The 72089-nt window shown below is 31.5% G+C and overlaps 1 long non-coding RNA gene across 1 annotated transcript; it reads left to right on the forward strand.

The window, feature by feature from the left end:
• Window positions 1–5264: 5264 nt before the first annotated feature.
• On the forward strand, window positions 5265–37556 carry LOC127734977 (uncharacterized). The gene is made up of 3 exons (XR_007997901.1): window positions 5265–5447; window positions 12549–14266; window positions 37171–37556. It is a non-coding gene; the product is annotated as an uncharacterized LOC127734977 (long non-coding RNA).
• The last annotated feature ends 34533 nt before the right edge of the window (window positions 37557–72089 follow it).

The raw sequence follows: 72089 nt of genomic DNA on the forward strand, positions 1-72089 counted from the left end.
AGAGTACCAGCCGGATGTCTACCCCACGGACCAAGCCAGGAACAGATGCAAGAACACCAAAAGATAAGTATTTTTTTTTACTTGAAGTGCCCCCCACCATCTGTGTTTTTCAATATGAAACTAATATATACTTTTTATTTTTCTTTTAGAGTACCAGCCAGATGTCTACCCCACGGACCGAGCCAGGAACAGATGCAAGAACACCAAAAGATAAGTATTATTTTTTACTTGAAGTGCCCCAATCATCAGTGTTTTTCAATATGAAACTAATATATACTTTTTTTATTTTTATTTCAGAGTACCAACCGGATGTCTACCCCACTGACCAAGCAAGGAACAGATGCAAGAACACCAAAAGATATTAGTATTTTTTTTTACTTGAAGTGCCCCCATCCTCTGTGTTGTTCAATATGAAACTAATATATACTTTTTATTTTTCTTTCAGAGTACCAGGCGGATGTCTACCCAACGGACCAAGCCAGAACAGATGCAAGAACACCAAAAGATAAGAATTTTTTTAAAGTTGAAGTGCCCCATTCATCTGTGTTGTTCAATATGAAACTAATATATATTTTTTATTTTTCCATCAGGATGTCTACATCAGGGACCAAGCAAGGCACAGATGCAAGAACACCAAAAGATAAGTATTTTTTTTTACTTGAAGTGCCCCCATCATCTGTGTTCTCAATATGAAACTGATATATACTTTTTGTTTTTTCTTTCAGAGTACCACCCGGATGTCTATCCCACGAACCGAGCCAGGCACAGATGCAAGAACACATAAAGATAAGTATATTTTTACTTGAAATGCCCCCATCATCTGTGTTGTCAATATGAAACTAATTTATACTTTTTTTTTTCTTTCAGAGTACCACTGGATGTCTACGTTACAGACCAAGACAGGCACAGATGCAAGAACACATAAAGATAAGTATATTTTTACTTGAAGTGACCCAACAGCATTGTTATCAATATGAAACTAATTTATACTTTTTTTTTTTTTCAGAGTACCCCAGGATGTCTACGTCACAATCCAAGCCAGGCGCAGATGCAAGAACATATAAAGATAAGTATATTTTTACTTGATGTGACCCAACAGCTGTGTTGTCATTATGAAACTAATTTATACTTTTTGTTTTTCTACCAGAGTACCCCAGATATACCTGGTTCGTCCGTCGCTCCCGCTTCAGGTTAAAGTTTTTTGTCAAGGTAGTTTTTTATGAAGTTGAAGTCCAATCAACTTGAAACTTAGTACACATGTTCCCTATGATATTTATGCCAAATTACAGTTTTGACCCAAATTTCACGTTCCTCTGAACATAGAAAATGATAGTGCGAGTGGGGCATCCTAGTACTATGGACACATTCTTGTTTATTGTAATTCATTGACATTGTGAAATAAAGAATAAAACGGTGTTTTTTGTAAGTTTTCATAATTTACCATAGAATTGCATTTTGCATTATGAGCAGTCTACCGATTGACATACTGATATTACTTAAAAATCCATGTGAAAGAGTTCTTGTTTATTTCGAGTGGTATTTTAATCTTTAGTTACTTTTATGATCGTTTCAGACGTTGATATAACAATGAAAAGTCAACTGATCTTTGGCTAGTTGCCAAATGTCAATAATAACTCAGTTTTTTTCTGAAATTCGATTATTTTTTTCTTTTTCTCATCAGAACATTTGGTACGTTGAATATTGCTGAAATCTGCCTAAACTATCAATATCTATCTGGAATTAATTGAAAACCAGAGCTGTTGAATAATGTCTGACCATCTGACATAGCTATCAAGTGGGGTTAACAATTTCGATGTAATACATGTAGGTCAGATAAACAAAAATTAATCTGAAACGAACAGTGCCAAAGTTGATATCCGGGAATCAGTGTAAAATTTGAAGGTCTTCAATAACTAGTGACAAGAAGTGACAAGAAGAATAATTTAACAACAAGAAGAATAGTTAAGCGACAAGAAAGCAAATTTAGCGACAAGAAAAACATGGGACGTATTATGGTATACCGTTGACCGTCTGTCAACATGTCGGACATTAATTCAAAAACGCTTTAACCAATATGCATGAAACTTTGGTGAATTGTTTATATCTATTGACATGAGCTCCCTTTTAGATTTACCATTTCCGAGTTTTGGGGATTTATTTTAATATAGTCGCTTCTTGACCTTTCCTGACAATTTTTGTCGCTAATTAGTGAGACCGAAAATTCGATACAATTGAATTTTTTATTTACTGTTTATTTCATGTGCTCTACATTTATTATTTGTAAATATCGTTGTAAACAGATCTTATGGTCCGGGGACGCAGTTATCATCCTTTGATTTTCTTTGTGTACAAATAGAGTCCCAGAGAGTGGACAGTGTATAACTTGCAAATTTTTTTCATACACCTTCCAAATTTATTTCTATATATTTTATGCATAAAATATTAGTAAGTAGGGGATGAAATTACATGTAAAAAAATTTGGGGCATGAATTTTTAGGTAAAGTAGTCCAGTTTGAAAAGGTCAAAAATTAGTATGTCTGAAGCTGTCAAACTGAATTACAGACCCCTTAATTAGCATAAAAAAATCCATATTTTGAGTTAGAACCAATAGACTTTTCTATAATTTTGATATAATTTGTCCCAAAAGTAGTACACTACACTGTAAAAATCTTTTTTGGATAGAGCAGGTGCGATTTTTTTTTATTTGTGTTTTTCGTCTAAATGAAATGCACTACGAAATAACTTTTCTCGGTCCTTATTAATTAAAATTATTATCCATAGTGATCTAAAATGGTGAATCTAAATAAAGATGATAAAAATAAATTTGGAATACTGTTTTAAAGTGACGTCTCTTTTGGAAACTGATATTTCAAAGGCAGAAGTGGTGAGACTTAAAAGAGAAATGCTTGTTTGCTCATGGCACTATAATGTTTGATTTTTAAAATAATTGTTTTATATAAAGGGCCATTATGTTACATCCTATATTTGTAGCACTGTCATGACTTTTAAAGAACCACCCTATCCTATTCTGACAATTTAAAGAGAGAGACTGATCGACAATTAAGGATCATAATCAGCACTAAATAGTAGCTACATTATATATAATCACTATCAAAAAAACTTTACTTGTCAGCAAAATGTAAAATATAATGAAAATAAGAAGAATTTGACCTTACCTGACTTCACATTTGTTTTTCCACTGCTTCCTATATCCGGTGGTGATGATACACAGTGGTCATATAATGCACTACATTTCCTCTTAATGTTTTAATAGCCAAATACTATGAGTGCTTGGATTTCCTTTATTTTGTTGAAAAGACCTCTTTATCTCTTTGGCCTTTTCTAATGGGAGATTACTCAAAATATTTTTTTACTCTTGTGTAAATCTTTAATATTTTATAATTTCCATAATTTTCCAGTATTAATAAACACAAGAACAAATTTGTGCATTCCTTCATTTAGACATTTGTTCCATTCTTATTGACATGAGCCTTGTACAAAGTGTTTAAAAATAGTGAAGGTAAAAATAATAGTTATGAATAAACTATATATTTGATATCCCATCCATTATTCCAGTTTCACTTTCATTTTAAAATATTTTCCTAATTTTATTAACTTTTTAGAATATTTTTTTCACTGTATCACTAGATTTTTTTCTATATCCACAGTATAATTCTGTTTACTTTCCCATGATATATATCCCAATTAAACATTTCATGTGCTGAGTCTTTATAATTTGTGATTTTTGATAATTTCCAATATCACATTCAAAATAGTTATCCTCACTTTACACTTTTTTTGGAATATTTTTTTTTTTATTTTGCACTATATCACTTGATTTTACTAGATCCACAGTATTCAGTTTTTATTGCATTTTCCATGAAAGTATGTCCCAATTAAACAATATATAAGATCCAGAATCTTATAATGATTATTTCCAATATCACATTCAAAATTGTTATTCTCACATTCAAAATTGTTATTCTCACATTATGAATTTTTTAGAATATTTTACTTTTATTTTTCACTTTATCACTAGATTCGACTATATCCACTGTATTCACATTTTACTTCATTTTCTAATATATATCGCATTTAAACAGGTGAATCATCTTCATATTAGATCCAGAATTTTTTAATGATTATTTTCAAAATCACATTTAAAAGCCACAGAAACATGTTGGATAAACTTATTTCTTCTACTTGCATTCCAGTTTTGATTTTTTTACCTTTTAGATTTACTAAATTCCATCTTTTTCATGTATAAGCCACACAAAACATTTTGAATGAATTATTTCCTCCTTGATACATTCATGACAATCCATTCTAAAAAAAAAAAAGTCACATTTTAAGAAGCAAAATTATATGGCATCTTAAGAAGTGAATTCAAATAAAATAAATCCCAATATATTATGCACATTGATTCCAAAAGATTTCAAACATTTTGAATAATATTCCAAATGAAAGATTTGAACGGATGTTTGAAGAAATGCATAACATATCCATCTGAAAACTGAAACTGAAAACACCTGAATAGCTACTTCTTGTTTCACTGACAACTGGACAATACCATGTATAAGGGTTAAAAATTTAAAGATTCATATATTATGTAAAAACAGTTTTCATTTTCATACATGTTAACATGCAGTTAAGAAAATTTCTTACTGATTTAGATTTTTGGGTCAAAATTAAATAAATCATTTATATTGGGGATTTAAAACAATGAAAACGAATAATATGTTCTTCCCTATCAATTTTACAATAGAATAACCCTAGGTGAAGAAAAACTTCAGGAAAAAAGCATGCTGTAAGGTTGAGTTAGGTGAATGAAAAAAAACAGTACAGGTAGCATCAAGGTAGACTCAACTCTAACAATACTAACTGGTCAATTTAAATGTCCCAATTGTATTGTCAATTTTACAATGTGTTTGAACAACACCTAAAGTCAAGTCACAGTAAACTATTTTAAGTTAGATAACTGTGCACATATATGAATAATTCAAATAACCTGGAATATGAGGTCTAACCAAATTTTAAATTTTAAAGCTGTTGATAGAATTTTTCAAAAAATATGTCTTAAAAGGTTTCACTTGAAAAATAAAAAAGGGGAGATAATAAAGATAGGTCAATTAAAATTAATTGATTGATTTTCATCCCCGCCCGCCCCTCTGAAATCGTCCCGTCCCGATTTTTTAATTTTTTTTAAAGATTTACGATTTCCGTATTTTGTTCATTTCCGTTACCGGTAACCGACGATTTCAAAACTTCCTGTGTCAAATTTCAGTTTTCCTTATTCTACTCGAGTAATATAACCAAAATGAGTAAGTCGACATATTCTGCTGCTCAATGATGACAACATTATCTTCTGAGAATATAGATTAATTACTAGAAGGACATGAAATATTCGGGTTACGAGTAATAGGCGGTGTCTAAGAACGCTAATCGCGGTATGTCACAATTTTCAGTGATTAGAAAACCGTAGATTTTTATGCCCCCGCCGTACCGGAGGGGGCATTAAGTTTTACCCTTGTCCGTCTGTACGTACGTACGTACGTACGTCCCGAAATTGGTTTCCGTTCTCTAACTTGAGTTTGCCTCAACCAAATGTAATGAAACTTATACACAATGCTTATTACCACAAAACACAGATCAAGTTTGAATTTTGGTGGCGTCACTTTAACCGATCTAGAGTTATGCCCCTTTATAAAAGGAAATATTGCATAATTTTTAGTTTCCGTTTTCTAACTTAAGTTTGCCTCAACCAAATGTTATGAAACTTATACACAATGCTTATTACCACAAAACACAGATCAAGTTTGAATTTTGGTGGTGTCACTTTAACCGATCTAGAGTTATGCCCCTTTATAAAAGGAAAAATTGCAAAATTTTTATTTTCTTCTAAATATCAAGTTTATATAATATATTTTTAAAATTGGAGTTATCTTCCTTTGACCATGATTATAGTTGAATCAACTACAATCAATGCTTTATACAATGCAATGTTTAATTTTGACTACCACTGATAAAACACAGATCAAGTTGAATTTGGGTAGTGTCACTTTAACCATTATTGAGTTATGCCCCTTTATAAATAGAAAGATTGCAAAATTTTTTAGTTTCCATTCTGTAACTGAAGTTTTCCCCAGCCAAAGATTGTGAAACCTATACACAATATTCATTCCAACAAAACTCAGTAAAGATCAAGTACATTTTTTTTGTTTCAGTTCTCTAACTTGAGTTTGCCTCAACCAAATGTTATGAAACTTATACACAATGCTAATTACTACATAATACAGATTAAGTACGAAATTAGGTGGCAACACTTTTACCATTCTAGAGTTATGTCCCATTATAAACATAAAAATTGCTGAATTTTTTAGTTTGTCTCATCCAAATGTTGTAAAACTTATACACAACCGTTCTAGAGTTATGCATCATTACAAATAGAAAAATTGCTGAATTTTTAGTTTCTGTTCTCTACTTAAGTTAGCCTCAACCAAATGTTATGAGACTTACACACAATGCTTATTACCACAAAACTCAGATCAAGTTCAAATTTGGGTAGTGTCACTTTTACCGTTCTTCAGTTATGTCCCTTTATAACTATATGATATGCAAGCGGGGGCATCATCTGTGTCCACATGTGGACACTATCCACATTTATTTTATTTATACAATGACTTTGTGTCAGGGAATTTGGACTGTGAATAATATCCAAAGCGCAAGAATCGTGGAACACATTGGTACAAAAACCTGACTGGAATAAAGTAATTGACACAAGCACGAACTTGTGCGATTTATGACCGTATATATGGCGTATATATTTTTGAGTACAAAGAGTCGGCCAACATACAAAACGTATTATAGCAAGCCCTTAGATTTTTTTTTTTAAATTCAAATACAATTTATTTCCAATATCCTGTTAAAATTACCTTAGTACCCAAAGTATGCTCTCTGGGCTACTTAGTAGCCCAGGAGAGCATACATAGGGTCCCTGTGTTACATTCTCACTCCTGTCCAGAGAAAACAGGCGAGATAAATGTCGCTTTACTTATAAAATTACATATTGTAGTTTTCTTGTATCAAATTAAAACCAAGTCAAACACACCCAACATAATGCATTAAATTGATCACACCAGATCTATAAACAGTGATACCTGTCTACAACAAGGTAATTGTTTTTAATCAGGTTATATACATTGCTCTATTTTTTTTTTTATAAACAATGGAAATGTAATACATTTTTCACAATAAAATTGTCTAATAACTCTATTATTATTGCAAGTGATGTTTTCAAACTTTATAAGATTTCGAAGTTTCCATATTGTCCATTTGGCTATGCATATTAGAATATTGCCAAATATAATTTCCTTTATAGGCCTGTCATAAATACCTAGGATCATATTTATCTCTTGTAGAATTAATTCATGTGTCAAGTGTACTTTTGTGAATATAGTTTTTAGTTCTAATATTAACTGATTAATGGGTAGACCTTTTTACAATTATAAAAAGATGATTTTGTGTTTCAATGTGATTTTTGCAAAAATGGCAGTTACCTTGAACCAAAGAATGCTGAAATCGATGTAGTCTAGTTTCGGTGTAAATAATGTTATGAATGGACTTCCAATGGAATTCACTAATTTTATTTTTTGTACAGAGATTTCTTAAATTACCCCAAACCATTTTCCAGTCAATACTTACAGCAAACTCAGTTTCCCATTTTAATTGTGCCTTAGGTAAGGTATTTTGAATAAGTATGTGTTTTTTTTTAATTTTTTGGGAGTTATTTTAATACCTGAAAATGTGTACAGATCTAAGTTGTCAAATTTAATTAACAACTTGACCTGCTGGCCCGGTAAAATGTTTATACCCCTTAGTATATCTATGTACATTTTAGGTATAGCATTTTTAATTTTTGAATATTCGGCTATGCAATTTCTTTTATCAATAAGTCGATTATATATAGAATAACAGTTTTGGAAAGTATTCGTTTCAAGATTCCATTTGTTACTAATAGTTGTTATTTTACTCTTGATGAACGATTTAAAATATAGAGATTTTCTTTTAAATTTAATATCATAGTTACAAAAAAGTCGAGTTTTCAGTATTTCTTCCTTCGATTTACCCCCAAGGGCATTCGTTTTTGTTGACAAACAGCAAACACCCTCTGTCCTCAGCCCCTTAATAGAGTCATTAAACAACTTCTTCTTTTTTGGTTCAGTTCATGTTTTAAATTGTAATTATATTTGCACCTTGCATAAGAATCATCAAAGCATCAACCCTAGTATTGTCAACACAGTTTGAGTTTTCATTTCACTCTGTACTCATAATATTTGTGTTGCATACCAATGCATATGCTTTATTTTATGAGCACTACAAATCATAGCTTAAAAGAAAAATGAATTTGATGTAGGTAGTCTAAAAGAGAACATTTCTCCACATTTATTGCTTTTTATTAAAAATGGGCTTCTAAAGCAGCCATTACATGTAGATCAGTGGTTGCCAATCAGAAATATTGATTTAAGAATTTGAAAATAATGTAGAATTCCTCATATATATACATGATATAAGCTTATTATTACCCTAGTATATGAACAACACATCACAAAAGGGTTTAGGAGGAAATGAAAATTTAAAAAATAAAAACCTCCCACCCGCCCCATTTTTTTTCCAAAATCTGGATGAAAATCTAATTAATTTTAGTTGGCCTTACATTGATTGATTGTTGGTTGCTTAACATAACTAAGTTACATATGAATTATGATAGTATGTTGAAAAAAAATTCACAAGTGGAGATAATTCATTTATAAATAATACTAACGACAATTAAGTTAAAGAATTTATTTTTTTTAGGCCAAGAAAGTTGACAAAATCAATTGTTTTGTAGCCACTGGTAACTGGATTTAAACTAATTTAACACTGTATGTAATGGATTTTTTTCTAACATAAATCTGGGAGTCTCGTGCATTGATTCTAGAAATAATAGCAGTTAACTAGAAGTAACAATATAATAAGTAAACACATATCTATTTTAGACAATGTCTGTTTTTTTCTTTATACTGCAACTATAAACTGTTTTAAAGAAGACATCAACAATATTGAATAAGATGTGGAAGACGTAAAAAATTCTGCAAAAACCTTATAGATAAAAATTAGAAAAATAAAACATTATCAATGTCACAAACAAGGCCTTATACAGTCAATGTTTAAACATTAATATGCTCAATGCAATTTGACTGCACAAATTAAACTGTTGCAATATAAATTAAAATAAAGATTTACAGGAATATTTGTGAATATTGTCCAGAGTACATTTTTCTATTGCATAAGCTTACAACTCTTTTATCGTATAGTAAAGCTTGAAAATAAGTGTAGAATATAATTTGTCACTTATTACATGTATAATTTGAAGCTTTATTTGCACTAGTGCATTATAATAGAATATTGCTTGCTAAATTTTTCTTTAGTGGAAAATATTTTGTTGCTCTACAACAATCTTAAATCCTGACAGGGGTCACATATTGGTATCACGTTGTCGTCGTCAGTGTCGTCTGAAGACATTTGGTTTCCGGACAATAACTTTAGTATAAGTAAATATAAATATATGTAATTTGAACACGAGGTTTGAAACCACAAAAGGAAGGTTGGGATTGATTTTGGGGTTATGGTCCCTACGGTTTATGAACTAGGGGTCGAAAAGGGGCCCAAATAAGCATTTTTCTATTTTCCAGAAAACAAGGGTTTCCTGGTTAATGGACAATTACTTTAGCTTTGTTTCTTTATGTTGGTACTTTTTGCTATTTGTTTGCTAGTTCTAGTATGAAATATTTTTTAGCTGTTTCTAGAAACATCAAATACTGTGATTTAAATACATATAATATTATAATAGTGTATATCAAAGGGTTCAGTGGTAATAAATTTTTATACTCAGAATTGGTTATTCTTTGTTTGGGTTTTTTTTTTCATTAGAGTTACCTCCCTTACAATGGTTTTGTTATAAAGAAATGTATTCTCTTGAGGTGATTAGCTGTCAATTTTTTTTTAGCTCACCTGGCCCAAAGGGCCAAGTGAGCTTTACTCATCACTTGGCGTCCGTTGTCTTCGTCCGTTAACTTTTACAAAAATCTTCTCCTCTGAAACTACTGGGCCAAATTTAACCAAACTTGGCCACAATCATCACTAGGGTATCTAGTTTAAAAATGTGTCCGATGACCCCGCCTGCCAACCAAGATGGCCAACATGGCTAAAAATAGAACATAGGGGTAAAATGCAGTTTTCGGCATATATCTCTGAAACTAAAGGATTTAGAGCAAATCTGACATGGGATAAAAATGTACACAGGTTAAGATCTATCTGCCCTGAAATTGTTGTTGTTGTTGGGTTGCTGCCCCTGAATTAGTAATTTTAAGGAAATTTTGCAGTTTTTGGTTATTATCTCGAATATTATTATAGATAGAGAAAAACTGTAAACAGCAATAATGTTCAGCAAAGTAAGATCTACAAATAAGTCAACATGACCAAAATGGTCAATTGACCCCTTAAGGAGTTATTGCCCTTTAAAATTAATTTTTTAACAATTTTTCGTAAATTTTTGTAATCTTTTACAAAAATCTTCTCTACTGAAACTACTCGGCCAAATTTAACCAAACTTGCATGGCCACAATCATCAATAGGGTATCTAGTTTTAAAAATGTGTCCGAAGACCCTGCCCACCAATCAAGATGGCCGACATGGCTAAAATAGTACATAGGGGTAAAATGCAGTTTTTGGCTTATATCTCTGAAACTTAATTTCAAAAAAACTAAATTTGGAGTTTTATTCATTAAAAAAGGGGGGATTTTCCAGTTTTCGGACAATAACTCAAAAACAATTTCACCAATTTGCAAGAAACTTTGGTGAATTGTTTAATGCTATCGACATGAGCTCCCTTTTGATTTTTATAAATTTTAGACTATATGTTTCTGATTTATGGGGTTTTATTCGTTACAAAAAGGGTGATTTTCCAGTTTTCGGACAATAACTCAAAAATGCTTTCAGCATTTTTTATGAAACTTTGGTAAATTGTTTATATCTATTGTTGTAAGCTCCCTTTTGATTTTTATAAATTTTAGATTTTATATTTCCGAGTTACAAGATTTTATTCATAAAAAAGGGGTGATTTTCAAGTTTTTGGACAATATCCTTAAAGTGCTTAGAGCAGTTTTCATTAAACGTTGATGACTGATTTATATCTATTAAGTTAACCTCCCTTTAGTTTTTTTTATAAATTTCTAATATAACATTGAAAAGTTATTGAACTTTATTTGTTTATAGTCTGACAACAGATTTACTAGTATTGCGCAACAGCACAGTATATTGCACAACAGAAAGAAATCTTTAATTGAATATAAATTCAATTCATATAACCAATTTCAAGTTCTTTGACTACATTTATTCAGAAACCTATAATATGTCAAATATTTAATTACAATCCAAATTCAGACCTGTATCAAGCTTGAATATTGTGTCCATTTTTGCCCAAACTGTTCAGGGTTTGACCTCTGCGGGCGTATCCAGCTGCGCTCAGCGAAGCAGTTTATTTGTTATTATCTTGAATATTACTATAGATAGAGATAAACTGTAAACAGCAATAATGTTCAGCAAAGTAAGATCTACACATAAGTCAAATGACCAATATGGGCAATGGCCCCATAAGGAGTTATTGCCCTTTAAAGTCAAATTTAACAATTATTCGTAAATTTTTGTAATCTTTTACAAAAATATTCTCTCCTGAAACAACTTAGAAAAATTTAACCAAACTTGGCCACAATCATCACTAGGGTATCTAGTTTAAAAAATGTGTCCGATGACCCTGCCTGCCAACCAACATGTCAGACATGGATAAAAATAGAACTTAGGGGGAAAATGCAGTTTTTGGCTTATATCTCTGAAACTAAAGCAAATGTATAACGGTTGCATTATATCATGCATCAATTGTAAATAAAAATATCAGGTGAGCAACAAAGGCTCCTTAGAGCCCCTAGTTAGAAGTTACTCTTAAATGCTGATGAAGGAATTTTATTTTTAGATATGACTATTAAATGTTGCTGATGAAGATTTTTTCAATTTTAGCCATGATTATGATGTCATTTTCTATTTTTAATACTTTTATGATGTATTTAAATGGGTTTTTATGGTTGAAAAATCCTAGCCGTCAATTTATTTTTAGAAGTTACTATTAAATGTTGATGAAGGAATTTTATTTGTTAGATATTACTATAAACAAGCATTTTTCTAGTTTTCAGGACAATAACTTGTGTATGAGTATTTTGATTGCTCTGAAATTGTACCACAAGGTTCAATACCACAAGTAGAAGGTTGGGATTCATTTTGGGGGTGATTGCCCAAACCTTTCAGGAATAAGGGGCTAAAATGGTCTAAAACAAGCATTTTTCTAGTTTTCAGACAATAACTTGTGTTTAAGTGTATGGAATTCTCTTAATTTGTACCACATTTTACAAAAATTATGTCTATTTGTTAATCCTTATTCATGCTTTTGTGTTTTGCAGCAAATGATTAATAGCAACAGAATCAAATGAAGAATCTAAAAGTCAAATGCATAGAAAGGAAATGTGAAGATCATAACCACAAGTATGACATAAGGAGAAGCAATCATGCATTTCGAAATTGGTATAAAGGAGAGGTTAACATCAGAGAAGACTTACAGCAGATTCCAACGAGTGTGTAGCTAAAGGTAGAATCTTTGGTTAGCTTCCTTGCTAGCTCAACCATAAAATGATTATTACCTTAAATTGGGAGGAGCAAAGCGCTATTTTATCATCCAATGAAAACATTAATATCAATGGACTGTTCATTATTTATAATATCTTAATGTTTCATACAAAGGTTTACCTAGACTTCTTTGCAATGAAATTTTATTTCATAGTCTTTGATTGAATTAAAACATCTTTTTATTACAATAAATCAGAAGCGGGGTGACGTTTTTTTACGCCGTGAATAGGCAGTTTAGTTAATTAATGTCTTTTGGTGTAATCCCCACGCATAAAACATTGTTATGTATTTTCTTTATATATGCATATTTTTTAGAACTAAAATCTTTTATATTCATACAGAAAAGAAAATTATCATACTACTTAATATTATTAATCGAATATTTTTAAGGATTTGTGATTCGTTAAAACTTGATCACATGTACATTTGTATTTGCTCAGTTTGCACGCCAATACTGTTGTGTTTAGCTTTTCGTAGGTCAAAAACAGCATATTGCACAGGGCATACAGCATGTTACTAAAAATAGATTCTAGAAATCCCCAATTTTACATTGTTCATGCTATAGTTGTTGATTAATAATATAACAATTGTAGCCTTTGGTTGAGGTCAATACGATGTTATATCGACCCAGAGAAGCATATCGACCTCGGACTTCGTCCTCAGTCAATATGCTTCTCTTAGGTCGATATAACCTCGTATTGACCTCATACAAAGGCTATAATTGTATAATATATCATGCACGGTTGTAGTACTTATATTTGGTTAAAAATGCAACGGAAAAAAAACCCCAGCAAACAACTGCAGTTTAGAATTGAAAATATTGCAGAGTTTTTGGACATCCACTTGGTTTGTTAACATTACCTTACTTATTAGTTTTAGATAAATAATGCAGCCATGAAGACCAATTTTTATGTCTCTAATTCAGTTAGATTTAATCTGACCTAGATTGAATGATCAGGTCATATGTACTTTTGAACACCTTCCAATCTTTTTTACCTGTCCGGGTGTATTGTAAACATATGTGTATGTGTAAAAGTGAATACGGTCAGCACTTGTCAGTCATAGCCAACTACATTTTATTAACTTGATGTAACAAATTCAACAGACAGGTAAAATATATTATTATTTGTAATGTCTGACGAAGAAGAAAACATTTTAGGAAAGTCAGCTTTCAGTTAACTTTTCACCATTTATCAAAATAAAATTGGCACATCAAACACACCTACAACATGCTTGTGAATGAGCTTATAATTATCATTAGATTTTAAATTTAGATTGAAAACTTATTTTTAAACTGACTTGTAAAACTAGTTTTACATGTTTATATTCTGTCACTTAATTCTGATTGGTTCTCTGCTTAACTATTGACTCCACCCAAAGGCTGGATGTACCTTACCTAATAATGACTTCATAGTTGATCTAGCAAGGAAGCTTACCAAAGATTCTACCTTTAGCTACACACTCGTTGGAATCGGCTGTAAAGCAAAGTTTACAGGTAGGAGACTTGATTGATTTATTTTTTATCAAGCGTCTTAGATTAAAGAAATGTGAGACAATTATCCAAAAGAGTCCAAAGAATTCAGATTTTAAGCAACTATAGGTAACACTATACAGCTTTCAACATTGAGCCCAAAGGCGGAAAGGGGGGGGGGGGGGTGGTGGTGGTGGTGGCATCCCATATCATATTGTCAGCTATACAGCTGTCCCGCCATTGCTTGTTTTCTGTACTGTGGCAAATTTTGCAAAGTTCTCAGAGACATATATATATGTTTCGGACAATATGAGTATTTGGACTATACGCGTATGGTCATGACCATATGAGTATATACTCGTTTAGTTATTAATGGGCCGGACCATATGAGTATTGACCATATGGGTATTGTTCGAATAAATTCTAACTTCCTTCGCAGAAACACACAGCTCGTTCTACGAACCAAAATCGGCACAAATTGCTAACTGAAATCCTTGATATTGACATATTGTTTGTATTTTGGTGCATATGTCATTCTGTCTTTCACTAGAGTCAATTTAAAGCGCCTGTAATATGTCTACCTTCTCATCTGTAAGTTAAACATCATGACTTTTTTTTTTTTTTTAATTCTTCCAATTTTGACTTATTTTCATTTAAATGTTGTGATTTTGTTCCTATTTATACAATCTCACAGTTACAGTAAGAAATATGTGTCACCCTTTTATTTCTTATTTACCAAATGAAAATAGAGATAACAAGTATCATCTACTGTTATTGTAAGATCATAGTTTAATAGGTCCTGGAGCAAAAACACAATAAATCACTAAAAATAATTTGAAATATTTATGAAATTTGAATTTACTACAAACAGATTTATACACTAAAAATAATAATAAAAAAGGAAGAAGGTTCAATTTCCAAAGTGCTTGTGAGTGACACCTGGAAGGGTCATACTTAATTAAGGTAAAAGTAACTTTTTAACATTCATCGTATTAATTACCTGGGCCATACGCGTAAGGTTGGACCATATGAGTATATACCAATATGGTCATGACCATACACGTATGGTCCAAATACTCATATGGTCCGGAACATATATTTATATATATATATATACAATGGTTTCATAATAAAATTGAGAATGAAAACAGGGAATGTGTCAAAGAGACCACAACCAGACCAAAGAGCAGAAAAAAGCCCAAGGCTAGCAATGGGCAAAATATTTTACATGTTAAAGAATCACCATTTTAATTTCAGGAGTAATTTTATTTTTGCTTATTTTCCATATTTTACCTTGGACTATTAATACCTATTGATTCCATGTTTCACCTGGTACTATTATACCTATTAGTATCTAGGGTCAATAATTTGACCCCACTCCATTTAATTTATTTTACTAAATGAATATTGGCATAGCTTAATTGCAGTCAATATTTTAGTACAGTCTTTGATTATAAAGATTCAAAACTTGAATAATTTTGTCAAAAATACTCGAAGGATTTTTGTTAAGCCTGCAACATTTATGTTGTGAAAGCGAGACCTACTGGTAGCTTAGATGCCCTAGGTGGCGTCAATATTTAGGTTCAGTTTATGGTAAAAGATTTTTTATGCATCAATAACTTTGTCAAACCTTCATGGAATTTTAGGAAATTTAGACAGAAGCTTGTTTATGACCAAATTACAGTATCCAGTGCAAAATTTAGAAAATATTTATTTTCATTTTTCCATATTTTTCGGATTAATGGACTTTTTTTTACAGTAACATTCAGATTTAATATGAGGTTAAAGTTTTTCAGTCTTCAATAACTTTGTCAAAGTTTCATGGAATTTTAGGAAAATTAGACAAAAGCTTAGTTGTATTCAGTATTCAGAGCAAAATTTTGATAATATTTATTTTCATTTTGCCATATTCAAATGATAAATGGATTCAGTTTTTTTTTAACATTTAACAAATAAATACAGTATTAGGTTAAAGTTTGTTACACACCAATTACTTTATCAAACCGTCATAGAATTTTTTTGAAACTTTGGCAGAAGCTTTTTAATGATGAAGAGATAATGTCTGAAGCAAACTTTTGAAAATATATTTTGTTCATTTTCAGTATTTTTCTGATCTATGGACTTCATTTTTAGTTACATTTACAGACCATCTGGGATTAAAACTTTTTTGACATGATAAATTTGTAAACTTTCATGGATATTTATGAATCTTGAACAGAAGCTTATATTCAAGACCATGAATTGCTTCTTAAGAAAAAATTATTTTTTTTATAAAATTCTGTATTTTACTGATAAATGGAATCACTTTTTTAGTCAACGTTACACTTTTACACTGACAGAAGCAATATTGGGTGAGACACACTCACTCACTGGGCTCAAAACATTTCTATTTTGTCAAATTATAGTTTTTATCTGAAATATTTTTAAAACTGACATTCTTTACAAATATTATGTTGGAAATAACCATTACTATGAACAAGTTTTTTTGTAGAATTAAATAAATACATTTGGTTAAAGATGTCCTTCATTTAAAAATTCCACTAAAAATATAACTTGTAAAATTTCCAATTAAATTAATTATGCCCTGAAAGACATTTTGTTTAATATATAAAGACATAAGATTATATTTCATATGATTTAGAAATGATATTGACTCCATGTTACTAAAAATAGTAACATGGAGTCAATATCATTTTCAAACTTACACTATTTACATATGTAATATATAGATTAAGGACTTCACTCAGTCAATACGTTATTGGCGCGTTACATTTGCACGAAAAAAAAATCCACGTTTGCGCAAAATTTACCTATTGCAAAAGCACAACGTTTGTGGGGATTAATTAAAAAAAATATGAAAAATTAATCCTTGATTTTTTAAAAACAAATTGTAATTTTCTAAATGAAACAAATTTACAATGGAGATTACATATATCGTCAGGTTATCAGAATTCCTATGGGGACTAACTGTGCACCTCTGATTGCGGACCCTTTTCTGTATTGTTACAAGTTACAATTTATGACTAAAATCAGCAAAGACCAATCGAAACAATATCTGATATAAAATATTTGGATGATATATTGGCTCTCAAAAATGACGATTTCATTAAGTACACTAAATCCTGCTGAACTGACTTTAAATAAAGCTAATAACAATGAACAATGTACTTTCCTGGATCTTGATATCTATAACTTTAACAGGAAGCTTAGTACTAAGATTTAGGATAAAAGAGAGATGATTTTAAGTTTCCTATTGTTTATTATCCATTTTTAGATGGTGACGTTCCATTGGCACCATCTTATGGTGTTTATATATCCCAACTTGTTCGATTTGCTCGTGTATGTAACAATGAATTTGATTTTAACTAAAGAAATCTCAGTGTTTCGAAAAATACCAAATTTAGGCTTAGCTAATGAGGACAAATATTAGTCAACTGAAATAGGAAAATAGTTAACACAGATTTTTGGATTGCCTTGATTTCTTCCGGCAGAGGAAGTTGAGGACAGTTTATCATACGATATAGTGTCAGATGCTCCTGTAAATAAAAACTGCAACAAATTTGCTAACTACTTCTTAGTACAAAATGAGTCTTTTGTAGATGAAACGCGCGTCTTGCGTAGATACAAAATTTAATCCTGGTATCTATGATGAGTTTATTTACATAACCAGTGAGTCGAAATTTCCACCAGCAATGTTCCTTTCCATGATATTAACTGTAATTTATTTAAAAAAAAATCTTTTACATAAATGTAGTACTTTTTATACGACCGCAAAAATTTTGCAGTCGTATATTGGTATCACGTCGTCGTCGTCCGAAGAACTTTGGTTTCCAGACAATTATAGTTGGGGGTTATAGTCCTAACAGTTTAGGATTTAGGGGCCAAAAAGGGGCCCAAATAAGCATTTTTATGCCCCCCGCCTTAGCGGTGGAGGCATTAAGTTTTACCCAAAATTGGTTTCCGTTCTCTAACTTGAGTTTGCTTCAACCAAATGTTATGAAACTTAAACACAAAACTTATTACCACAAAACACAGATCAAGTTTGAAATTTGGTGGCGTCACTTTAACCGTTCTAGAGTAATGCCACTTTATAAATGGAAAAATTTTTATTTTCTTCTAAATATCAAGTAATTTTTATACGCCCGTTTACGGGACGTATTATTAAAATTGGAGTTATCTTCCTTTGTCCATGATTATAATTGAATCAACTACAATCAACTCTTTATACAATGCAATGTTTAATTTTGACTTCCACTGTTAAAACACAGATCAAGTTGAATTTGGGTAGTGTCACTTTTACCATTCTAGAGTTATGCCCCTTTATACACCAAAGATTGCAAAATTTTTAGTTTCCATTCTGTAACTTAAGTTTGCCCCAACCAAACATTATGAAACCTATACACACTATTCATTACCACAAAACTAAGATCAAGTTCAAAATTGGGTAGCGTCACTTTAACCGTTCTTCATTTATGTCCCTTTATAACTATATGATATGCAAGAGGGGGCATCATCTGTGTCCACATGTGGACACTATCCACATTTATTCTAGTTTCCAGACAATAACTTGTTGAACGGTGTATGGATCACTCTGAAATTATACCACAAGTTTCCATACCACAAAGGGATGGTTAGGATTGGCTTTGGGGGGTTATGGCTCAAACCGTTTAGGAATTAGGGGCAAAAAAGGGGGAAAACAAGGGTTTCCTTGTTAATGGACAATTTAAAAGCAGTGTAAGGGAGGTAATCCAAACACATTTAAAGTACAATGTTGTGAAGGCCTCAGACCACAATTATTCTTCCCATTGGTTACAATGCGTTTTTTGGTAAAAGTCAAATTGAATTAAAAAATATGCACCGCATCAAACATGAAATAAATTTAACTGCTTATAGACCATTATTATTGGAATAAAATATGCTTGTCCCAGGACAATCCATCAGTGCTTTTTCTTTTGAGAGCCCTATTAACATGCCAACAGTAGGATTTGAAACTTGAATAAATGACGAAGACTAATTTCTACCCTACTTTCATTTTGGCCAAATCACTACTTTCAATTTCAACAATAATTTTTTTCCACATGTTTTACTTATTTCAATATATATGCAACTGATAGGACCACTTAAATAGTAAACATTTCAAAGAAAACAGTAGTCAGAATACTTAGGAAGAAATACCCCATATAATAATTGGGAACTATATTCCTAGACCACGAACAAAGGGAATTAATTGTGGTCTGAAGCCTATTAGACCTCAAAAATTTAAAGTATTCTTATGAAACTTCACAGTTACTTAGCATGATATCTTAGTAGTATAAATGCCAAATTTTATTCCATTCTGACAATTATTAAAAAAGTTTGGAATGTTTTTATATTAGCATATCTGTCTGCGGAACATGCTTTTTGCAAAGTTTTAAGAAATCGGTCAAAATTTTATTCAGAAAATATTTGTTTGGTAATTTTTTACCAAAATATGCCTTGATCCAGTAAACATAACTTGTATTTAGTTGAAATGAGACAACTGTTACAGCAAACTGCCACTTATGTGCCAGTTTTTTTCATATTTATATTTCTCTGGTTCTTAAGTCAGAATTGGTCAATATGATAAGGGCAGAGACATAAAGAGCATAATTGCGGGTAAATAAAAACTGAAAAGTTGATTTATTTTCATCATTCTATCCTCTCTATTGGTTTTTTACTTCTAAACAACTAAAAGTAATTTAGACTTGACACTTATGAATTTTTAAGACATTTTGCTTTTCATATTTTTAAATGTGTTTGTATGTCATGTTATGTCCCAGGATCAACTAAGTTTTGTAAAAACTAATTGAAATTGCAATTATAAGGTACCCTCATTGATTCAATGAAGTAATGTGGTGCATTCGCACAATTTTTTATGCCCCCGCCGTAGTGGAGGGGGCATTAAGTTTTACCCTTGTCCGTCTGTACGTACGTACGTACGTATGTCCCAAAATTGGTTTCCGTTCTCTAACTTTAGTTTTCCTCAACCAAATGTTATGAAACTTATACACAATGCTTATTACCACAAAACACAGATCAAGTATGAATTTTGGTGGCTTCACTTTTACCGTTCTAGAGTTATACCCCTTTACAAATGGAAAAATTGCTGAATTTTTTGTTTCCGTTCTCTAATTTTAGTTTGCCTCACCCAAATGTTATGAAACTTATACACAATGCTTATTACCACAAAACACAGATCTAGTTTGAATTTTGGTGGCGTCACTTTAACCATTCTAGAGTTATGCCCCTTTAGAAATGGAAAAATTGCAAAATTTTAATTTTTTTCTTAATATCAAGTAATTTTTAAAATTGGAGTTATCTTCCTTTGTCCATGGTTATAGTTGAATCAACTACAATCAATGCTTTATACAATGCAATATTTAATTTTGACTTCCACTGATAAAACACAGATCAAGTTGAATTTGGGTAGTGTCACTTTAATCATTATTGAGTTAATTTTATGCCCCTTTATAAGTTGAAAGATTGCAAAATTTTTAGTTTCCATTCTGTAACTTAAGTTTGCCCCAACCAAACATTATGAAACATATACACAATATTCATTACCACAAAACTAAGATCAAGTACAATTTTTTTGTTTCCGTTTTCTAACTTTAGTTTGCCTCAACAAAATGTTATGAAACTTATACACAATGCTTATTACTACATAATACAGATTAAGTACGAAATTTGATGGCAACACTTTTACCATTCTTGAGTTATGTCCCTTAAAAAACATAAAAATTGCTGAATTTTTCGTTTCCGTTCTCTAACTTTAGTTTGTCTCAACTTAATGTTATAAAACTTATACACAACCGTTCTAGAGTTATGCGTGTTTACAAATAGAAAAATTGCTGAATTTTTAGTTTCTGTTCTCTACTTAAGTTAGCCTCAACCAAATGTTATGAGACTTACACACAATGCTTATTACCACAAAACTCAGATCAAGTTCAAATTTGGGTAGCGTCACTTTTACCGTTCTTCAGTTATGTCCCTTTATAACTATATGATATGCAAGCGGGGGCATCATCTGTGTCCACATGTGGACACTATCCACATTTCTTTTCTTTAATTTTCATTAGAAATCATGTAAACTGTAAAAAATGCCAATACCTGCCTCATATGCCCAAATATGGTCAAAATGTCTTATTTTGATAGATTTTGTGTAATTTCTATTTTCTTTCTTGAAAAGTAATATGACAAAGATCATTTTGTACCTGTAAGACCTTTTATTCACAATAATTGTGTTTTGTCCAAACTCATCTCCTAGGACTCAGACCACAATTATTCTTCCCAATGCATTTTTTGGTAAAAGTCAAGTTGAATTAAAAAATTTGCACCGCATCAAACATGAAATAAATTTAACTGCTTATAGACCATTATTATTGGAATAAAATATGCTTGTCCCAGGACAATCCATCAGTGCTTTTTCTTTTGAGAGCCCTATTAACATGCCAACGGTAGGATTTGAATCTTGAATAAATGACGAAGACTAATTTCTACCCTACTTTCATTTTGGCCAAATCACTACTTTCACTTTCAACAATAATTGTTTTCCACATGTTTTACTTATTTCAATATATATGTAACTGATAGGACCACTTAAATAGTAAACATTTCAAAGAAAACAGTAGTCAGAATACTTAGGAAGAAATACCCCATATAATAATTGGGAACTATATTCCTAGACCACGAACAAAGGGAATTAATTGTGGTCTGAAGCCTATTAGACCTCAAAAATTTAAAGTATTCTAATGAAACTTCACAGTTACTTAGCATGATATCTTAGTAGTATAAATGCCAAATTTTATTACATTCTGACAATTATTAAAAAAGTTTGGAATGTTTTTATATTAGCATATCTGTCTGCGGAACATGCTTTTTGCAAAGTTTTAAGAAATCGGTCAAAATTTTATTCAGAAAATATTTGTTTGGTAATTTTTTACCAAAATATGCCTTGATCCAGTAAACATAACTTGTATTTAGTTGAAATGAGACAACTGTTACAGCAAACTGCCACTTATGTGCCAGTTTTTTTCATATTTATATTTCTCTGGTTCTTAAGTCAGAATTGGTCAATATGATAAGGGCAGAGACATAAAGAGCATAATTGCGGGTAAATAAAAACTGAAAAGTTGATTTATTTTCATCATTCTATCCTCTCTATTGGTTTTTTACTTCTAAACAACTAAAAGTAATTTAGACTTGACACTTATGAATTTTTAAGACATTTTGCTTTTCATATTTTTAAATGTGTTTGTATGTCATGTTATGTCCCAGGATCAACTAAGTTTTGTAAAAACTAATTGAAATTGCAATTATAAGGTACCCTCATTGATTCAATGAAGTAATGTGGTGCATTCGCACAATTTTTTATGCCCCCGCCGTAGTGGAGGGGGCATTAAGTTTTACCCTTGTCCGTCTGTACGTACGTACGTACGTATGTCCCAAAATTGGTTTCCGTTCTCTAACTTTAGTTTTCCTCAACCAAATGTTATGAAACTTATACACAATGCTTATTACCACAAAACACAGATCAAGTATGAATTTTGGTGGCTTCACTTTTACCGTTCTAGAGTTATACCCCTTTACAAATGGAAAAATTGCTGAATTTTTTGTTTCCGTTCTCTAATTTTAGTTTGCCTCACCCAAATGTTATGAAACTTATACACAATGCTTATTACCACAAAACACAGATCTAGTTTGAATTTTGGTGGCGTCACTTTAACCATTCTAGAGTTATGCCCCTTTAGAAATGGAAAAATTGCAAAATTTTAATTTTTTTCTTAATATCAAGTAATTTTTAAAATTGGAGTTATCTTCCTTTGTCCATGGTTATAGTTGAATCAACTACAATCAATGCTTTATACAATGCAATATTTAATTTTGACTTCCACTGATAAAACACAGATCAAGTTGAATTTGGGTAGTGTCACTTTAATCATTATTGAGTTAATTTTATGCCCCTTTATAAGTTGAAAGATTGCAAAATTTTTAGTTTCCATTCTGTAACTTAAGTTTGCCCCAACCAAACATTATGAAACATATACACAATATTCATTACCACAAAACTAAGATCAAGTACAATTTTTTTGTTTCCGTTTTCTAACTTTAGTTTGCCTCAACAAAATGTTATGAAACTTATACACAATGCTTATTACTACATAATACAGATTAAGTACGAAATTTGATGGCAACACTTTTACCATTCTTGAGTTATGTCCCTTAAAAAACATAAAAATTGCTGAATTTTTCGTTTCCGTTCTCTAACTTTAGTTTGTCTCAACTTAATGTTATAAAACTTATACACAACCGTTCTAGAGTTATGCGTGTTTACAAATAGAAAAATTGCTGAATTTTTAGTTTCTGTTCTCTACTTAAGTTAGCCTCAACCAAATGTTATGAGACTTACACACAATGCTTATTACCACAAAACTCAGATCAAGTTCAAATTTGGGTAGCGTCACTTTTACCGTTCTTCAGTTATGTCCCTTTATAACTATATGATATGCAAGCGGGGGCATCATCTGTGTCCACATGTGGACACTATCCACATTTCTTTTCTTTAATTTTCATTAGAAATCATGTAAACTGTAAAAAATGCCAATACCTGCCTCATATGCCCAAATATGGTCAAAATGTCTTATTTTGATAGATTTTGTGTAATTTCTATTTTCTTTCTTGAAAAGTAATATGACAAAGATCATTTTGTACCTGTAAGACCTTTTATTCACAATAATTGTGTTTTGTCCAAACTCATCTCCTAGGACTCAGACCACAATTATTCTTCCCAATGCATTTTTTGGTAAAAGTCAAATTGAATTAAAAAATTTGCACCGCATCAAACATGAAATAAATTTAACTGCTTATAGACCATTATTATTGGAATAAAATATGCTTGTCCCAGGACAATCCATCAGTGCTTTTTCTTTTGAGAGCCCTATTAACATGCCAACGGTAGGATTTGAATCTTGAATAAATGACGAAGACTAATTTCTACCCTACTTTCATTTTGGCCAAATCACTACTTTCACTTTCAACAATAATTGTTTTCCACATGTTTTACTTATTTCAATATATATGTAACTGATAGGACCACTTAAATAGTAAACATTTCAAAGAAAACAGTAGTCAGAATACTTAGGAAGAAATACCCCATATAATAATTGGGAACTATATTCCTAGACCACGAACAAAGGGAATTAATTGTGGTCTGAAGCCTATTAGACCTCAAAAATTTAAAGTATTCTTATGAAACTTCACAGTTACTTAGCATGATATCTTAGTAGTATAAATGCCAAATTTTATTACATTCTGACAATTATTAAAAAAGTTTGGAATGTTTTTATATTAGCATATCTGTCTGCGGAACATGCTTTTTGCAAAGTTTTAAGAAATCGGTCAAAATTTTATTCAGAAAATATTTGTTTGGTAATTTTTTACCAAAATATGCCTTGATCCAGTAAACATAACTTGTATTTAGTTGAAATGAGACAACTGTTACAGCAAACTGCCACTTATGTGCCAGTTTTTTTCATATTTATATTTCTCTGGTTCTTAAGTCAGAATTGGTCAATATGATAAGGGCAGAGACATAAAGAGCATAATTGCGGGTAAATAAAAACTGAAAAGTTGATTTATTTTCATCATTCTATCCTCTCTATTGGTTTTTTACTTCTAAACAACTAAAAGTAATTTAGACTTGACACTTATGAATTTTTAAGACATTTTGCTTTTCATATTTTTAAATGTGTTTGTATGTCATGTTATGTCCCAGGATCAACTAAGTTTTGTAAAAACTAATTGAAATTGCAATTATAAGGTACCCTCATTGATTCAATGAAGTAATGTGGTGCATTCGCACAATTTTTTATGCCCCCGCCGTAGTGGAGGGGGCATTAAGTTTTACCCTTGTCCGTCTGTACGTACGTACGTACGTATGTCCCAAAATTGGTTTCCGTTCTCTAACTTTAGTTTTCCTCAACCAAATGTTATGAAACTTATACACAATGCTTATTACCACAAAACACAGATCAAGTATGAATTTTGGTGGCTTCACTTTTACCGTTCTAGAGTTATACCCCTTTACAAATGGAAAAATTGCTGAATTTTTTGTTTCCGTTCTCTAATTTTAGTTTGCCTCACCCAAATGTTATGAAACTTATACACAATGCTTATTACCACAAAACACAGATCTAGTTTGAATTTTGGTGGCGTCACTTTAACCATTCTAGAGTTATGCCCCTTTAGAAATGGAAAAATTGCAAAATTTTAATTTTTTTCTTAATATCAAGTAATTTTTAAAATTGGAGTTATCTTCCTTTGTCCATGGTTATAGTTGAATCAACTACAATCAATGCTTTATACAATGCAATATTTAATTTTGACTTCCACTGATAAAACACAGATCAAGTTGAATTTGGGTAGTGTCACTTTAATCATTATTGAGTTAATTTTATGCCCCTTTTAAGTTGAAAGATTGCAAAATTTTTAGTTTCCATTCTGTAACTTAAGTTTGCCCCAACCAAACATTATGAAACATATACACAATATTCATTACCACAAAACTAAGATCAAGTACAATTTTTTTGTTTCCGTTTTCTAACTTTAGTTTGCCTCAACAAAATGTTATGAAACTTATACACAATGCTTATTACTACATAATACAGATTAAGTACGAAATTTGATGGCAACACTTTTACCATTCTTGAGTTATGTCCCTTAAAAAACATAAAAATTGCTGAATTTTTTGTTTCCGTTCTCTAACTTTAGTTTGTCTCAACTTAATGTTATAAAACTTATACACAACCGTTCTAGAGTTATGCGTGTTTACAAATAGAAAAATTGCTGAATTTTTAGTTTCTGTTCTCTACTTAAGTTAGCCTCAACCAAATGTTATGAGACTTACACACAATGCTTATTACCACAAAACTCAGATCAAGTTCAAATTTGGGTAGCGTCACTTTTACCGTTCTTCAGTTATGTCCCTTTATAACTATATGATATGCAAGCGGGGGCATCATCTGTGTCCACATGTGGACACTATCCACATTTCTTTTCTTTAATTTTCATTAGAAATCATGTAAACTGTAAAAAATGCCAATACCTGCCTCATATGCCCAAATATGGTCAAAATGTCTTATTTTGATAGATTTTGTGTAATTTCTATTTTCTTTCTTGAAAAGTAATATGACAAAGATCATTTTGTACCTGTAAGACCTTTTATTCACAATAATTGTGTTTTGTCCAAACTCATCTCCTAGGACTCAGACCACAATTATTCTTCCCAATGCATTTTTTGGTAAAAGTCAAATTGAATTAAAAAATTTGCACCGCATCAAACATGAAATAAATTTAACTGCTTATAGACCATTATTATTGGAATAAAATATGCTTGTCCCAGGACAATCCATCAGTGCTTTTTCTTTTGAGAGCCCTATTAACATGCCAACGGTAGGATTTGAATCTTGAATAAATGACGAAGACTAATTTCTACCCTACTTTCATTTTGGCCAAATCACTACTTTCACTTTCAACAATAATTGTTTTCCACATGTTTTACTTATTTCAATATATATGTAACTGATAGGACCACTTAAATAGTAAACATTTCAAAGAAAACAGTAGTCAGAATACTTAGGAAGAAATACCCCATATAATAATTGGGAACTATATTCCTAGACCACGAACAAAGGGAATTAATTGTGGTCTGAAGCCTATTAGACCTCAAAAATTTAAAGTATTCTTATGAAACTTCACAGTTACTTAGCATGATATCTTAGTAGTATAAATGCCAAATTTTATTACATTCTGACAATTATTAAAAAAGTTTGGAATGTTTTTATATTAGCATATCTGTCTGCGGAACATGCTTTTTGCAAAGTTTTAAGAAATCGGTCAAAATTTTATTCAGAAAATATTTGTTTGGTAATTTTTTACCAAAATATGCCTTGATCCAGTAAACATAACTTGTATTTAGTTGAAATGAGACAACTGTTACAGCAAACTGCCACTTATGTGCCAGTTTTTTTCATATTTATATTTCTCTGGTTCTTAAGTCAGAATTGGTCAATATGATAAGGGCAGAGACATAAAGAGCATAATTGCGGGTAAATAAAAACTGAAAAGTTGATTTATTTTCATCATTCTATCCTCTCTATTGGTTTTTTACTTCTAAACAACTAAAAGTAATTTAGACTTGACACTTATGAATTTTTAAGACATTTTGCTTTTCATATTTTTAAATGTGTTTGTATGTCATGTTATGTCCCAGGATCAACTAAGTTTTGTAAAAACTAATTGAAATTGCAATTATAAGGTACCCTCATTGATTCAATGAAGTAATGTGGTGCATTCGCACAATTTTTTATGCCCCCGCCGTAGTGGAGGGGGCATTAAGTTTTACCCTTGTCCGTCTGTACGTACGTACGTACGTATGTCCCAAAATTGGTTTCCGTTCTCTAACTTTAGTTTTCCTCAACCAAATGTTATGAAACTTATACACAATGCTTATTACCACAAAACACAGATCAAGTATGAATTTTGGTGGCTTCACTTTTACCGTTCTAGAGTTATACCCCTTTACAAATGGAAAAATTGCTGAATTTTTTGTTTCCGTTCTCTAATTTTAGTTTGCCTCACCCAAATGTTATGAAACTTATACACAATGCTTATTACCACAAAACACAGATCTAGTTTGAATTTTGGTGGCGTCACTTTAACCATTCTAGAGTTATGCCCCTTTAGAAATGGAAAAATTGCAAAATTTTAATTTTTTTCTTAATATCAAGTAATTTTTAAAATTGGAGTTATCTTCCTTTGTCCATGGTTATAGTTGAATCAACTACAATCAATGCTTTATACAATGCAATATTTAATTTTGACTTCCACTGATAAAACACAGATCAAGTTGAATTTGGGTAGTGTCACTTTAATCATTATTGAGTTAATTTTATGCCCCTTTATAAGTTGAAAGATTGCAAAATTTTTAGTTTCCATTCTGTAACTTAAGTTTGCCCCAACCAAACATTATGAAACATATACACAATATTCATTACCACAAAACTAAGATCAAGTACAATTTTTTTGTTTCCGTTTTCTAACTTTAGTTTGCCTCAACAAAATGTTATGAAACTTATACACAATGCTTATTACTACATAATACAGATTAAGTACGAAATTTGATGGCAACACTTTTACCATTCTTGAGTTATGTCCCTTAAAAAACATAAAAATTGCTGAATTTTTCGTTTCCGTTCTCTAACTTTAGTTTGTCTCAACTTAATGTTATAAAACTTATACACAACCGTTCTAGAGTTATGCGTGTTTACAAATAGAAAAATTGCTGAATTTTTAGTTTCTGTTCTCTACTTAAGTTAGCCTCAACCAAATGTTATGAGACTTACACACAATGCTTATTACCACAAAACTCAGATCAAGTTCAAATTTGGGTAGCGTCACTTTTACCGTTCTTCAGTTATGTCCCTTTATAACTATATGATATGCAAGCGGGGGCATCATCTGTGTCCACATGTGGACACTATCCACATTTCTTTTCTTTAATTTTCATTAGAAATCATGTAAACTGTAAAAAATGCCAATACCTGCCTCATATGCCCAAATATGGTCAAAATGTCTTATTTTGATAGATTTTGTGTAATTTCTATTTTCTTTCTTGAAAAGTAATATGACAAAGATCATTTTGTACCTGTAAGACCTTTTATTCACAATAATTGTGTTTTGTCCAAACTCATCTCCTAGGACTCAGACCACAATTATTCTTCCCAATGCATTTTTTGGTAAAAGTCAAGTTGAATTAAAAAATTTGCACCGCATCAAACATGAAATAAATTTAACTGCTTATAGACCATTATTATTGGAATAAAATATGCTTGTCCCAGGACAATCCATCAGTGCTTTTTCTTTTGAGAGCCCTATTAACATGCCAACGGTAGGATTTGAATCTTGAATAAATGACGAAGACTAATTTCTACCCTACTTTCATTTTGGCCAAATCACTACTTTCACTTTCAACAATAATTGTTTTCCACATGTTTTACTTATTTCAATATATATGTAACTGATAGGACCACTTAAATAGTAAACATTTCAAAGTAAACAGTAGTCAGAATACTTAGGAAGAAATACCCCATATAATAATTGGGAACTATATTCCTAGACCACGAACAAAGGGAATTAATTGTGGTCTGAAGCCTATTAGACCTCAAAAATTTAAAGTATTCTAATGAAACTTCACAGTTACTTAGCATGATATCTTAGTAGTATAAATGCCAAATTTTATTACATTCTGACAATTATTAAAAAAGTTTGGAATGTTTTTATATTAGCATATCTGTCTGCGGAACATACTTTTTGCAAAGTTTTAAGAAATCGGTCAAAATTTTATTCAGAAAATATTTGTTTGGTAATTTTTTACCAAAATATGCCTTGATCCAGTAAACATAACTTGTATTTAGTTGAAATGAGACAACTGTTACAGCAAACTGCCACTTATGTGCCAGTTTTTTTCATATTTATATTTCTCTGGTTCTTAAGTCAGAATTGGTCAATATGATAAGGGCAGAGACATAAAGAGCATAATTGCGGGTAAATAAAAACTGAAAAGTTGATTTATTTTCATCATTCTATCCTCTCTATTGGTTTTTTACTTCTAAACAACTAAAAGTAATTTAGACTTGACACTTATGAATTTTTAAGACATTTTGCTTTTCATATTTTTAAATGTGTTTGTATGTCATGTTATGTCCCAGGATCAACTAAGTTTTGTAAAAACTAATTGAAATTGCAATTATAAGGTACCCTCATTGATTCAATGAAGTAATGTGGTGCATTCGCACAATTTTTTATGCCCCCGCCGTAGTGGAGGGGGCATTAAGTTTTACCCTTGTCCGTCTGTACGTACGTACGTACGTATGTCCCAAAATTGGTTTCCGTTCTCTAACTTTAGTTAGCCTCAACCAAATGTTATGAGACTTACACACAATGCTTATTACCACAAAACTCAGATCAAGTTCAAATTTGGGTAGCGTCACTTTTACCGTTCTTCAGTTATGTCCCTTTATAACTATATGATATGCAAGCGGGGGCATCATCTGTGTCCACATGTGGACACTATCCACATTTCTTTTCTTTAATTTTCATTAGAAATCATGTAAACTGTAAAAAATGCCAATACCTGCCTCATATGCCCAAATATGGTCAAAATGTCTTATTTTGATAGATTTTGTGTAATTTCTATTTTCTTTCTTGAAAAGTAATATGACAAAGATCATTTTGTACCTGTAAGACCTTTTATTCACAATAATTGTGTTTTGTCCAAACTCATCTCCTAGGACTCAGACCACAATTATTCTTCCCAATGCATTTTTTGGTAAAAGTCAAATTGAATTAAAAAATTTGCACCGCATCAAACATGAAATAAATTTAACTGCTTATAGACCATTATTATTGGAATAAAATATGCTTGTCCCAGGACAATCCATCAGTGCTTTTTCTTTTGAGAGCCCTATTAACATGCCAACGGTAGGATTTGAATCTTGAATAAATGACGAAGACTAATTTCTACCCTACTTTCATTTTGGCCAAATCACTACTTTCACTTTCAACAATAATTGTTTTCCACATGTTTTACTTATTTCAATATATATGTAACTGATAGGACCACTTAAATAGTAAACATTTCAAAGAAAACAGTAGTCAGAATACTTAGGAAGAAATACCCCATATAATAATTGGGAACTATATTCCTAGACCACGAACAAAGGGAATTAATTGTGGTCTGAAGCCTATTAGACCTCAAAAATTTAAAGTATTCTTATGAAACTTCACAGTTACTTAGCATGATATCTTAGTAGTATAAATGCCAAATTTTATTACATTCTGACAATTATTAAAAAAGTTTGGAATGTTTTTATATTAGCATATCTGTCTGCGGAACATGCTTTTTGCAAAGTTTTAAGAAATCGGTCAAAATTTTATTCAGAAAATATTTGTTTGGTAATTTTTTACCAAAATATGCCTTGATCCAGTAAACATAACTTGTATTTAGTTGAAATGAGACAACTGTTACAGCAAACTGCCACTTATGTGCCAGTTTTTTTCATATTTATATTTCTCTGGTTCTTAAGTCAGAATTGGTCAATATGATAAGGGCAGAGACATAAAGAGCATAATTGCGGGTAAATAAAAACTGAAAAGTTGATTTATTTTCATCATTCTATCCTCTCTATTGGTTTTTTACTTCTAAACAACTAAAAGTAATTTAGACTTGACACTTATGAATTTTTAAGACATTTTGCTTTTCATATTTTTAAATGTGTTTGTATGTCATGTTATGTCCCAGGATCAACTAAGTTTTGTAAAAACTAATTGAAATTGCAATTATAAGGTACCCTCATTGATTCAATGAAGTAATGTGGTGCATTCGCACAATTTTTTATGCCCCCGCCGTAGTGGAGGGGGCATTAAGTTTTACCCTTGTCCGTCTGTACGTACGTACGTACGTATGTCCCAAAATTGGTTTCCGTTCTCTAACTTTAGTTTTCCTCAACCAAATGTTATGAAACTTATACACAATGCTTATTACCACAAAACACAGATCAAGTATGAATTTTGGTGGCTTCACTTTTACCGTTCTAGAGATATACCCCTTTACAAATGGAAAAATTGCTGAATTTTTTGTTTCCGTTCTCTAATTTTAGTTTGCCTCACCCAAATGTTATGAAACTTATACACAATGCTTATTACCACAAAACACAGATCTAGTTTGAATTTTGGTGGCGTCACTTTAACCATTCTAGAGTTATGCCCCTTTAGAAATGGAAAAATTGCAAAATTTTAATTTTTTTCTTAATATCAAGTAATTTTTAAAATTGGAGTTATCTTCCTTTGTCCATGGTTATAGTTGAATCAACTACAATCAATGCTTTATACAATGCAATATTTAATTTTGACTTCCACTGATAAAACACAGATCAAGTTGAATTTGGGTAGTGTCACTTTAATCATTATTGAGTTAATTTTATGCCCCTTTATAAGTTGAAAGATTGCAAAATTTTTAGTTTCCATTCTGTAACTTAAGTTTGCCCCAACCAAACATTATGAAACATATACACAATATTCATTACCACAAAACTAAGATCAAGTACAATTTTTTTGTTTCCGTTTTCTAACTTTAGTTTGCCTCAACAAAATGTTATGAAACTTATACACAATGCTTATTACTACATAATACAGATTAAGTACGAAATTTGATGGCAACACTTTTACCATTCTTGAGTTATGTCCCTTAAAAAACATAAAAATTGCTGAATTTTTCGTTTCCGTTCTCTAACTTTAGTTTGTCTCAACTTAATGTTATAAAACTTATACACAACCGTTCTAGAGTTATGCGTGTTTACAAATAGAAAAATTGCTGAATTTTTAGTTTCTGTTCTCTACTTAAGTTAGCCTCAACCAAATGTTATGAGACTTACACACAATGCTTATTACCACAAAACTCAGATCAAGTTCAAATTTGGGTAGCGTCACTTTTACCGTTCTTCAGTTATGTCCCTTTATAACTATATGATATGCAAGCGGGGGCATCATCTGTGTCCACATGTGGACACTATCCACATTTCTTTTCTTTAATTTTCATTAGAAATCATGTAAACTGTAAAAAATGCCAATACCTGCCTCATATGCCCAAATATGGTCAAAATGTCTTATTTTGATAGATTTTGTGTAATTTCTATTTTCTTTCTTGAAAAGTAATATGACAAAGATCATTTTGTACCTGTAAGACCTTTTATTCACAATAATTGTGTTTTGTCCAAACTCATCTCCTAGGACTCAGACCACAATTATTCTTCCCAATGCATTTTTTGGTAAAAGTCAAGTTGAATTAAAAAATTTGCACCGCATCAAACATGAAATAAATTTAACTGCTTATAGACCATTATTATTGGAATAAAATATGCTTGTCCCAGGACAATCCATCAGTGCTTTTTCTTTTGAGAGCCCTATTAACATGCCAACGGTAGGATTTGAATCTTGAATAAATGACGAAGACTAATTTCTACCCTACTTTCATTTTGGCCAAATCACTACTTTCACTTTCAACAATAATTGTTTTCCACATGTTTTACTTATTTCAATATATATGTAACTGATAGGACCACTTAAATAGTAAACATTTCAAAGAAAACAGTAGTCAGAATACTTAGGAAGAAATACCCCATATAATAATTGGGAACTATATTCCTAGACCACGAACAAAGGGAATTAATTGTGGTCTGAAGCCTATTAGACCTCAAAAATTTAAAGTATTCTAATGAAACTTCACAGTTACTTAGCATGATATCTTAGTAGTATAAATGCCAAATTTTATTACATTCTGACAATTATTAAAAAAGTTTGGAATGTTTTTATATTAGCATATCTGTCTGCGGAACATGCTTTTTGCAAAGTTTTAAGAAATCGGTCAAAATTTTATTCAGAAAATATTTGTTTGGTAATTTTTTACCAAAATATGCCTTGATCCAGTAAACATAACTTGTATTTAGTTGAAATGAGACAACTGTTACAGCAAACTGCCACTTATGTGCCAGTTTTTTTCATATTTATATTTCTCTGGTTCTTAAGTCAGAATTGGTCAATATGATAAGGGCAGAGACATAAAGAGCATAATTGCGGGTAAATAAAAACTGAAAAGTTGATTTATTTTCATCATTCTATCCTCTCTATTGGTTTTTTACTTCTAAACAACTAAAAGTAATTTAGACTTGACACTTATGAATTTTTAAGACATTTTGCTTTTCATATTTTTAAATGTGTTTGTATGTCATGTTATGTCCCAGGATCAACTAAGTTTTGTAAAAACTAATTGAAATTGCAATTATAAGGTACCCTCATTGATTCAATGAAGTAATGTGGTGCATTCGCACAATTTTTTATGCCCCCGCCGTAGTGGAGGGGGCATTAAGTTTTACCCTTGTCCGTCTGTACGTACGTACGTACGTATGTCCCAAAATTGGTTTCCGTTCTCTAACTTTAGTTAGCCTCAACCAAATGTTATGAGACTTACACACAATGCTTATTACCACAAAACTCAGATCAAGTTCAAATTTGGGTAGCGTCACTTTTACCGTTCTTCAGTTATGTCCCTTTATAACTATATGATATGCAAGCGGGGGCATCATCTGTGTCCACATGTGGACACTATCCACATTTCTTTTCTTTAATTTTCATTAGAAATCATGTAAACTGTAAAAAATGCCAATACCTGCCTCATATGCCCAAATATGGTCAAAATGTCTTATTTTGATAGATTTTGTGTAATTTCTATTTTCTTTCTTGAAAAGTAATATGACAAAGATCATTTTGTACCTGTAAGACCTTTTATTCACAATAATTGTGTTTTGTCCAAACTCATCTCCTAGGACTCAGACCACAATTATTCTTCCCAATGCATTTTTTGGTAAAAGTCAAATTGAATTAAAAAATTTGCACCGCATCAAACATGAAATAAATTTAACTGCTTATAGACCATTATTATTGGAATAAAATATGCCTGCCCAGGACAATCCATCAGTGCTTTTTCTTTTGAGAGCCCTATTAACATGCCAACGGTAGGATTTGAATCTTGAATAAATGACGAAGACTAATTTCTACCCTACTTTCATTTTGGCCAAATCACTACTTTCACTTTCAACAATAATTGTTTTCCACATGTTTTACTTATTTCAATATATATGTAACTGATAGGACCACTTAAATAGTAAACATTTCAAAGAAAACAGTAGTCAGAATACTTAGGAAGAAATACCCCATATAATAATTGGGAACTATATTCCTAGACCACGAACAAAGGGAATTAATTGTGGTCTGAAGCCTGTATGTTTGGATTTACCTCCCTTACACTTCTTTTAAATTATATATAAAGAAATGTTGTATTGTCTTGAGGTGATTAGCTGTCAATTTATTTTTAGAAGTTACTATTAAAGGAATATTAATTTTAGCCATGATTATGTATGTCATTTTCTATTTTAAGACTTTCAGGATGTATTTAATTGGTAATTGTGGTTGCAAACTCCATTGGAAATTTGAATTGAGATTATGACCATATCTTGAGGGAAAGAATTTTTTTTTTTGAAAAAGGGGGGGGGGGGGTAAAAAAGAAATTGGGGGGGGGGGCAATCTTTTCTCATTTCAGATTTCAGAAATTAAAAAGAAAATTTCTTCAAATAATTTTTTTTTTTGCAAAAAAAGGGGGGGGGGTCAATATGCAATAGCATAGTGTATTGCACAAAAGCAAAAAATTGAATATAAATTCAAATCATATAACCAATTCTAAGTTCTTTGACTACAGTTATTCTGTGTCAGAAACCTATTATGTGTCAAATATTTAATTACAATCCAAATTCAGACCTGTATCAAGCGCGAATATTGTGTCCATTTTTGCCCCAACTGTTCAGGGTTGGACCTCTGCGGTCGTATCCAGCTGCAGTCAGCGAAGCATTTTATTAATGTTTATATAAACGAATAGATAGTCCTCTGATATATATTTATCAATATAAGAAATAAGAAGATGTGATATCATTGCAAACTATGTTCAAAACAAAAAACGAAAAACAAATATTATAGACAACAAACCAATGAGATATTTATTCAAATTTCAAGATATCTTATAATAAAGTTTAAAAAATATCTTATAAACTAGATAATATGGTGTATAAACTAATTGAGATATCGTATAAATTAGATAGAATATCTTATATATTAAATGAGATATCTTATTTAGTTTATCAAATATCTATTTTGGGTCTAAGATATCTTATTGAGTAAAAAAGATATCATGTTTTCCTTATCTGATAACTTATATATTCTTTTGTTTTAAAGATTATGATTCTATAAACTAAATAAAATATATTTTACAAACTGAAAAAGATATCTTGTAAATTCTAAACTATATCTTATAAATTGAATAATATATCTTGCAAAGTAAATCAGATATGTGGTGTTCTTTATGTGATATCTTATTTAATTTGAAGTTAAAAATATATCCTAACTTGATGAAATATTTTCATGTATTCAAAATGTCTTATATATTAGATAAGATATATAATAAACTAATTGAGATATCTTAAACTAAAATGATATTTTGTACATGAAATCATGCAGATATATTATAAAGTAAATTATATATCTTATATACTTTTAAAGATATCTTCTGAACTAATTACAAGATATCTCATAAAGTAGACCCAATATCTCATACAATATATGAGCTATCTCAAAGTATTTGTTTAAAGTTAACAAGATATCCTATAAAGCGTATAGGTAATTTATAACCTTCAAGTTGAATAAGATAATATATATCATTAAGATTACTAGATATATATTTAACTTTATAAAAACAGCCATACATAGGTACAGGGAAATCAACCTTTCCTCCTTCTCATTGAAATTTGAGGCATCAGATATCTATTGCATTGTGTAATTTTTTTATAATATATTTTTCGTTTTGTCTATTTCCTATGTACATACATACGTGTTTCTCGTTTTTATATAGATTAGACCGTTGGTTTTTCCGTTTGAATGGTTTTACACTAGTAATTTTTTGGGGCCCTTTATAGCTTGCTGTTCGGTGTGAGCCAATGCTCCGTGTTGAAGGCCGTACCTTGACCTATAATGGTTTACTTTTATAAATTGTAACTTGGATGGAGAGTTGTCTCATTGGCACTCATACCACATCTTCCTATATCTATGTTTACCCTATGTTACTTCCCCGTGTTCCCCATTTGCATTTATCAGACATTAAGATTTTTATTTTGCAATTTGTTTGATTTAAGGCTGATTAAACTCCAACAAGCACCATACTTTAGATTATAAATGTTGTTTTTACTTTTCAGTATGTTGAGAAAAGATCATAACAAGGTTTTGGTATGTTGAGAAAAGTTCAGAACAAGCTATTTTGTTTGAAGAGGAATCACAGTGGTCAAGACTTATCTTTGAATAAAGTTAATTGTATAAGAAGTGAAGCCTTAACAGTCACAAGACAATAATTGATATTTAATTGTTATTTCAAAGATTAACATGACTAGCATTTGTATCACTTGAATGTCATATTTTTCAAATGAAGACATATAAGGCAAAAAATTGGATGTGACAAACATTTGTTTGCATTTAAAGACTTGAAGAACTTGTACTGTCTTATGTAGAATTCAGGAGAATTTGTTTAAAATGAATTATAAAAATATGTATTCTATCTTGAATTAATAAAAACAACATAAAAGATTGACTTTCTTCCTTTTTTTCTTGACTCTTATTACAGAATTAATTCTTATATTCTTATTCTTGACAGATGTGCTTCGAGAAATTCTATACAAGGTGCCTTTTGTTTATTCTTTAGTCTGAAAGTATAATTCAAAGGGTTAACACAGAAAACTACAGTTAACTCTCAGTCATATAAAGATAAGGCGATGTGGCAAGATTGTTAATGAGACAACTGTCCCTAAAGCCCAAAGATAAAAGATAATGAATAAATTATAGCTTATCATGGATTTCAATACAAAAGATATTATAGTCATTTAACATTTGAATACCCTGTTTGGGCTACAGTTTCCTCATCAGTCTCTGACATCAGAAAAGCAATTGCAAAAAGCCGCATGTTAACGGGAACCTATCTATTACAAGCTCATAGACACAGATTTAACCAGGCTGAAGAAGACTCGATTTGTCCAAACTGTAGAACTGAAACAGAAGACCTATGTCATGTGTTAACAACTTGTTCATTGTATATGAACATCAGGATGGCATTATATACTCCAATTAAAAACTTTATATTGAGTATTATATCTGAAACAAAATGGGCAACTCACTTCAGTAATCGAGAACTTTGCAAATCTAGACATTATACCGAACAACCAAGAAATACTTGGAAAGATTGAAAATATGTCCAGAATATACTGCTATGAAATTCACAAAAAGAGATTATCCGCCGAGATATAACACTTCCCTGGGTCTCACAGCTCCCCATAAAGACACCAATGACAATATTTACCACCATGTGTCTATGTGATATATATTATAAATAGCAAAGTAGTTGCCGTTAAAAACTTTAGTGTGATCTATATGCTTAACTATCCGCAGCATTAATATCTGCTTGCTTACCTCTAATATACAACATATATATAAGCCTGAATGTGTGTATAGCCAGTCTGTTTAAATCTGAGTACAATGTAGAACTAACTTTTATAACGCAAAAATATATCATTGCTTATTAACATTATCTAGAAAATATCCATCCGTAACATCTTGGGAATGCATAGTTTTTTAGGATTGCTCTACTAGGCTTTCATATGAATGATGACTTTTAAAACATAAACTCTATCCAGTAAATTCAACAGCCAAAATAGTTCATTGATTTTATTAAGCTAGACATTGCTTTTATCATCGAACCTGCATCCTGGACAACGTATGGGTTATCCGTGTATATAATATGTACATTTCTGTAAATAAATTTTGTGCATGTGCAACGTTATGGTGGAGGATCTCTTTACAACATTTTAAATTTGGAATAAATTGTGAATATGTTAACATTTTAAAAACTAACCCGTTAAGGAAACACAGCTAGCTGTGTGTGCTCCAACGCTGGAGGGATCTACATAAAGAAGAAGAAGAAGAAGGTGGCGACACTTTTACCATTCTTGAGTTATGTCCTTTTATAAACATAAAAATTGCTGAATTTTTCGTTTCCGTTCTCTAACTTTAGTTTGTCTCAACGAAATGTTATAAAACTTATACACAACCGTTCTAGAGTTATGCATGTTTACAAATAGAAAAATTGCTGAATTTTTAGTTTCTGTTCTCTTCTTAAGTTAGCCTCAACCAAATGTTATGAGACTTACACACAATGCTTATTACCACAAAACTCAGATCAAGTTCTAATTGGCTAGCGTCACTTTTACCGTTCTTCAGTTATGTCCCTTTATAACTATATGATATGCAAGCGGGGGCATCATATGTGTCCACATGTGGACACTATCCACATTTATTATTAGTTGTTATTGCCTTTGAACTAGCTGTCAGAAACTGCGAGTACTCTCAGATCTGTACTTCGTGTCTTTTGTTGTTAGGGATGAGGGATGGATATATAACCTGCATGCCACGTCCTGTCTGTGTTTTTGTTTGATGTTTGATGTTATTCTTTGTATCGATCTGAAGAGTTGAACCTTTTTCAAATGGTTTTTATACGACCGCAAAAATTTTGGTATCACGTCGTCCGAAGACAAATTGGTTTCCGGACAATAACTTTTGTTTAAGTGTATGGATTTCTATGAAATTTTACCATAAGGTTTATGACCACTAAAGGAAGTTTGGGATTGATTTTTGGGGTTATGATCCTAACAGTTCAGGAATTAGCGGCCAAAATGGGGCCCAAATAAGCATTTTTCTAGTTTCCAGACAATAACTTGTGAAATGGTGTATGGATCTCTCTGAAATTATCCCACAAGTTACCATATCACAAAGGGATGGTAAGAATTTGCTTTTGGTGTTTATGGCTCAAACCGTTTAGGAATTAGGGACAAAAAAAGGGGGAAAACAAAGGTTTCCAGGTTAATGGACAATTACTTAACTACAAAACATAATTTTAAAGCAGTGTAAGGGAGGTAATTCAAACACATATTGTCAAATTACCTCCTTACACTGCTTGTAAATTATTTATAAAGAAATGTATTTCTTTAGGTGATTAGCTGTCAATTTATTTTTAGAAGTTACTATTTTAAAAATGTTTAATAAAGGTAATTTAATTATAGCCATGATTATGTATGTGAAGGAATTTTATTTTTAGATATTACTATTTAATGTTGCTGATGGAGGCTTTTTTATTTTAGTAGAAAATGAAAGGATATGGAGTAAATGTACATGGGACAAAATCGCACACAATACATAGAAAACATAGAAAATTATCAATGAACAGGGCTTTTATTCCTGTTCTTCATCTTGACAGTTGATGTAGGGTCTTCAACAATGAACGAATCATTCATACCTTTCAACAAGGCATGATTATGATGTCATCTTCTATTTTAAAAATTATTTAATTTTAGCCATGATTATGTATGTGAAGGAATTTTATTTTTAGATATTACTTTTTAATGTTGCTGATGAAAGTGTCTTAATTTTAGGCATGATTATGATGTCATTTTCTATTTTAATACTTTTATGATGTATTTAAATGGGTTTTATGGTTGCAAAGTCCTAGCTGTCAATTTATTTTTAGAAGTTACTTTTAAATGCTGATGAAGGAATTTTATTTTCAGATATTACTATTAAAAGTTGCTGATGAAGGTTTTTTTAATTTTAGCCATGACTATAATGTCATTTTCTATTTTAATACTTTAATGATGTATTTATTAAAAAAAAATGGGCTTTTATGGTTAAAAAAAGTGTATGGATCTCTCTAAAATTGTACTACAAGGTTCCATACTACAAAGGAAAGACTGCAATTGAGTTTGATGATTAATGCTAAAAGGGGGATTAAAAAAGTTTAGGGGGAAGGGGAGGGGGTTTCCAATTTTTTTTTAAAGGGTTCATATTTTTTTTCTGAAATTTTGAAAAGTTTCAAGAAGAAATCTTCAGTTGCGCAGTATTGCGCATTAGATTTGTAAGATCTTTGACCACATTTATTTTGTGTCAGACACCTATATTATGTCAAAAATTTGATCACAATCCAAATTCAGATAGTATCAAGCTTGAATATTGTGTCCAAATTTGCCCCAACTGTTCAGGGTTCGACCACTGCGGTCGTATCAGGCTGCGCTCAGCGAAGCATTTTATTATAGTGTGTTCTTCTGTTGTGCTGTTACACCACTGTCCCAAGTTAGGGGAGGGTTGAGCGCTCTCAAACGTGTTTAACCCCGCCACATTCTTTATATATGTGCATGACCCAAGTCAGGAGCCTGTAGTTCAGTGGTTGTGTTTTGGTTCACGTCTGTCATATACGTTTTTCGTAAATTGTTTTGTTATAAATTAGGCCGTTAGTTTTCTCAATTGAATTGTTTCATATTTTTCATGTCGGGGCCTTTATAGCCGACTATACAGTATGGCTTTTTCTCATTGTTTTAACTTTGGTGGATAGTTGTCTCATTGGCAATCATACCACATCTCCTTATTTTGAAAGGGCTGCAAATAAATAAACTTGCAGAAGTCAGAATGACAATGAATAGTCTAACACAAATAATGTAGGAAACACTTGTGTATAAAAGCGAAAATAAATGTTCCTGTGTCGAAGCCACGGAAAAAATAAGCATGCGTAGCAAAAGAGAGAAAAGATACAAAATGGATAATCAAACTAATAAGTCGAAAACGAACTGACAATGTCATGGCAAGAAAAAAGAAAATCGACCAAAAGACAAACAACACTATACAAAACACAACTTTGAAAACTATAAAGACTGAGCAACACGAACCAAACCAAAAACCGGGGATGATCTCAGGTGCTCCTAAAGGATAAGCAGATCCTGATCCACATGCACATATACGTACTGTATTAAAATATCTATTGACAGTTAAATTCAAATTTTCATTAAATTAATGAAATCACTGTGTATCATTGCCACCGAAAATTGGGTACCAACGAAGCGGAGAGAAAGGAGAAGAAAAAAATAAACAAGGTAAGAAATCCTTTAATTTCAACCATTTCTACCGTTTTGATGAGGTTACCGCTTGTGAAATGATTTTCTGATATAGTGCTTTAATTTCTTATGCCAATATTAAAGTAGAAAACAAAGACAAGATTTTGTGTTATACTTCAAAACAGTGCACTTGGTACCAGAAAATTTAGAGGTCAATCGCCCTCCGACGCCCAGATTTTCAACTTTTTTCATTCTTTTTCCAGACAAATTTTTAGATTATGATAGTGTGACATCATAATTACTGAAATTCGCTATCAAAAGATGTTTTCTAAAGAATATCGTTAAAAAACCAACCAAAGCCTAGGGTACGGCAACTTGCTAATGTTTACAGATTTACAGTACGGCAACTTGTTTTCCTACTGTATGGCAACTTGCTAGTTTTAAAAAAAATATATGCCGTCCTTTTCACGAAATAGCGCTATAAGTTCATATACCTAATTATGCATTATATCTCTTATATATCCGAGTTAACATATGTCATTCAGATATGAGATGCAATGTAATGTAGTCAATTTTGATACATTGAACAAATAAAAAATCTGTTTATTTTTTCTCCTAGTCATAGAATTATGATTTTAAAAAAAATATTAATAAAGCGTTTACAATTTGAAAACTATACATATGACAGCGGATAAATGTTTTGACTTTCTTTTACACTTTTGATGTGTCTTTGACAGACTATATATATATACTCGTATGGGTAAATGACAGCTATCATTAGCAAAACATATTCAACGGATATTTAACATACACATTTTATGTAAACTAAGACTATTTGAACTCTGTTAACCTTGTGAGAAAATATTTTCATACACGCTTAAGAATGACTCGCCTTACACTTGGAAAAATGTCTTTTCCATATTAATTCTTTAAACAAGTATTCAGTTTGCCAAATAAGGACCAGGTAACAAAATATAGTTTAAGATTTATAACACAGTCTACATAAATTACTAGTTAGATGCCGTTTTCTTAAGAAGAAAAAATATCGGTTGTTCTTATGTTGTGCTGTGGAATGTCCCGTGAGGGGAAATTTGAGCACTCACAAGCATGTTAAACCGAGCTACGTTCTATATGTGCCTGTCCCTAGTCAGGGGCCTGTAATTTAGTAGTTGTTGTAGGTTGTTGTCTGTAATACTAATATTTGTTTTTCGTTTATCGTTTTTTCATAAACGAGACCATTGTTATTTTCGTTTGTCAAATCGGGGCCTTTTTCATTTTCGTTTTCTAAGTGTCGAGGCCGTACAGGGATCTATAATCGCTCAAATCCGCTTTATTTTGACTCTGTTGGAAAGTAGTCTCATTGACAATCATCCCACATTTCCTCATATATTTTATAAGTATTATTGACTCATTTTTAAAGGCAACTACAACCAGTATTCTAGTCAGTTAAAGAACTTTTCTAATAAAACAAAGATTCTTCTGAGGTAAAAAAACAAACAAACAAAAAAACAAGAAAAGAGGTACAAGCTCGCAACTTAAAACATGCTATAAAACATCACTTTGAGAAAGTATTGGAATCCTAGAATGCTATACAAATGATGCAAGTCAGGCTGCGGCTACGGCATGGACTTTTTATATAAAACCTTATAATAGAGAAGATAGAAGATCTGGATACGCATATCTTGTATCCAGAACAATTGTGATGATATTTCAAGATTAATATGTTGTATACTTATTTATACACTAGAGCTAGAAGATATAATTATAAAAAATAAGATGTGGTATGATTTCCAATGAGAACTCTTCACAAGAGACCAAATGACACAGAAATTAACAACTATAGGTCACCGTACGGCCTTCAACAATTAGCAAAGCCCATACCGCATAGTCAGCTATAAAAGGTCCCGAAATGACAAATGTAAAACAATTCAAACGAGAAAACTAACGGCCTGATTTATGTACAAAAAAATGAACGAAAAACAAATATGTAACACAGCAACAAACGACAACCACTGAATTACAGGCTCCTGACTTGGGACAGGCACATACATACAGAATGTGGCGGGGTTAAACATAAGAACGAACTATAATGCATCTTTTAAGTTAAAGAAATATAGTCACATTAAATCTAATAATGGTAGGTGGAAATCAGTTTAGATCCCGATTGTGTATTGTTGTAAATTCTTTGAAAAAATCCACGAAATAGTAAAAAATGATTTGATATGGCGTTGATTCAGATATTTTCCCTTGGATATATAGCTTTGGTAATACTTTTTCTCCTTATAACATATGACAAAACAATTGATTTTAGCATTTCGCTAAAGGTTTAATTATTTTCATATATTTGGAGGTTAAAAAATGTTGATTTTTAAACACTGAACCTTATAGTATATAGGTCGAAGTCCATACCTTTAAAAAAGAACGACCAAACCATTTGATTTTTTTTTTATTGATCATTTATTTGCTTATTTTTTTTCCGCCTTTCTGTAAACTTTTGTTTCCGGCATTTTGTGCTACAGAATATAAATTTTCATCCTGTCTTGTGCAAAGAATTTATTCTCAGTTATAACCCGGCCAAGTAATTTATCATTCATAATCCTCCTGCTGCCTTCCAGAATATCAAATTGCAATCTCGTAAGTTTCAAAAAAGAGAAGATGTGTTTGAAAACATAATAACCACGTGCTGCTGCTATTGCAAGTCTCACTTGTATCAAATTATATCATTTTATTTGACACATTATCAAAGTCTTATTTGTGAAAAGTACTACAAAAAGAGATGTCGGTCGAATATACTCAGCTCCCCCACTACACTTCAAACCACTCCTTTTAAATAAAACCAAACAAAAGACTTGAAAATAAAAAAGGTGTATTTTTTCTATCTTGAAAATAAAAAGTTGTATTTTTTTATATGCGACTATTTGTATTTGGTTTAAAGAGTGTGATTCAGTTAGTATTCATTAATTAACTTGAGGCACTAGCTCACAAAAAAGAAACAAACAGAACAAGTACTACAAAGACCAACGGTTACAATTTTTGAACACATTTTTTGGCTCGCTACATGATTATCCATAGAACAAGAAAACAATATTGAACAATAATACACAAACATAAAAAAAGACACGAGAGTGTGGTTTCATATAATTTTCAGTTTAAAAATATGCACATTTTCTTTTAAAAGTGCCCAGATTATTGCTTGCAGAAGATCTTAAACTGCTATGCAAGTTTGTAGCATGTTAAGGTAATTAGGTGTTTTGATATTTAGAATTTTAGGAACAAGAATATGAAATCCTAGATTTGAAATTGAACTTCTTTAGTCTTTAAATAAATTAACAGTATTGGTGTCTTCAGTGTAATAATGGCAGTTCTGTTCTGCATCTTCAAAATTCTTTAAATTCCACGATCTTCTCTACAACTTACCCATAATTAAAACAAAAATTTTATTTTGTTTTTTTGATAGACTCAAGGATTTAAAATCATTTTTAGCTAATATCAAGGATAAAACACCTTCCAGTTCCTATCTATTCATTTTAAGCTAGGAAGACTACCAAATTATATATCCTAGTTTTAATCGATATAAATACAAGTGACGTATTCCCAAACAAAAAAAAAGTGAGGAACAAATCATGGTAACAAATGATAACCAAATCATATGATTTCTTTATGATTTGAAAGTGGTAAAATTTCACATGCAAATGAGCTAACAAATCACAAACAAATTGCTTCCAATTCATAAGCAAATCATAAACAAATTGTCAAGAAATTGTATTGAAATCATTAACAAATCAGAGGATATTGCTTTCCTACTTTAAGCAAATCACAAACAAATGTGTTTCAAATTGTAAAGAAATTATAAAGAAATTGTTAACAAATCTTTAACAAATCTGAATGAAATCATATTCCTACCTCATGCAAATCGCAAACAAATTGTTTTCAAATTATGAAGAAATTATAAACAAATCGTTATCAAATCTTTAACAAATCAGAAGTAAATCATATTCCTGCATTCAGCAAATCACAAGCAAATCGTCAATTAATTGACATCATCATTGATTCACAGATTAAATCAATTACATCTGGATCAAAAATCTGTTCTGCCCCTGAGACCCCCAAACTTTGAAGTGCACTTGTCTTTATTTTACCTTAGCTACTCCTCTGATTGTTAAGGGATTATTATTTCGGGTTGTCATGAGGGAGATGAGGGAGCAATTGTGAAAAGTTTCTCTCACTTCTCCAGAATTTAAATCTAACGAGATTTGACAACATGGACAACCACGTTTACTAGAAGGATGTCGAATACTAGTAGGGATGGGTCTTAGTCTGGATCCAAATCTGCTACAGCTTTATACCAAACCAGTCAACATCATGAAAAATTTAAACATAAAACTTGCCAGTGCATATTGTCTGCTGACTCGGGAAGCTACTCTTTAATTGCTCGTCTCGTTCTGTTTACATGTCTTTTACACATTTTTTTTGAAAATTTATCCAGACAGTACACATAACGAGATATTGAAATGCACAGTTTCCGAATATAAAAGTTTAACACCTTTGACATGTTTGAATAGTTGACTTACAATTGAATTCCTGAAACAATAAGTTAATGACTAAGATACTTACCACTGTCATCATCGATAGTATATCTTACTCTCCATCTTGCAACCTTCTTTGTTCAGTTAATGTAGAACAGTATTTGAAATTTGAATTTGACCTTAACCGGAAGTCAGAGATAAAGACAAACCCAGAAAATCTGAACGCAATAACATTGTTTTCATTGTAGCAAATCATCAATGAATCACACCATGATAGCTAACAAAGTTAACATATCATTTTCAAATCATTTTCTATGATATTCCAAGTAAACAAATCATAACGAAATCACACAATTTTAGCGAATAAAGTTAACAAATCTTTTTGAAATCGTTTCATACGATATTCTAGGTAAACAAATCATAAAGAAATCACACAAAAACAGAAACAAATTGCTAACAAATCATACATTTGAAAGAAATCACAAAGAAATCAGTTTTGGGAATTTGGCGAATTCTGATTTGTTAATAATTTTTTTAATGAATCGCAAGCAAATGGTACTAACAAATTGCAGAATTACGATTTGAAAGAGATTTGAATACGATTTGAAAGCAATTTGTTCATTTATTTTTCTGTTTGGGTTGTGTATACCTCTAGCATGTAATCTGAGATTACTATACTGCAGTGACCAGAAGTTCATTACTCTCCTATAACACATAATCTACACTCATTTGTTCATCGCGACGATGTTCTCGGTTTTTCTAGTGTTTATGTTTTGTATTGTAGGTATATTCCATTTCTGTTTCTGTATCTGTATTTTACTATAAGTCCAATACTAGCCCGTGTTACATAATGTACGTCTAAAATCAGCAAAGACCCATCGAAACAATATCTGATACAAAAATTTAATAACACTTTTTTATATTTGGATGATATTTTTCAATAATGACGTTCAATTGAGGACTTTTAACATAGCTAATACTAACGATGAACACTGCCCTTTCTTGGTGTTTATATATCTCAATTGTTGGATTCTCTCGTGTATGTAACAACGTATTTGATTTTAATAACGAAATAATTCTCTGAATTACTGAAATATTTTACACCAGGGTTTTCGATATCACAAACTTGTCAAAACTTTTACTAAATTTTATAAACAGTAAAAGAACATCATTCGTAAATATAAATCAACGTGCTGTGTGAATGCTGTAGAATGTGTCCCCGTGCTTGTTTTGTATACCCTTATATTTTACAGTTATGGGTTGTTTGCTTGTCACAAGAATTTACAATTGTTCTATTTTCTTGAATGTACATTCACTTCTTTTGAACTCTGGTGGATAGTTATCTCATTGGCAATCATACAACATCTCCTTGTTTTTATATTGATTGCAGTGGTTGTTGCTCGTGCTGAGGTGGATGCTGTAGAATGTGTCCCCGTGCTTGTTTTGTATGCCCTTATATTTTACAGTTATGGGCTGTTTGCTTGTGAGAAAGCTGTCTACCGTTAGTTTTTTAATCAGACTCAAGCTGGCAGCCACTTTTAGCAGCCAATCATGATAGCAGCCACTTTTTTCCAGCAGCCAATTTTCATGATATATCTAAAAACCAAAAAACTGTATAAGACTCAAACGTTCCAAAAATCTCAAAATCTCAGTTTGATATAATTCGACTGCGGAATTCGACATTTTCACGGCTTGTCGTGATTTTCAAAAGATAGCAGTCCGTTTTAACTACCAATGATGATAGCAGCCACTTTTTTCGGCGGACACTGTTTGTTTGATGAAAAAATGTTCTTTTTCTCATTTTTTTGTTTCCTTATGATAAGGAGGTACAGAAACAATGTACGAACAGAAAATAAAAAAATCAACTTACAACTATCATTGTTAATAAGGGATTTAAGTAAGTTAATCTGAATCAATTACAAGATTAAAACAACTAGGGGACAGAACTCGTTAGTCCTTCAATTTTGCGCCAAATGTTTTATATAAAATATTAGAAATACAACGTATAGAAAAACTACGTTATTAAAGACCAATAGAACAAGAAACATACCCACTTACTCTCATTACAAAATATAACCAAAACATAATATGCTATCATAATTACCTTCATAGTGAAGTATTCTATAATTTGTGGAATAAAAAGAAATTTTGTGAATGTAAGAATATAAAAATATAGGCCTGAAATCTTACAAAATATGTCATGATATGGGTAAAGATGCGCAATTCATTTCATGTATGCGGTAATGGTAGCCTTTTCCTCAATTCCTATGCCCATATCATAAACTTAGATGTGTATGATGGCTCGTTTCGAAGCTGAGACATTTTCACATGTAATTTTTTTAATATAATCTTTATTGGTTCGAAGTGAGATTCATTTTTTCCGTAATTAAGCACACACAGAAAAGCCTTTTGTGATGCGGCTTATCGAGGTAAAAAATCCCTGTTTGCACTTTTGCACACAATAAGTTCTTTGAAAATTTTGTTTTTTGCATACATTTGATAACTCCATAGTTTGCATACCGTTATTCTATGATCCACTGCTCTCAAAATCAGCAGAAATGGTTAAGCCCAGTCACTTGTTAAAAATTGAAACATGTCTAATATCATTGCACAGAGATTTTTTTTATTAACGCACAACTTTTGAGTTCCTCACTTTGAGGCGCATTAGGGATATTGACCCATATATGTGAAAATATGAATTATTCAATTTGATCAAATTTGTGCAAATGAAAACTGCATTTGAAAAGTGAACAAAAATATAGCCATTTTTATGGCAAAATAATTTGAAATGCATGGAATGTAAATAAATTTTTATATTTATAGTTTTATAGTTAGGTTTTGCATGTATTTTAGAACATTTAGAACAGTGTTTCTACAGAACGGTAAATAAAAAGTGACAGACAAACATTTGAAAAGTTGTTGAATGTCTGATGATGATATCTTATAGACAAACCATATCCTTATATCAATATCAAAATACTGAGATACTGAACTGATAATATTTTTTATCATACTTCAAGTCAAAATGACAGGTTTTGATTGGTTCATACAAGGGAGATAATTTACTCTATCCCATGGCAAATACTCTATTACTCTTCATGGAGAAGCTTGGTCAAGTGTGCGCTTTGTACAAGACGTCATAGTTTATTACTTTAAATTTGAATAATTTAATTTTGGATGTAACACGTCTTCTGATTGGCTGAAAGTTTTTAGTCTATCAGCTCATAGACATAATTTTGTTATGTGACCGTGACGTCATCAACGGTTTTTTAATGATTTACTCAAAAATTGAATTTAGAATTAAATTATAAGTAGCGGGTTATTCAGTGTGCACCACAATTTTGATGTAATTTCTTCATAGACAGAAAAAATATTACAGTCATTCCTTAAATAGACAGTAATAAAAGAACATTCAGTATAATAAATCAAATAGCACATATCTGAGACGGTGATAGAGCAGATGTTTGCCCCTCGAAAAGACATAATCAACCTTGGTTTCGCCTCAATATTTTCTCGGGGTAACAATCTGCTTTATTATACTTTACGCAAATTTCTTATTTTATCCATTCATTTCATTGGACACGCGGCATTTGTTAATTTTCACTAACCTTTCATAAGCACCGCCCATCCATAGCAACATGTGATAATGTAAGCAACGGGTGCTATGGCCCGGTATGAGCACGGAAGCCTTGTCTGTCACAAGATTACTGTTTTATCTGCATGCAGGCTTGATACAAATGTTGTAGTTTCAGATATTAGCTGGGTATTGTACATTTTTGTATGAGTTAACCCGTTTTTTAGAAAGAAGTTACATATTCCAAAAACTGCGTCTTTTGTTTCTTTTACAAAAGTATCTTTGACAGCTACATGTATAGAATAAAGAATGGAAACGGGGAATGTGTGAAAGAGACAACAACCCAACCAAAATATACAAGTCAACCCAAGGCCAACAATGGGTCTTCAACACAGCGAGAAATCCCACACCCAGAGGCAGCCCCGAGCAGACCCCGAAACACAATGTACACTAGATCAAGAAAATGGACGCCATTCTATGCTCCGAAACATATAGATGAACCAAAATTGAAAAATATACAAGACCAACAAAGGCTAGAGGTTCCTGACTTAGGACAGACGCAAAAATGCGGCGGGGTTAAACAGGTTTTATGAGCGCTCAACCTCCCCTTCACCTCTAGCCAATGTAGACATATATAACTTAAACGTCCACAATTTTGAGTGTCACTGCCAAAGACTAAATTTTGGGGTCCCTAACAAATATTGCCTCTGCAGCTGCCCCAAAGAGCCCACTCTTAACGAAATCTGCAGAAGGGGTCTTTTACATATATGTAGTACTATAGTTTAGTTGCTATTTCCCTTTACGTTTAATATGACGGTGCTAGCTATGAAATTTATTAATAATTAAACTACAAGCCATCCGCTGTATTTCAAAAGGCTCTCTGTTTCTTCTGTGGTGCTCTCTTTAGTAATCCCAACTAAATACACCTTGCTAAATAAAAAAAGTCAAACATTGAATGAAATGATAAAATCAAAATTTACCACAACATCTACATTACTTATATGTGAAAATAATAATTTCACAGCTGACAAAGGAGATGTAATGGAAAATTTATACTCTGACTCCATTCGTTTGTCTATATATCAAGGCACTGGGGTTCTTGCTGGAAATATAAGGAAAACTATGTTTCCACACAGACAATCAGAAAACAAGAGAGTGAGTCAGACTGATCACACTAAGGACAGTACTAACTATAGAGGACGTACTAACTACAATTACAACCACCGATTCAGAAATACAGGTTATAATAAAAGTCATCAATACAAGGGTGATGACATTAGGAGACCATTGTATAACAATAATTGGTATACACATGATAATAAGACAGAACTTGGCCATTACAGAAATAATAGAAGAAAATCATTCGATTACGACAATTCATACATGTACAATACAGATGGAGAAGTTAACCACTACAGGAATGATGACAACAGAACATCTGAATATAATCAATCATACATACATGAAATGGATAGAGACCTTAGCCAAAGTCAGATTTCTGACTTAGCGACCAGTATTGCACCCGCTTTTGCTAATGTACTTAAATGTCATTAACTCATACTGATTAAATTATTCTCAATCATTGCACAAAAAGTGTGAAGACAATTGTAATAGTAATTGTTAAAAAGAACATTTTTTTCTTTTAGATTTAAGATATATACATGTTGTTGATTGAGGCCAGAGGGTCTTGTGTACTTTAAAAAAGAAAAAATACTTTAAAGACCCATTTTCTTTTTACATAGAGGAATTAAAAAGATGTAAATTCTAGATTTCTTAGTAGTAAATTTATTTTATATTTTTTGGTTTTTCTCTCTTAATCATTAATCTATTTGCTAGTTGAAGAGGGATAACTCTAGCTGTTTATTTTTAAAGCTTTTATTTGAATTTTTGCTATGAATATAGTAGTTCTAACTGATACAAAACATATTTCATTGTGGTACAGCAACGAACAGTTGATACAATTTTAAAAGAATTATGCATTTGCTAATTGTATTAGCTAATTGGGTTAATAAGAACCCTATCCTTGTTCATGATGTTTGTTTTTTTTTTTGAAACACAAAAATATGTGTATTAAAGTGTCAAGAAATTTATCAATCACTTCGTGGAATGTAAATGGTTTATTTAGAAAATTAAGTGGAGATAGGTTATGTAAACTAGATGATGAAAATTTTAGTAAAATAATGACATCTGATATTGTATGCTTATCAGAGACACATGCCTCCTCAAAGGATATTTTATTTTATAATGGATACAAATGTTTTATTAACTGCAATCAGTCTGAAACTAATAGAGTATGGGGTGGTTTAGCCACTTTTATTAAAAAGGAAATTTTGCAAGGTGTTAAATTAATTGATAAAACAATGAGTGACATGATTAGGTTTAAACTTGACAAAAATTATTTTGGCTTTGAGAAAAATCTATTCATCTGCTCCATGTATATACCCCCAGTAACTCATCATACACTATGCGAACTAATTGTGATAAACAAATGTTTGAAAAACTAGAGCAAGATATTACCAAATTTTTTTAGAGGGTAATATTGCTTTAATTGGAGATTGAATGCCCATATCAATGTTAGTGAGTCTGTCTATATTACAAATGAAATTGATGACAGCCTACATGATTTTCTACCTATTAATTACATAGCAGATGCTGTGCTTAAATCAAGAAGTACTGAAATTTCACAAAACACCAACAGTTATGGTAAACAATTAATAGAGTTATGCATTTCTGCACAATTAAGAATTTTAAATGGAAGAACTTTAGGAGATTCTAAGGGAAAAGTTACATTTTTTAATCATAATGAAATTTCTATTGATGACTACTGTATTTGCAGCTCTGGGTTCTTGCCAAGTATCATAAATTTTTCAGTCAATAAATTTGAGCCAACAGTATCAGATCATTGTCCAGTAAATATCATGTCTTAAATAAATAAGCAACCACCAAAAAACTTAAAAACTCCTTTAAAGTGCATAAAATGGAATAATGAATATGAAAATACATTTAAATTAAACTTATAAAAAAAACTGACTTCCAACCAATTATTTCTGAAATAGAAAGCTTAGCAGAAATCCCAGTTCAAAATAACTTGGTATTCAGTATGGAAGAAAAAAATAATGAAAATGTTTCTAATATGTCATCTTTATTGTATAATGCTGCTTTTCTTGGCCCAAAACGAACCACTTTCAGGGGATAACAAAAGTAAATTCCGAAAAGTTAAAAAACCCTACTATAATAATGAATGTGAAGCCCAATTTAGAGCTTTAAAACACCATACTAGGAAATTGTGTAAAGAACCATGGAACAAGCAACTAAGGTTAGAAGTTGTGTCCAAAAAAAAGGTACTAAATAAATTGATAAGGAAAAATTATAGACAGTTTAGAAATAAAATGCTGACTAAAATCTTGGAATCAAATAATTCTTCAGATGAGTTTTGGAAAACTGTTAAAACTTTAAAGAAAAAAGAACTGAATGATCCTAGTTCAAACATTCAAGCTAAAGAATGGTTTGAATGCTTCAAAAAATCTTATGAATACTACCCATAACAAAAATTCTGATATCAAATCATGTACTGATGGTAATTTTTTGAATAATTGTAACAAAAATTTAAATGTTAGGATAACTGCAGAGGAAGTGCTGCTTGCTATGAAAGCCTTGAAAAATAAGAAATCATGTGGTTCTGATGGGTTAACAAATGAAATGTTGAAAATATCTTGTACTATGAACGTCAACATGTATGTAAAATTATTTAACTTAATTCTTTTTACTGGTGTATATCCTTCTAAATGGAGAGAAAATTACATTAAACCAGTATTTAAAGGAGGGTGTTTTAATAACCCCTCAAACTACAGAGGTATAGCACTTTCTAGCTGCGTAGGAAAATTTTTCTCAAGAGTTCTATATAATCGTTTAGAAAAGTATTCTGAAACTAATAATATTATTTGTCGTGAACAGATTGGATTCAAAAAAAGGATGCAGTGATCACATTCTAACTTTAAAAACTATTATTGATAAAGCTTTTAAATCAAACAAAAGAATATGTGCATGTTTTAGTGATTTTAAATCAAAGTACTGAAGTACTGAACATCGGATGACCGCAGGTTCTTGTAAATGGTCAAAAGCACATGTCACAGAAATAGATGACATCTCTATACCTGAAACTGAGGTTAATTTACAGAGATATATTTTTTTCTGATACAGTCAAGTTCGTGCATGGATGATGAATAAATGACAGGAAATTCAACCGCACTGTAATAACTATTATATTGTAGTGATACAAATCAGTATACCTGGGACTATTATACTAATATAATAATAGTCCCAGAGTATACACTGGTTTGTTGTTATATATTAAATTAATATTACGGTTGCATGTATATATAATTTTCTTCTATTTGTATATCATTCTATTCTACTATTCTAATTATAGTGCAGTGCAAGTGCATGGTGGACACTCTTCTGTAAAAAAATCGATTTTTCTAAAAGATTGGATATGAGAAGCCATTCATATTTTCCCGCAAAACAATAACAGAGTTATTGGTACTTGCCGGGAGTGTCGCAAAACGTTCTTGAGATATTCTTCCGTAAGCTTTAACACAATTTTTCGGTACGTGTACACAGATATCATCAATGATTTTTTACTTTTATATATATAACTAACGACAACACATTTACATGTTATTAATTTGTGTTTTAATAAAAATATTTATAGGAGTATCCATTGAAAAAATGAATTTGAAACAAGCGATAAGTAATGTTATTTTGCACTAGATAATGACCGCGGATCTATAATTTTTATAGATCGGTTGAAAACCCAAAACTAATTTGCATAATGGAAATTTAGGCGATAGCAATACATCGAAATGACCTCACGGTCATCGCGATGTAAAAAGCTTTTGACACTATGAATAGAGAGGCCCTGTTACACAAACTTGCTGAATATAACATAAATGGACCATTCTTCAATATTCTAAAAGATATGTACAAAGAAGTTTTATTTGCAGTTAAAGTCACTGAAGGCATTACTAAGATGTTTCCTTCCACAGTTGGAGTAAAACAAGGCTGCCCTACCTTATTTTCTCTTTATATAAATGATTTAACCTCCATGTTTGATAACTCATGTGATCCTGTAACATTACATGACATAAAATTGTCTAGTCTTTTATATGCTGATGACTTAGTATTACTATCAGAATCTTCAGAAGGTTTACAAAATTGTCTAAACAAGTTAAACACTTATTGTGAAAAATGGAACTTGACTGTCAATCTTGACAAGACGAAAACAAGATATTTAATAAAAGTGGTAAAAAACTTACTAAAGACAAGTTTGTATTGAATAAAGAAGTAATCGAATGCTGCACAGAATATAAATATTTAGGTATACTATTCAAGCCATCAGGAATTTCACTAATGCTGTAAATCTCCTCTGTAAAAAAGCTTCAAAGGCATTGTTTTGTATAAATAAATCCTTTACTCAGATAAGATGGATGTTATTTCCCATATGAAACTTTTTAATTCATGTGTTAGCCCAATATTACTGTATTGTAGTGAGATATGGTCACTAAATATTGTGAAGAACAACAAAACTCTTGAATCTCAATACTTATCAATGGAATCAGTAAAACTCCAGATCAAATTTGCGAAAAGTCTTCTTAATGTTAATTCAAAGACAGTAAATACAGCTGCATTAGCTGAATTGGGAATGTACCCTATTGGTATACAGGCCCTTAAGTCTTCTGTAGGATTTTGGTTACATATTTTAAATTCAAATGAAAATGAGTCTTAATTATATAATGTTTATAAAGTTAACAAGCAGTTAAATGATGGATTTGCTTCAAAAATTAAAATGCTACTATCAAAATTGAATTTCACTCATGTTTGGGAAAATCAATGTACCTTTTTCTAAAAAACGATTTCTTCTAGCCCTCGTGAAGAAGCTCAATGAAAATTACATTATATTTTGGAAAAATTGTCTCTATAATGATGATAATTCAATAAATGGAAATAAACTAAGAACCTACAGAAAATTTAAAGTAAAGTAGGAACTAGAAAAGTACCTTTTATTGAATTTAGATAAAAATGTTACAACAAATTATGCCAAAATAAGAATAAGTAATAGTATGCTGGCTGTTGAACGCGGTAGATACAACAAAACAGCCTTGGAAAATAGAAGATGTCCTTTATGCCATAAAGAGGTGGAAGATGAATACCATTTTATCATAACATGTACAGAAATTAATAAAACTAGGATCAAAATGTTTAATGAAATTTCTAGTATTGTCCCCAGTTTTAATTCAATGAGTAAAGAAAACAAATTTGATTTTATATTTTCTTGTGAAGAATGTGATATTTTACTTATCATTGTTAACAAAATAAGTGAAATGTATATTGAGAGAAGCAATTATAATGTCAATATATGAACTGTGTGTGATTGGTGGCTTAACTTATAATGTTATATATAATCATAATATTTGAATTGATAATTTTATAGAGGAGGTATGCTGTCAAAAATAGTATTATACTTAATATTACTAATCTTTATTTTTTTCAATGCTACATGTTTGTATTGTTTAATGTCTATCGTTTTGTCATTAATATGCCTGTCTGTCTGTTTGGTTTTTTTTTGTGTTTTGGTTTTGTATTGGTTTGTTTATTTAATAACAATCCTATTATTTGGATTTTAAACTAATAAAATTCTTATTCTTCTTATTCTTATTCTGAAAATAACCATACTTTGTGTAGTGATTATGTAAGCAATCCATTCATTTTTTTTACACGAGACTCAGATGAATTCCAAACAACAAAAAGAATCAACAATACTTTATACGTTTATAAGCAATCATCATTCAAAAATGTTAAAGAGGTACACCAAAAAATTAAAATAGTTTTCCCCATTTTCACGTAAATCTAATCTCGTAACTCGCAACTCGACTTTCGTAACTCGCAACTCGACCTTCGTAACTCGCAACTCGACCTTCGTAACTGCAACTCGACTCTCGTAACTCGCAACTCGACCTTCGTAACTCGCAACTCGACTTTCGTAACTCGCAACTCGATACTCGACAACAAGTGAATCTCGTTATAATACGGACTGAAATGAACGTAAATATGTGTAGTATAAAGAATAAACCCCAAAAACCTGCTTTCATTTGGAAAATTAGCGATAATACTGATTGGCACACTTTTCGGTCAACCCTAAAACAAAACTTCAACGCGTCAATGCCTATTATGAAAATATCATCTGATATCAATACTATTTTGGGTCAATGGAAAAAGTCTGTTCATGATGCTGCTGATTTTTCTATCGGAAAAGCAAGCAAATCTAAGCACTATCCTAGGTTCTGGGACAAAGAGCTTGACTTTTTAAGTAAAAGTAGAAAAGGAAGTAACCGTCTAAAAGAATTCACGACAAAACCCGTGACTGTAATAGCAAGACGGGCAAACTTTTGACTAATACTTATAAGCTCAGGAAAGTTAAAGTCCAAGAAGCTATTAAAAAGAAGGAAAACGCTCTGAAATTGAAACAATTGCATGACCAATGTGTTAATTCCTCCAATAAAGTAAAAGGCTTCTGGGACCTTTTAAAAGGCAAAAAGAAAAAAAGAAAAAAGAGTACTGTCCCCGAACAAATTATGAACCCAAAGAATAAGTCCGAACTTTTTACGGACGAAAAAGACATAAATGCTGTTTTGAGTAACCATATTAACTCTTTCGGTAGAGATTCCTCTTTAAAACGTAATATGCAAAATGAGGTTAAGGAATTTCTTTCGAGTATAGAAAAAAATGACGTTTTTCCTGACTCGCATATCTCAGTAAAAATTGACAGAGAGCAGATAGATAAAATTATAAGAACCCTTTAGTCGTGCAAAGCTAGTGGTATCGATGAGATTCCCAATGAATTTTTAAAGTTTAGTGGCGATGCGCTTGCGGATTCACTTGTTGATCTCTTCACTATTATTACGGACCTCGAAGCTGTACCTGATGATTGGCAAAATGGCATCATCAAACCGATACTCATAGCTGGATCTGTCTTTGATATTGATAACTATAGGGGAATTACTTTAACGTCTAATGTGTACAAGGTATATTCGAAAATTTTGGAGGAATCTGTAATGGCCTACTTAAGAAGAAGAAAATAATATTTTAGGCGAGGTTCAGGGGGCATTTAGAAAAAAATAGAAGAAAAGAGGATCATATTTTTACTCTACAAGGTTTTTGTTCTATTCGAAAAGCTAAAAAATATAAAACATGTCTTGCTTTTCTAGACCTATCAAAAGCTTTCGACAGAGTCTGGCGTGATGGCCTTTTCTACTTATTGTGGAAAACCGGCATTCAAGGTAAGTGTTGGAAACTGCTCAAATCACTTAACTGTAATGTATCAAACAAAGTTTTGTTTGATGATTCTGAAACAGGTTTCTTTGATCAAGAGTTTGGCCTAAAACAAGGTTGTGTCTTGTCTCTTTTCTCTGTTCTAATGAATGACCTCGTAAGTATGCTCGAAGCTTGCAATTTTGGTGCCAAACTATCCTCACAACTAGTGAATTGCCTTTTATTTGCTGATGTTGTAGTCCTTATCGGGAAGTCCGAGGAGGAACTACATCGTCTGCTTGATATAACAGCTACTTTTGCTTCAAAGTGGAATCTTAAATTTAACCAAAACAAATCCAAGGTTATGATAATAGGTAAGCGTTTAGATAAAGATAAGAAAGGCAATCAGGTAATCTGCTCCTTGATGAAATCAATGAATACAAATATCTCGGAGTTTATTTTACCCGTTCATTGACTTTTGCCTACCATATAAATTGTTACTTAAAAGATAACTTCGAGCGCAAACTCAATTATATGACTAAGTTGCTAAATGAGCAGAGATCTTTCAATCGTATATCCTTTGGAGATGCCCTCTGGAACTCCGTAATACGGCCATCTGTCGCACACGGTCGTCGTTAGCTTCAAGCAAACAAATTCTTGAAACTTGGCAATATAAATCGGCGAAATTTTATTTTCAGTACTAATATGAATATCCCTAAATTTTAGGTTGGGAACCAATAAATGATTTCCTTGATAAACAAAGGGTGTCTTATTTTGATAGAATTCATTACCTAGATAAGAATAGATTATTTCGAATTATATTTGACGAGCTAAAGGGCTTAACGCTACACCGAGGATGGGGATATCCCCAGTATATGGGAAATTTGTTCAATACGGTTGGTCTTAATCATTTTTACAATTCAAATGTTAACCTGAATATTTTCAAATAGTTTTTTGGAAAGTTTGTTCGTAAAAGAGAATTTCATGTTATTAGAAATAAAAGCAGTCAAAATGCGTTCTCCAAATTTAACCCTGCGCCTGGTAGACAACCTTATTTGTCAAATTTGCTCGATTTTAAATCTACACGTTTGAAATTGTTAGCACGAACAACTGTTTACCCATGAATCAAGTTTTGTATAGAATGAATATGAGCGAGACTCCCATTTGTCAAATGTGTTCATGTGAATCTGAGGAGTCCGTGGAACACTTCGTACTCAAATGTTCTGAATATGCCCGTATACGAAACAAGTATTTTGCCGATATAGATGAGTACCTAAGTACTAACTTCTCCGACTTTTGCTTCACAGAGTTACCGTCCTACGAAAAAATAAACATACTGCTAGGTGAATATTTTTATCATGTTGATCCAAATGTTTGTAAACATGTGGACACTTTTAGTAAAAAGATGTTGAGTGAAATGAAAACTTACAGGTCTTCGATTTTAGAAAATTAAGCTTACTGCTATTTGCGTGGGCAATTAGATTTATGTGATCTTTTAATGTTGAGATTTTATCTTATAATGCTGTGATGTCTTTCATGAAAGGTGATTCATTGTACATTATTCATTGTATATGCTCTTAGACGCTTTTGTAGGTACCCTGCCTGCAAGTGCCCCCGTTGTAAAGGGGTAGCTTCTTAATAAATATATATATATATATATATAATATTGGGAAATATTCACCAAGTGGCAACATATAGAATGATCGAGACGAGCACCTCGTCGTCTTGCTTGGTTAAAAATGAGTACAATCTCTTAACTACAGTACACATTTTGTCAAACTAGAATATAATTTGTGAAGTTTTGTCGAATAACTTGCATGCAGATTCTTTACTGTGTATCTCTCCCGAAGCAGAGAATTAAGAAAGTTGAGCTGGTAATTTCACTATTTTCTACACATCTAACAAACGAGGAGATTAGATGGTTATGGAGTTTTGTATGAAATCCGTATTTTGCTATGCAATAAACTACTTTTGATCCTAGCGGACCAACCTCTGTGTATTTTTCGAGTGACTGTATTCTAGTGTTAGTATGCCAAATTTATGAAGCTAGAGCAGACAAATTTAGAAAACAACTTATAGAAAAAATAAACGATATGAAGCAAAGGCCTATTCTTATGAAATTAGGGCACTAAGGTAAATTTTACTTTGATATGTGCAATGCAAATAAATCAAGGAATTTAAGACTAAACAATCTTCTCACAAAAATATGTTGTAATGCCAAAGTAAAAGGCTAAACATCCAAAGGCACTGGTCTCTGAAAAAAATACCTATATGTATATAGGTAAAAAAAAAAAATCAGAGACAAGTGCCTGTGTATACATCAGTTATTGTGACATGCCGTACATCCACGTACCAAATATTTTAAATCTTCGTAAAGATAAAACAAAATTCTGCCGCAAAGATAATTACTGCACGAGAAAAAGACGAAAGAGAACAACAAAATGCTTTAACCGGATTTCCAAAGGAAAATATCGGTTATTGATTTGGTGATGTACGGCGGGCGGGCGGCCGAGCGGGCGGCTGCCAAACAGTGTCCGTGCAATAACTTGAAAACGCTTTTACGAAATCTTTCCAAATTTAAATATGTTGTTTCCTGTGACTAAAAGAAGGTCAAATTCGAATTTCACGTTCATTTTTCCATCGACCATGCATATATTACAAGACAACAACCCTTTGAAAGTGGGTTTCTGCAAAGTTTATAGAGTGACCACAAAATTCAATGGTTTCATATTAAATAAGGTTATAATCTCATAAATATATTTATTTTTTTATTGACTTCATGATTTCTGCCTACCCACCCTTGCTGAACAAATGTGTGTGTACTTCTATACTCTCTTAAATTCCAATATTATGTCACTTATGATTAATAGGTCAACATTGATTTCGGCCTTTCCATTTCTGAACCCTACATTTTTTTTTACTTGTTCCTGTTTGGGGGTCCAGATTTGCAAATATCATTTTCATGTAGGAAAATCCGGTTTGCTGTCAATCTGACAGCATCTGGTTTTTTTATAGTATGTAATATCGTTTACGAAGAAATGTTTATTTAACTAAATATCTATTCTAACAAAACCTTTGATTATTTGGAGAGAAGCAGTAAGAAATTAAGTCAGTTTCAAATTCGGAAAAACACTTATATCAGCTAAACGATAATATGGATAATGACTGTTAATATATATTTTTGGAAAAAGAAAAATATTTAATTAACATGACTGTTTTAAAAACATATATATAGGGCAATATCAAGGATATAATTTGAAGTTATTTAAAATGTTCTTTTGGTAATATACATTTACATAACTATAGTTATTTTAAATATTGTAATATTGTATTGTGTTATCTGTTTGTAAACTTTTGTAATTTAATCTGTTAACATATAGTTGTTCATTGAATCTCTTGATAGAGGAAATAAAGAAATGATTGAATGAATACATATTTCGATCAAACTTTTAAACTCACTAATTTTCGATTATATTATCAATTAGTTTTCGATCTCTAAGTTCGTGAACAGTGTAGATGAACAGAAATCGTCATGCTTGAAAAAAAGATATTCCCATCGGATGGCAAAATGATACTTTTTTGGTAATGACAGTTTCCGAGATTAAATTACGTGAACGATGAGAGACTGCACTACCGAGGACTGTTCTTTACATTTTTTTTAAGTGGAGTGTAGTTTCCCATTGAACACACCGTGTCTGAGTTAACCAAAACTTGCAAGGTTCTCGATTGCTTTATATGCATATGGTCATAGAATTTCTTAAATACCAGATGGGCGATATATGGTATTATCCGTTTCTTTAACATACTTATAAGAAAGAGTAGTTCAAAAACCACGCCAAGAATTCTATGATTCTGTGAATAAATTTTCTATTACGGCAGTAATGTATCTTCCTTTGTCGGATTATTGGGGTGTCGGTTTAATGGGGTGTTGGACTAGCGGGGTGTCGGAATACAAGGGCGATCCCGTTTATTCTACATTGGCTAGAGATATAGGGGGAGGGTTGAGATCTTACAAAACATGTTTAACCCCGCCGCATTTTTGTGCCTGTCCCAAGTCAGGAGCCTCTGGCCTTTGTTAGTCTTGTATGTTGTTTTAATTTTAGTTCAATTATATGTTTCGGAGTTTAGTGTGACGTCCATTTTCACTGAACTAGTACACTTTTTTTGTTTAGGGGCCAGCTGGTATTTGGTCGGGTTGTTATCTCTTTGACACATCCCCCATTTCCATTCTCAATTTTATATCATTAAATTCTTATTACCAACAAAAATAATCTTAGTATGAAAGTTGATCGTAGGTTACTCTACATCAACCCATACGAATAAATGTGGTCTTATTTTCTTAAGAACCCACAGAACGTTTGTGCAAGAAAAAACAATGTTTTTTTACTCGATTACTTGATAACATCAACTCTGAATATACTCATTCTGTCAAAAGAAACTTTTTGTTGTGAGTATATAAATATATTCAAAACAAATTCCTATAAACTTTCATGCAAAAGCTTTTATTCTATGAATGGACATGTGTAAAGATAGTAATTATGTATATCCCAATTGAGAGGCCCCTTGCATACTGTAATTGCGTGAAGTCTTTGTCGACAGCCAGTGAACGACACGATATCATTTAATTACCATGTGTCCATGTCCACACTGTTATGAAATTCATTCTATATATGGCAGTAAGCAGGGTTTAAGAACATCTGTTGTTCGACCTGCTAGTCATATGCGTTTTGTTAAAATATACTTTTTCACTTTTTTGGTCTTTTGGAAAATGTTGTTTGTGCTGTATTTAGACCCCTCTACCAAGAAATTTGTTTTGCATGCACACGTATAAAAAATGCGGTTTTTATCCAACGCAATCATAGGTTTGAACGCTGTTTTCCATTCAGACTTGTATATATATATCAACCAAACTTTTCACCAATTAACAAAGAGTAAATGCCGATTTACACAATGCAAGACAATGATATAAATCCATGCAACGACAATGTTTTATTCACAAATTGTCTCAACTAAATATGCATTTTCGTTTGTTGATGTGGTTCATAAGTGTTTCTCGTTTCTCGTTTTTTATATAGATTAAACCGTTGGTTTTCCCGTTTGAATGGTTTTACACTAAATAATTTTGGGGCCCTTTATAGCTTGCTGTTCGGTGTGAGCCAAGGATCCGTGTTGAAGACCGTACTTTGACCTATAATGGTTTACTTTTATGAATTTTGACTTGGATGGAGAGTTGTCTTATTGGCACTCATACCACATCTTCTTATATCTATTTTGTCACCAATGAACATAAAATGAATGCCTATTTACAGAATGAATGAACATTACTTATTATGACATGACAAACTGTTGTGACATTTTGAGTTACTCAAATGTGACATTTTGAGTTACTCAAAACGTTGGACTTGACACATTTGCATGTCTTTCGCACATAACTTGTTTTGCATGCACACTTCACGAATCCCTGCCCATTCCCGACTGATTGTAGGAGGCTTCTTCCCTAACACTGAACTCGACCTTGGTATTTGCATCTTGCAAAGCCAACAAATGGATTGCTGAGAAATTGAATTGATTCCTAGAGAAAGATCCATTTAAAATTTCATCCTTTGAGCAGAGTTTGGATTGGTCATTTGTCAGATCATGATCCAAAACTAGATACAAAAGATTTCGTGGATCCCAACGTCCTCTATTGACATTAGGAATGGAAACAGTTACGATATTACCGACTTGAACAGGTCGAACATTTGGTTGCTTCGGGCAACCATCTTTTCGGCCTGATTTGGTAAGTTTGAGCCACTCTCATGACGTTCCCTTTGAATGCATTCTGAATGGATACAAATGTCGCAACAGACATGTAATGTTGAATCCGTAAGAAAATTTGCAGAACATTTGTGGTATTCATATTGTAAGCTGATTATAGTGTTCAGCTTCTCCTTTGGCATTAAGACTTGATCACAATTTTCATTGTACAATTTGAACAGCTCCTCTGTAAATATTTTCTTTCTCATCGGCCATTTTCAACAAGTATGTTTGAGACAGTTTAGGTTACAATTGCGCAATTATTTGTTTACATTTCATCGGGAAGTTTTTTTAACCCAGATGGTAGTAAGAATAAAATTCTGTAAGGCCTCTGATTGGATGGTATGCTTTTAATTTATTAATTTTATGAAAGATTAACAGCCGCATAAGCATGTTGGGTTTTTTTTTCTCTGAAATAAATTCCATTTATGTCTACTTTCAGATTCTGGCTTTAGTTTCTCTGCAATTTATATACTTTTTTATTAGGATTCAAACAGACAGGGTACAATATGGAAAATGCATTGTAAATAATTGCACAATTGTAACCTATTGAATTTCTCTACTTTCACTTTCGATATTTTTAGAAACAAATTTGGTTGATTTTTAATCAATATGGATGACTTCTGGAGAGACTTGCAATACAAATGCTACAGAAAAGCCCAGTGAAATGGCAATGGGAAGGGGTGTATTTAATGGACGGGCAAAAAAAGGAAAATCTGATTATGGCATACAGGTTTTGAAATGGCAACAGGGAGAGGAAAAAGGGAGGATGCACATATAGTGGCATGTATGATAAGGCATACATTGACCAGATATGATATGCCAAGAGTGGATTAGAACAATTATGCAGTAGCCATATTTGTCAAAATGCATTGTGTGTAAAGGTAAACCACCTTGTGTTAGAACCTCATGCTATTACTAGCAACTTAGACCGACTGCACTGCAAAAACCAGGGACTATGTTCAAAAAGTCCCAATCATATTGTTTAATTTAAAAGTATTGATTTATTTATTTAAGGAATGACTGTAATATTTTTTCTGTCTATGAAGAAATAACATCAAAAATGTGGTGCACACTGAATAACCCGCGTAGCGGGTTATTTAAAGGTGTGCACCACATTTTTTAGGTTTTTTCGAATAGACAGAAAAAATATTACAGTCATTCCTTATAATTTAATTCTAAAAAGGCGTAAATCATGATAAAAACATTGATGACGTCACGGTCACATGACAAATTATGTCTATGAGCTGATAGACAAAACACTTTCAGCCAATCAGAAGACGTGTTACATCCAAAATTAAAATATTTGCGAATAGAAAATATTAAGAGTCTAATGGAATAAAAAAGTCAAGAATTTAAACAATGTATGATCTCTCATTGTCTCTGTAAAACATATTAAAAGATATTTTAAATCGAAAATGAAATTAGTTTTATTAAATTATTATCGTATAACTCATTTTTGCGTTGGAATTTCGTATAGCCCACATGAGATAAAATAAAACCGGCAAGTGCTACCTGTTATCATTACCATATAGTTTACATACGTAAGTACTCGTTGTAACAATTTATAGTACCTGAAAATGATACTTTCAAGGCATGTTGAAAATGTTCATCCTTATCAAATCAGTGCAAAGGTACTAGATGATTGACAAAAGTGGTCATTAATTGACAAACGCCAAATCGCAAAAACGGAAAATCGTGAAATTGAGAAAACATGAAATTGCGAAATTGACAAATCGACAGATCAAGAAGACAAAATTGCGGAATCGAGAAAATACGAGGGCAAAAAACGTAAAAAATCGCGAAATGAAATCGTTTCGCGATTTTGCGTTTTTGCTCTCGTGATTTATCGATTTCGCCATCGCGGTTTTGCGATTATGCCTTCTCGATTTCACATTTCGCGTTTTCGCCTTTTTTCCTCAAATATACAACTAGAAAATGTGAAATTGGCCGCATCTGGCTTCCATATTATTGTGTTAAATATTTTTTTCTTACAATTTCTGATGGTTGTACACTATATTTTTATACTTTTTTATGCATTTGAATATTTTAAAACCGAACATTTAATAAAGCAAGAGTGAACTATAATAGAGTTAATTTACATTAAAGTTTATAAAGTTACATTTTAAATAATTTTCAGTGTTTTAATTATTTTATTGATTAGGATTGATAAAGGTAAGAAATTGTATGCTTAGATTTTAGTTGTAAACAACAGGGGTTGATTTAGTAGTAGTAGTTTAGAAAAATAATAAATTGTTCACACTTTGCATTTGGAAATTAAAAGGTCAAGTTAGAGTTTGATGATTAAGTTAAATTTAGATTATTAAGTAACAAGCTGGAGGGTCAGTCAAATTATATATAAAGTTATGTCTTTTAGTTTTAAGCCTGTTACTTAATAATCTACATTATCTGGAATTGTATATTATTCTAATATGTATCTATTTTTAATTACAGTTTTTTTCTCACTATAATTATTATATTTTCTGTCAAAAACACAAAAAGGTAAAAAGTAGTCATTCAAGAGTAATAACTACGATGAGGAGTAGAATTATAATTTCTGCTAAATTGACTTATTTGTAGATCTTGTATGACTGATAATTTTTGCTGTTTAAAGTATCTCTATTCTTCATAGTTTCAAGATTATGACTAAAAATGCAAAAAGAGTAAAAATAGTCATTCAAGGACACAATAACTTCTATAAGGAGTCATTTGACGATTTCGATCATTTAACCTATTTGTAGATTATATTTTGCTGACCATTTTTGCTATTCACAATTTGTCTCGTTCTAATATAATTTTCCCAAAAAGGTAAAAGTCGTCATTCAAAGGAAACTACTCAAACAAGAAGTCTAACGCCAATTTCGATTTCGACTTTTGTGTTACGCTGACTTTGTTGGTCAGTTTAACTATTAAAAGTTTCTCTCTATCCCACCTTTAGAAGTTATTCTAGTTGGAAGAAATCAGAATTGAAAGAGGCAATAATTCCATGTAACTCACATACATGATGGTATGTTAAACCGCTTTCCAGAGGGAGTTTTGGATTAGAATTTTTGTTTTGGTTTGTGGGAATGAAAATATCCATGAAAAATAGAAGAGGACTCGGAAAATTAAAAAAAAACCAATTGAATAAAGTATCCAATTCTCATTATCGCCCACAAAAGCGGCAAACCATGCAGAAAATTAGAGCAAATGATTGCAGTTCTTAAAATGGAACTTACAAAGACAGCAACCATACTTTCCATCCAATTATTTTCATTCATAACCCCTTGATAATTGTACAGCAATACCAACTGATTTTATTAAATAAATTTCCATGCAATTGCATAGCAGATAAAATTGATGAAAACAAAAGCATGGAATTAAAACAATGTACATGTAAGTGTATACCATAAAGCCTTGACTAAGATAAATTACCGACCAAAAAATGTCATAGTGCAGAAGTTTTTGTCAAAACCTTATTATTATTTCCTGGTTTATAGTTCGTATTCATCTGCATAGAAATTACTTTTATTTTTTAAAATTTGAAGTCTATAAACATCTTACAACTATTTGCTTCGCATCACGGTGCGGAGCCATTAGTTTCAGTCGATAAACACGCCATCTTGAAATAATTACTTATCACATATAGATTCTGATTGGTTGCTTTATGATGCGGCTGAGATACAGCAACAGCTATTGGCTTAAATGAGATAAAGAATTACAGACTTTTCTCGTCTCAGGATAAGACATCAAATGCCGGAAAATTAACTATGTGTATTTCAGTTCCGATCAACTGTCATTAATTCATGTTCGTTTTATTATGCATATATTGCACACTGAAATTCAATCTTGAAATATCAATTATTAATACGTGTTTATTTGCTTTGTTAATCTGCAATATGCACGATTTATTTTGCTAAACAATGTTCCTATACAATGTTTACAAAAATGCATTATCTGTATTTTATAACTTCTGCCAATCTAGACACACCTCCACAGAGGCACACCTCTAGAGTCGTGTCTATTTGTAAATGTTTTAATTTTCAACAAGTAAAGTGAACAAAATTTTAAAAGCATGGGTGTTTAACGCACACTCTTAAAGTAGAACAACATCATTTTCACTGAAAGTAAATATTTATTGCTGTTTACAATTATATGTTATTAACATACCTAAACATTCATATATATCTAAATAAATTATATGCAGAACTAGCAATCAAAATCGCAAGTCAATGACCAGCTGAAAGAACTAGAAAACCACACTCCACAAAAACACATTGACAACTAAACACTGAACAGCCAGTTTAAAATGTCAGAAAAGTTCATCTTAATATACATACAAAAATTGATATTCCAAGTCTAAGACATCCATTTTATATCAATCAATATGTAAAAATACCACATTTCCAATACTAAATCAACAACCACATGCACACATATTACCTTAAATTAGGATAGAGCGAAGCAGTCCACAGCTTTTTAGAAAGCTCAAACTTGTTTTCTCTAAGATTTCTTAAGTTATACAGATGCAAGATTTGACTTCTATAAGCGCAATTTATCTCGTCGGTCAATGGAAAATGCATTTAAATGTTTATTTTGCTGTGAAATACTTTCAATAGTCGTTTCTTGGATAATAATTATATAGCAATCTTGTACGAGTCAGTTACCGAGTCAAATTTAGATGGTACATCCATGAACAATCAGATATTTGATGGTGCTGATTCCTTTGGGTAGTCATTAGGAACGAATATAAACTAAGCACTTTTAGTTTGATGATAAATTGAGACAAGGGGGAAACACTTATCTTAATTGCAAATAAATTACATTCATATTTCATGCGTAATTATTCTTTAAGTTATCAAAACACATGTTAAAGGAATCAGCAACGTAACGTGTGGGTAACAAGTTGAAAATCGACAGAAATCAACCATTTAAAAACGTTCAGATCACGTAATTTATTAGTATGTCGTTTTCATCCAATGGTAATGAGCCGTGAATTGGAATGAGAAATGTTTTCATTGAAGCAAAAATTTGACAAACCCTGCATGGCAGAGTACATACTGTTGTTTTGACAGATATGTTGATAAAACGAAAAAGACCAAGAGGATGTTTTCCCTGGCAAAACAGGAAAATAGATTTGAAATCAGGATTTAGCAGATATTAAACACATTTATGTTTTTATTACAATTCAAAATAACCCACAGAAAGAAAAAGATATGATTTTTATCAGATGAAAATAGTTTAGATTTCATATAATTGAAAACAAAACTTAAGAAAATTGAAAGAGCAATTTATAAAATTTGACACATTCTGATTTCCAAAGATATATGTTTTACAGAAGCTTTTCTCCTGCAGTAACTGTAACTTAATTTATTTTTTTAGCTGATACGAGAAAAATTGACAGCTCGTTTGGCACTTCCCATTAACCAACTCAACTGCATACATAAATAACACATGGTGAATTTATTTAGGGTGTTTTGCGTCCGATCTGGGGTTTTCTTCTTCACTTTTATGAATTTGCGTGTATTGGCAAAGGATTTTTAATTCGTCGTTTCTCATATTTAACACGCCGGAAAGGTTGGATTTGATTTAAACAAGAAAAAGGCATGTCTAAGAACTTGTGGTATTGATATATAATTAATGACCAAACGTGTTAGACAGCTATTTATTGGTATGGGAGAACTCACTTTTATTTTAAAGGTTTTGACAATATAGTTGTACTAAACTTCAAGGTAAACAAAAGACAATGTCCAAATCTATACCGGCCACTTTCATGGAAAATCCGATAATGGAAATGGAGAGCACATGCACTTCCAGACAGCATGGTATCCTTTTGGCGTGGCTCGGTATTTATACATCCCGCCATTGTGTTATTGTGCTATGGTAATTTTTTGTATTCTTGTCTTTAATTTTTGCTTATGTGCTTTGTCTATAGAGTGTCTACATGTCATTTTGTTTTTCTTTGTTGACATAGTTGTTTGTTTTTATATTGATTAAGATTGATTTAGATTATAACGCAATGTTGACTGCTGTACCCTAATTTTTGACATTTTTACCTATTATGTCTGTTTGTTTTGCTCACACATTGTTTTTAATATTATGGAATTATATGCGACTGTCATACAAGTGAGAGGTTTAGCTAGATATATAACCAGATTTAATCCACAATTTTCTACATAAGGAAATGCCTGTACTATATCAGGAATATGACAGTTGTTTTCTATTCGTTTCATGTGTATGAGCTTTAGATTTTTATTTTGCAGTTTTGAGTTTTCCTTGGAGTTCGGTATTTTTGTTATTTTACTTTATACTAACACACTAATGTCTACACATTGCAAATTACAAGTTTAACCTTTCCAAAAAGGTATGGAGTGCTTCGGAGAATTATGAATTAACATCAGCTGTTTTTGTGGATTTTGTTTTTGACTATTTCTTAGAGACAATAACAGTTTTTTGAAGGTTTTTTCAAGAGAATTTATTATTTTTCCTGATTTTCGGATACTTTTATTTGGTTTTCAGTTTCTATGCAACCTAACAGGGAATATCTTCTTGTAGTATAAAAAATATGCTCATCAACTCATTTTTAGTTTCTGTTGACTTGTTATACATAACAATCGTTATAGAAATTGTTATGAAATATTTTTGACAAATCTTATGTTATTAGAAGCATCAAAAGAGGAACGAAAGATACCAGAGGGACAGTCAAACTCATAGATCGAAAAAAAAACTGACAACGCCATGGCCAAAAACTATTTCAGGATTGTATGAGCAAAAAACATTGGAAAATTTGGATTAGTTGCGATGCCTCCAAGGTTAGTTTACATCCGTTGAGAGTTATCCTCTACCCTGTATACTACACATGCATGGTACACAATCTTATCAAATAAAGATTTCCTATTAACGGGAAAGTCGTTAGATACATCTTGATTTTTGTTTCAGTTGTGACAAGTTTTCACTAATAAAATATACAAAAAAATCAGCAATTCGAAATATATTAAACTTTATGGATTAAAGCTTATATTTTCTTGGTAATATGTATGCTCGTGCATCACCCTGTATTTCCGTCTTTTTTTCATCCATTTGTCCCATAAAATGTTCGTCACATACTTCTCAGGTACTACAATTCAAAGCTCAGCCTTTCTGAAATTTGGATTTTTTAAATTTGTGATGCGTTTCACACTCATCGCTGATTATCTTCCTGTTACCTTATACTAAATGAGGCACACAATCCCGTTTAGTTTAATGTAAAAGGGGCATTAGTCATGTTAGTTGTCGAATTCATGTTCACCGATTGACCAACATTCTCATATTTCATTCATTACATACTAAAACGTATCCACATTTCAAAATGTCTAAAACAAATAACAATGCATGGGCTCTCTATAATGTTTCAGCATTTCGTACGTATTTTAAACCAGACGCCATCTGATTGTCCATCGAGATGACCCCCGAAGACTGGCGACGGCAAAATGACCCGATATAAACATAAATATAGTTACAAATAGATAGCAAGCACGTGCAATTGAATTTGTACGTTTGATTTCATTCATAAGTTAGAAATATATGTAAATTATCGTTTTATTTGTATAAGAATGATTTTTTGTTGGCCAGATCAGTCAACGAAAAGAAGGTAAATTTTCCAGTTTCCAATTAATGACTTTAAATCAAATAATTCTCAAAAAAATTCCATGGTTACGTCAGAAAGTGAAATTAATTTAAAACTGTCAATTTTAGATTTCACTAAATTTAACTTTGACTTTCACAAATTATCATCCATGTATCCACTTGTGAATTCTTTCATTCGCTCGCACTGATGCTTCTCTTTTTGATAAGGTACGACATGTGTTTTCGTCAGTTTTAACAAAAAGTAAAATCACAAAAATACTGAACTCCAAGGAAAATTCAAAAAGGAAAGTCCCTAATCAAATGGCAAAATCAAAAGCTCAAACACATCAAACGAATGGATAACAACTGTCATATTTCTGACTTGGTACAGGCATTTTCTTATGTAG

The sequence above is a fragment of the Mytilus californianus genome, unplaced genomic scaffold (genome assembly GCF_021869535.1).
Source record: "Mytilus californianus isolate M0D057914Y unplaced genomic scaffold, xbMytCali1.0.p SCAF_3, whole genome shotgun sequence".
NCBI lineage: Eukaryota > Metazoa > Mollusca > Bivalvia > Mytilida > Mytilidae > Mytilus > Mytilus californianus.